The 72089-nt window shown below is 38.2% G+C and overlaps 1 protein-coding gene across 4 annotated transcripts; it reads right to left on the reverse strand.

Annotated features, from left to right (window-relative positions):
* Positions 1 to 32270: 32270 nt before the first annotated feature.
* On the reverse strand, positions 32271 to 39144 carry LOC107760396 (ADP-ribosylation factor GTPase-activating protein AGD5). 4 transcript variants are annotated; one of them, XM_075229822.1, is made up of 13 exons: positions 38922 to 39144; positions 36945 to 37003; positions 36679 to 36769; positions 36089 to 36143; positions 35910 to 36000; positions 35651 to 35780; positions 35120 to 35203; positions 34771 to 34851; positions 34565 to 34676; positions 34223 to 34404; positions 33619 to 33750; positions 33476 to 33534; positions 32271 to 32612 (listed from the first exon to the last, which is right to left on the reverse strand). In XM_075229822.1, the coding sequence occupies exons 1-13, from the start codon at positions 38970 to 38972 to the stop codon at positions 32462 to 32464; spliced, it is 1278 nt and encodes a 425-aa protein (XP_075085923.1). In that variant the 5' UTR covers positions 38973 to 39144; the 3' UTR covers positions 32271 to 32461. The 4 variants fall into 4 exon arrangements, with proteins under 4 accessions (XP_075085923.1, XP_075085922.1, XP_075085925.1 ...); XM_075229821.1 differs by having other exon boundaries at positions 34565 to 34694; positions 38922 to 39142; XM_075229824.1 differs by lacking the exon at positions 35120 to 35203.
* Between the last annotated feature and the right edge of the window lie 32945 nt (positions 39145 to 72089).

Raw genomic sequence — 72089 nt, forward strand, 5'->3', positions numbered from 1 at the left:
CACCGTCAGACAAGCCAACGTTAATTCATCAATTTATTTACTCATTTATTACTCTCGAGATCATGATCTCCATTACTTAAATAGTATGAAATAGAATTTATAGGGTGAAACAATGATAATTACGTGAAATACCATACTAAACATCCAGTAGGAACCCCCAAAACCCAGTGTCACAAGTGCATGAGCATCAAGTAGGAAATATGATAAAATACAACATCTGTCTGTAATACAAATTAGACAGGAGAATGTAAATAACTCTGATGAAGACTTTGTGTGCTGTAGACTCGTAACATGGGATGCAACTCACCTAAGTCCCCACAATAGCCGAGCCTCTACGCCCACAAGACCACTAGACATATATGTACCTGCACAAAATGTGTAGCAAGTGTAGCATGAGTACGTAAAACAACGTGTGCCCAGTAAGTATCTAGTCTAACCTCGAAGAAGTAGTGACAAGGGGTCGACTTCGACACTTACTATGGGCTAACAATAAAATACCGATATTATAATTTAGCACGGATTATGTAAATACAGCTGAAAACTCAATACAAGAAATGAATATACAATTCTTTCGCTGATAGTAAATCCCAAATTAATTTCCATCATTTAACAAATTAATCTCTCAAGCCAATGAAACAATATCAATTATAATTGGGCTCCAAGAATTATTACGCACGAATTATGCCGAGGTCGTACGACCCGATCCAACATACCAATATATAAACTGTGCACTGCCGAGGGTCGAACGACACGAACCACAGATGCATCTATCTGCTACCGAGGCATTCGGCCCGCTCCACGAGAAGAGAAAATACTTTATAAACAATCGATTCAAGATTATTAAGAGGCTAATATTCAAAGAAATACCAATTCTCATTAACGGTCAAGTGACCCGTCCTAAACTCAAGTAAATAAAGTTTAACCTTTTACAATTCCTTTATCAAGTTCCAATATGATTTAAGCAATTAAATTAATAAGTAGGGTGCAAACATTGCAAGTATAACATGATTTGGATCCTAGACTACCCTGTACATAAGCATAATTAGTAGCTACGTACGGTCTCTCATCACCCCGTGCGTACGCAGCCCCCACAAATAGAAGCACATATTAAATCAATTCACCTCTGGGGTTAATTCCCTCTTACAAGGTTAGAAAAGAGACTTACCTCGCTCCGAAGTTCCATAACTGGCTCCAAAACTTTTCTAACAACTCAAATCGGCGCCAGTCGCTCCAAAACAAGTAAATAAATGTGAAAATTCCATGAACATATACTTTAATACTCATAATAACTCAATTTATAACAATTTCCAACTCCGCTAGAAAAATTGATAAAGTCACCCTCGGGCCCACGTGCCCGGATTTCAAAAATTTCCAAAGATAATCATTACCCATAGCACTATGAACTCAAATATATAATTTATTCCCAATTCCATGTCCAATTTCGTGGTCAAAATCCAAAAATATCAATTTCTAGGTTTTCCTTCAAAATCCCAAATTTCTACAAATTCTTATGTTTAAATCCATATATAAACCTTGTATTCAACTCACAATATGAAGAAATCACTTACCTAGTGATGGGTGACGAAAATAAATACTCTAAAATCACCCCAAGCTCTGCATCCATGGAGGATTTGAGATAAAAATGAGCAAAATCCCATCTTTGCAACTTATACACTGCCCAGTCCGCCCCTTCTTCGCGTTCGTGTGAAACACCTCGCGTTCGTGAAGGCCAAATGCCACTGCCCCCAAAATTCCTCTATGCGTTCGTGACCTCCTCGTCGCGTTCGCGAAGCCTCAGACCCCTGTCCCTTCGCGTTCGCAGTCCATGATCCGCATTTGCGAAGGCTAAACTACCCGAGGCCCAGCTCTCCCATTTCCTTCTACGCGTTCGCGATCGCTCTCTTGCGTTCGCGTAGGTTCCTCAAGCCCTTCTCCGCGTTCGCGACCTCTGTGTCGCGTTTGCGATGAGTAAAATCAGCAGCCCAAAGATCGTTCTTCGCGAACGGGGGACTCCCTGAGGCAGCAACAGCAGCAGCCAAAACATCCAAAATTGGTCCGAAACCACCCCGAAACACACCTGAGGCCCTCGGGACCCCGTCCAATCACCCCAACCAGTCCCAATAAATTACACAAACCTGCTCGGGGCCTCAAATCACATCGAACAACATCGAAACCATGAATCGCACCCCAATTTAAGCCTAATGGACTTTCGAACTTCAAACTTTTACATTCGAAGCCGAAACCTATCAAATCAAGTCTGATTGACCTCACATTTTGCACATATGTCATAATTGACATTACAGACCTACTCCCACTTTTGAAATCGGCATCCGACCCCGATATCAAAAAGTCCACTCCCGGTCAAACTTTTCAAAAACCTTCAAATTTCCAACTTTCGCCAAATGACCCCAAAATGACCTACGGACCTCCAAATCCACATCCGGATGCGCTTCTAAAACCAGAATCACCATACAAAGCTATTTCCAGGCTCAGAATACTAAACGGACATCGATAAGATTAAAATACACTTCAACCCAAATTTATAAAACTCTTCCTAAATTTCAACTTTCCACAATAAGCATTGAAACGCTCCCGGGTCATCAAAAACTCGATCCGGATATACGCCCAGGTCCAAAACTATCATACAAACCTGTTGAAATTTTTAAATCCCGATGCCGAGGTCCTTTACTCAAAATTCAAACCTTAGTCAATCCTTCCAACTTAAGCTTCCAAAATGAGAATTTTCCTTCCGAATCAACTCCAAACTTCTCGAAATTCAATTCCGACCATACGTGTAAGTTATAACACCTAAAGTGAATCTACTCAAGGCCTCAAACCATTGAATGACGTACTAGAGCTCAAAATGATCGGTCATATCGTTACAAGAAGTTTGCAAATCAAAGGCGCAGAAGTAGATGAAGCAGGAACAGAAAGCCCAGGAGGAAGCTTCATGAACACCTCTTCATCAAGATCACCATGGAGAAAGGCATTATTAACATCAAGTTGAAACATTGACCATTGATGCTTAATAGCTACAACAATCGAGGTTTTGACTGTGGCCATTTTAAATACAGGGGAAAAGGTCTCATGAAAGTCCACCCCTCAACCTGTGTGTCCCCCCTAACAACTATCCTGGCCTTATACCTTTCTATGCTACCATATGCTTTATAGTTAACTTTGTACACCTACTTACAGCCTATAGGCTTCTTACCAGGAGGAATAATAACAATATCCCAGCTCTTATTGGCCTCCAAAGGTTTAAATTCTAACCTTATGGCATCATGCCACTCAGGTATGACTGCAGCCTGAGAGTAGTAGGAAGGTTCAAGGATGTGAAAGTGACTAGGGGTGACAGTGTCAGGAGCAGAAGCATGATTGTGATTGTTAGAGGAAATGAAGGTATTGTAGAGGTAGTCTTGAAGATAACTAGGAGGGTTGTGAGGTCTATCAGACCTCCTCAAAGGAACAAAAGAAGAAGGAATGGGAGAAGGGAGGAGGAAGGACTGGAAGAAGAAAGAGTAGGAGAAGAAGGAAGGCTATGAGATACATGGGGGGGGGGAGGGGTGGAGAAAACAGAAATGGATTCAGAAGGAGGAGAAAAAGAGGAGAAAGGAGTAGGAAAATAAGGCAGGTCATCAAAGCATTAGAGTAAAGGGGAAAGAAGAGAAGGAGACGAATGAAAAGATGACCTGAGAAAAAGAAAGACATGTTCATGAAACACTACATCTCTTGATACAAAACAAACTTTAGTGGATAAGTTATATAGCTTATATCCCTTTTTACCAAAAGGGTAACCTACAAAGACACAAGAAAAAGATCTAGGGTAAAACTTGTCTTTGTGTGGTTTGGTGACAGTAGAGTAACACAAACACCCAAAAGCCCTGGGATGGAAGTAAATGGGAGGCTTATTGTACAAAAGTTCATAAGGACTCTTAGAATGAAGTAGGGGAGAAGAAAACCTATTTCTACTATCTAATAAGAGGGAGTTAGCAGACAGCTGGATGAAATATCTACTTGGGCTTTTGATGGGTATCTGGTCATTTCAGTTGAAATGAAGCTATATGATTAGTTGATAGAGAATCTTACTGTAGGCACCTTTAGAACTTTTGAGCACTTTGACCAATTTGGTCCTCTGCTTATATCATCAGTCATCACCATATACATTCTTTATACTACCTCACATGGACCCCACATCCCACCCATCCAAAGAGACAACAAAACTCAAATTTTAAAAAATAAGGTTGCTAAATTCAATAAAATATTTGCAATAGATAATGCTTTTCGCTCTCAAGAATAAATAGGCTCATATGATCATTAACGAATTATTTTGAGATTATGTTTAAAATATGATGAATAAACCTTAAAAATTATTTTCAGTTTCTTGTGATTGTTATCATCAATACTAATAAAGTAGATGTAATTTCGATTAGTTTTGATACATGTAACAAAGTAAAATAACTATGTACTACTATACGGCTCTCTTTCTCAATAAATTTAGTGTGGTATATTCTTTTGATTCATAGGAACTAATTTAAAGTTTTATTAACTTAAAAATACTTGAAAATACAGTTAACTACTAATAAATATTGATAAGAAGACAATTATATTACATTCTACCCAATAGGTCAATCACCTAAATGAGACTGAAAGAGTGCTAACAAGATCACTTATTAATTTATCAATTTCAAATCAGATTTTATTTAAGGTCTATTTCATTAATTTCTAGAGCTAATGATAAATTGTTGTATTGTTAAATATATTATTTATAAGTTTCACCACAAGTAAAACAGTGTACAGACTTAATACTTTAGAAACTTACACGTTTCATTGTAAGAAAATAAAAGGTATTATTTGGATTACTACTTTCGATGTTGGGTACCCTATTATGATAAAAGACGGTAAATTATTTAATATAGAAAATCTAGAAAAAATCAAATATAGTATATTCAGATTTTGAAAAATATTATTAAAGAGCATATATAAGATATATTATTACATTTAAAGTTATAGAAGTTTATAGTGTATTTTATTTTTGAGGAACAATTAATTGTAACGATCCGATCGGTCGTTTTGAATATTATAACCCTATTTCCCCATTTACTACTCAATTTATGCCTTGTTATTGATTTATGACTTATCGGGTTAGTTGGTTCGGGTCCGGAAGGAATTCAGAGTGAAATGAGATACTTAGTCTCATAAATGAAAAAAATTAAGTTAGAAAAGTGGACCGGATGTGGACCTATGTGTAAACGACCTCGGATTCAAATTCTGATAATTCCAATAGCTCCTTATGGTGATTTCGGACTTAGGAGCGTGTTCAAAAGAATTTTTGGAGGTCCGTAGAGGAATTAGACTTGAAATGCCGAAAGTTAAATTTTTGGAAAGTTTGACCGAGGGGTTGACTTTTTGATATCGGGGTCGAAATTTGATTATGAAAATTTTAATAGGTATGTTATGTCATTTATGATCTGTGTGCAAAATTTGAGGTCAATCGGACGTGATTTAATAGGTTTCAGCGTTATTTGCAGAAATTAGAAATTTCAAAGTTCAATAGGCTTGAATTGGGGCATAATTCATGGTTTTAGCGTTGTTTGAGGTGATTTGAGGATTCGACTAAGTTCGTATGATGTTTTAGGACTTGTTGGTATATTTGGTTGAGGTCCCGAGGGCCTCAGATGAGTTTCGGAAGGTTAACGGATCAAAAATTGAACTACAATAGCTGCTGCAATTTCCTTATGTTGGAAATTTCTTCTGCCAGATTCGAGCCCAAAAATCTCTCAAAATCGAGCCCAGGATCGAGGGCCACGATCGAGCCCAGGGTCGAGGGCCACGATAGAAGCCATGATCGAGCCCAGGGTCGAGGGTCACGGTCGAAGGCAGGGTCGAAGACATGAACGAAGGCCAGGGTCAAGGGCCATGATTGAGGATCAGGATAGAAGCCACGATCGAAGCCTAGGATCGAGGGCCAGGATCGAGGCCTAGGATCGAGGACCAGGATCGAGGCCTAGGATCGAAGACCTCGACCGAAGGCCAAAATCGAAGGCCAAGATCGAGGCAGAACCGAGGTTGTCTGGGCAGAATTATAAAAATAGGGACTTCGTCCCATTAACCATTTTTGACAAATTAGAGCTTGAGGAGAGGCGATTTTTGATATATTTCAAGGAAAACTTGAGGTAAGTCCCTTGTGATCATTTCTACTCCATAATATTGAATTATCATCGAATAATCCGACTAGATTACATGCTTTGAGGTGTAAATCGGAGATTGGAGTTTAGAAATTTGGAAATAAGATTTGTAGATTTGAGGGTCGAGTTGAGGTCGGATTTTGATAAAATTGATATGGGTAGACTCGTGGTTGAATGTGCTTTCGAATTTTATAACTTTTGTCGGGTTCCAAGACGTGAGCCTCATGGGCGATTTTTGAGCTAAATTTCAGATTTTTATGAAAAATTAGTATTTTCTTATGAAATTAATTCCAATAAATTTTATTGACTGAAACGAATTATTTGTGACTAGATTCGAGGCATTCGGAGGCCGATTTGCGAGGAAAAGGCATAGCAGAGTAAAGAGTTTCACGTTTTGAGGTAAGTAACAGTTTTAAATCTGGTCCTGAGAGTATTAAACCCCGGATTTTGATATTATGTGATTATTTTGGAGGTGATGCACATGCTTGGTGACGGGTGTGTGGGCGTGCATCGAGGGGATTATGACTTGGTCTGTCCCGAAAAACTGTAAAGTTGAATAATTTGTTGTTAGCTATATGCTCTCTATGTTATGAAAAAAATTGACTGTAAATCATGTTAGAAATCATGCTTAGGCTATGTGATAGTACTGTTGGGACCCACAGAGGTCGTGTACTTATTGAATTGCCAGCTAAATGCTATATGTACTCAGTCTCAGCTTTTACTTGCATATTTTATCTTAGTCTCTGTTATTATTAATTATACATCATATCATTGTTGTTTGGGCTGATTTCATGATTATTAAGAGCCCGAGAGATTGGAGAGATTTATGACTGAGTGAGGCCGAGGGTCTGATTGTGAGATATTGAAACTATAGCACGTGAGTTGGTCATGCAGATCCTTATATTATACTATAGCATGTGAGTTGGCCATGCAGATCCTTATATTATACAATAGCACGTGAGTTGGTCGTGCAGCACGTGAGTTGGCCGTGCAGATCCAGATATTTATATTATGGCACGTGAGTTGTTCGTGCAACACGTGAGTTGTCCATGCAGTTTATAGCGCTTGGGATGTAGGAGCCCCTCCGGAGTCTGTACACCCCTTGTAAGCGCGGTTACCCATTAAGTGTGAGTGATGAGGGCTAGGAGCCCGGGGAGTGATGAGGGCTGGGAGTCCAGTGAGTGATTGTTGTCCTATGAGGTTGCACTTGATTTCTATTTGTTGTTGCACTTAGTTGCTATCTGTCATTGTTGTGAAATCTCTGAAAGATTATTGATTTAGGGATTACATGAACATGAGCTGTATAAAAATTGATTTGACATTAAACTTCTAGATTTGATAACACGTCTATTCTTTGCTGAAATTACTGGAAATGAACCATAACTGTGCAACTCGTTACTATCTTCAGTTCCTTATTTATTATTGTTACTTGCTGAGTTGGTTGTACTCATACTACACCCTACACTTCGTGTGCAGATCTAGGTGTACCCGAACATAGCTGGTGTTGATCCTTTCGCGCGGTTAATTTTCAAAAGATTTTGAGGTAGCTGCTGTGTTCCGCAAACCTTATCTCTCCTTCTCTATCTCTTTGTTTACTGTATTATGTCTTATACTATTATAGAGTATATTTACCAGACTCATATTCATATTAGATGCTCATGTACTTAGTGACACCAGATTTTGGGGAGTGTTTGTATTATATTTAAATATTATATTTTCAACCTTAAAGAGAAGTTTTGGTTTATTGAGATTATCGTCTTGCCTAGTATCGAGATAGGCGCCATCACGACAGGTTCGGATTTTGGGTCGTGACAAGTTGGTATCAGAGCCTTGGTTACATAGGTCTCACGAATCATGAGCAGGTTTAGTAGAGTCTTGCGGATCGGTACGGAGATGTCTGTACTTATCTTCTAGAGGCTGCAAAACCCTTAGGAAAATTTCCCTTTCTTGTATTTTGTCGTGCAAATTTGTTGATTCTGAAAATTAAATTTCTGCTATTCTATTCTCTCACATATGGTGAGAACACGTACTACCGGATCGGACAGTCAGCCATCAGTGCCACCAGTTAGGGCCGCGAGAGGCTGGGGCCGTGGTAGAGGCCGGTACCGAGGTAGAGGTCGAGGTGTAGCTCGTACCACAGTTGGAATTGCACCTATAGTACCACCAGTTGTTCCAGCTCAGGAGCAGATTCCAGATATAGTTGAGCCAACAGGATCGGCTCATGCACCAGCTGTGCCCATTGAGATTGCAGGCATTCAGGAGACTTTGGCCCAGATATTGGCAGCCTGCACTGGTGTTGCTCAGGTGGTTTTGGCTCAGGCCGCACCTGCCACTTCTCAGGCTGGGGGAGGTACTCATACCCCTGTTGCTCGTACTCTAGACCAGGTAGTACATGGACTTCAGATACTGGGGGCACTACCAGCCCAGTCGGTTGTAGCTGCTCAGGCACCGGTAGTTCATGTTATGGCAGACGATGAGCAGAGGAGACTTGAGAGATTTGAGAGGCTTCAACCTCCACCATTTAGCGGTACTGAGTGAGAGGATGCTCAGGATTTTCTAGATAGGTGCCAACGGATGCTTCGGACAGCAGGTATTCTGGAGACCAGTGGGGTCTCATTCACTACTTTTCAGTTTTCTAGGCCTATTGGCGCAACACCCCTTACTTGGCATCAGTTCTCCATGATCTTTTTGGAGAAGTTCGTACCTCAGTCCCGCAGAGAAGAGCTGCACAGACAGTTTGAGCAGCTTTGCCAGGGTGATATGTCTGTGACGCAGTACGAGATAAGATTTTCTGAGTTGGCTTGTCAAGCAATCTGGTTGGTTACCACTGATAGGGAGAGGATTAGGAGATTCATTGATGGCCTCACATATCAGCTGCAATTACTTATGACTAGGGAGAGAGTATCTAGTGCTACTTTTGATGAGGTAGTGGACATTGCTCGGCAGATAGAGATGGTTCGTAGCCAGGAATGTGGAGAGAGAGAGAGAGAGAAGCTAAGAGGCCTCGTGGTCCGAGTGATTACATCGGTGTTCCTTTAAGGGTCAGTTTCATCGAGGTAGGGGTCATTCTTACAGACATGCTCAGACGGCTCGTCCAGCTCATCGTGGTGCATCAGCTAGCCATGGTTCTTATAGTGCTCACTCAGGCCAGTCTTCATTCAATGCACTACCAGCGCAGAGTTCTCATCATGCCTCGTCCGCACAGGCTTCTGTAGGTCATTCCTCGGGTTATCAGGAGCAGCAGTTCCGTCAGAAGAGGGGTTGTTTCGAGTGCAGAGAATTTGGTCATTTTAAGAGAGAGAGTCATAGGCTGTTGAGTGGGGCTTCACAACAGAGTTCTCAACCGACGGCACTAGCATCAGCAGTTACAGCACCCGCCCTGCCATCTCGGTGTGGGGGTCAGGCAGCTAGGGGTCACCCAAGAGGGAGAGGCCGATCAGGTGGCGGGCATGCTCGATTCTATGCTTTTCCTGCCAGGCCAGATGTTGTTGCCTCAGACACAGTGACCACATGTATTGTTTCAGTGTGTCACATGGAGGCTTCTATATTATTTGACCCTGGTTCCACTTATTCATATGTATCATCATATTTTTTTCATTATCTGGATATGCCCTGTGAGTCCTTAGTTTTACCTGTTTGTGTATCTACATCGGTGGGCAATATTATTACAGTGGATCGTGTGTATCAGTCGTGTGTGGTAACTATTGGGGAACTAGAGACTAGAGTTGATCTCTTATTACTCGGTATGTTTGATTTCGATGTAATCCTGGGTATGGATTGGTTGTCTCCATGTCATGCTATTCTGGACTGTCACGCAAAAATTGTGACGTTGACGATGCTGGGGTTGCCAAAGGTTGAATGGAGGGGTTCTCTAGATCTTGTTCCTAGCAGGGTAATTTCTTATTTGAAGGCCCAACGTATGGTTGGAAAGGGATGTCTGTCATATTTGGCCTTTGTGAGAGATATTGATGTAGATACTCCTATTATTGATTTAGTACCGGTCGTGCGAGACTTTCCGGATGTATTTCCTGCAGACCTGCCGGGTTTGCCATCCGACATAGATATTGATTTCCGTATTGAATTGGTACAGGGCACTCAACCTATTTCTAGTCCTCCGTATCGTATGGCACCAGTTGAGTTAAAAGAATTGAAAGAGCAACTTCAGGAACTCCTTGAAAAAGGGTTTATTAGACCTTGTGTGTCTCCTTGGGGTGCACTGGTTCTGTTTGTGAAAAAGAAAGATGGTACTATGCAGATGTGCATTGATTATAGGCAGTTGAACAAAGTTACAATCAAGAATAAATATCCATTGCCGCGTATTGATGATTTATTTGACCAGCTTCAGGGAGCGAGGGTGTTCTCCAAATTTGATTTGAGGTCTGGGTATCACCAATTAAAAATTCGGGATTTGAATATTCTAAAGACGGCATTCAGGACTCATTATGGCCATTATGAATTTCTTGTGATGTCGTTTGGGCTAACCAATACCCCAGCAACATTTATGCATTTGATGAATAGTGTATTTCAGCCATATCTTGATTCATTTGTCGTGGTATTCATTGATGATATTCTGGTGTACTCACGTACCCAGGAAGAACATGCACAATACTTGGGTATTGTATTACAGAGGCTGAGAGAGGAGAAACGTTATGCCAAATTCTCTAAGTGCGAGTTCTGGCTTAGTTCGGTGGCATTCTTGGGACATATAGTGTCCAGTGAAGGTATTAAGGTGGATCCGAAGAAAATAGAGGCAGTTTAGAATTAGCCCAGACCATCCCCAATTACTGAGATTCGGAGTTTTCTCGGTTTGGCCGATTATTATTGTCGTTTCATGGAGGGTTTCTCGTCTATTGCATCGCCTATGACTAAATTGACCCAGAAAGGTGCTCCGTTCAGGTGGTCGGATGAATGTGAAGAGAGCTTTCAGAAGCTCAAAACAGCTTTGACTACAGCTCCAGCATTGGTGTTGCCTACAGGTTCAGAGTCTTATACTGTGTATTGTGACGCGTCGCGGATTGGTCTCGGCGTAGTACTTATGCAAGACAGTAGGGTGATTGCTTATGCGTCCAGACAGGTAAAGGTACATGAGAAGAATTATCCAGTCCACGATCTTGAGTTAGCAGCTATTATTCATGCCTTGAAAATTTGGCGGCATTACTTGTACGGTGTCCAGTGTGAGGTATATACTGATCATCGCAGTCTACGACATTTGTTTAAACAGAAGGATCTTAACTTGCGGCAGCGAAGGTGGTTGGAGTTGCTTAAGGATTATGATATCACCATTCTCTATCATCCCAGAAATACCAATGTAGTGGCCGATGCCTTGAGTCGTAAGGCAGAGAGTTTGGGCAGCTTAGCATACTTACCGATAGAAGAGAGGCCTTTAGACTTGGAGGTTAAAGCCTTGGCTAATCAGTTTGTTAGATAGGATGTTTCCGAGCCGAATCGAGTTTTGGCATGTGTGGTTTCTCGGTCTTATTTATATGATCGCATAAGAGAGCGCCAGTATGATGATCCACATCTGCTTGTCTTTAAGGACACGGTTCAGCATGGTGATGCCAAGGAAGTCACTATTGGAGATGACAGTGTATTACAGATGCATGGAAGGCTATGTATGCCTAATGTAGATGGTTTGCGTGAGTTGATTCTCCAGGAAGCTCACAGTTCGCGGTACTCTATTCATCCAGGCGCCGCGAAGATGTATCAGGATTTGAGACATCACTATTAGTGGAGGCGGATGAAGAAAGATATAGTTGGGTTTGTATCTCGGTGTTTAAATAGTCAACAGGTAAAGTACGAGCATTAGAGACCGGATGAATTGCTACAGAGACTTGAAATTCCGGAGTGGAAGTGGAAGCGTATTACCATAGACTTCGTAGTTGGACTCCCATGGACTTTGATGCTATTTGGGTGATATTAGATCGGTTGACCAAATCTTCGTATTTTATTCCAGTCGGTACTAATTATTCTTCGGAGCGGTTAGCTGGGATTTATATTCGCGAGATTGTTCGCCTAGACGGTGTGCCCGTGTCCATTATTTTAGATCGGGGTACACAGTTTACCTCACAGTTTTGGAGGGCAGTACAGCGAGAATTGGGCACACATGTTCAGTTGAGTACAACATTTCACACTCAGACGGACGGACAATCCGAGCGCACTATTCAGATATTGGAGGATATGCTACGCACTTGTGTCATTGATTTTTGGGGTTTTTGGGATCAATTTTTGCCACTCGCAGAGTTTGCTTACAATAATAGCTACCAGTCAAGCATTTAGATGGCTTCGTATGAAGCTTTATATGAGAGATGGTGTCGGTCTCTGGTGGGTTGGTTTGAGCCTGGTGAGGTTAGACTATTGGGTACTGACTTGGTTCAGGATGCTTTAGAGAAGGTTAAAGTAATTCAGGAACGGCTTCGCACGGCACGGCCTAGACAGAAGAGTTATACCGACAGGAAGGTTCGTGATGTTGTTCACATGGTTGGGGAGAAGGTTCTACTAAAGATTTCACCCATGAAGGGTGTGTTGAGGTTCGAAAAAAAGGGCAAGTTGAGCCCTCGGTATATTGGGCCTTTTGAGATACTTAAGAAAATTAGGGAGGTGGCTTATGAACTTGCTTTGCCACCTAGTCTACCAGGTGTTCATATAGTGTTCCATATATCCATGCTCCGAAAGTATGTCGGGGATCCGTCTCACATTCTGGATTTTAGTACAGTACATCTGGACGGTAATTTGACTTATGATGTGGAGCCGGTGGCTATTTTAGACTGGCAGGTTCGAAAGCTGAGGTCGAAGAACATAGCATCAGTGAAGGTGCAATGGAGAGGCCAGCCATTCAGAGAAGCTACTTGGGAGATGGAGCAGAAGATGCGGAACAAATACCCACACTTATTTGAGACTCCAGGTAATATTCTAAACCCGTTCGAGGAGGAACGTTTGTTTAAGAGGGGGAGAATGTAACGACCCGGCCGGTCATTTTGAATATTATAACCCCATTTTCTCATTTACTGCTCAATTTATTCCTTGCTATTGATTTATGACTTATCGGGTTAGTTGGCTTGGGTCCAGAAGGAATTCAGAGTGAAATGAGACACTTAGTCTCATAATTGAAAAAAATTAAGTTAGAAAAGTGGACCGGATATGGACCTATATGTAAACGACCTCGGATTCGAATTATGATAATTCCAATAGCTCCGTATGGTGATTTCGGAATTAGGAGCGTGTCTAGAAGAATTTTTGGAGGTCCGTAGAGGAATTAGACTTGAAATGCCGAAAGTTGAATTTTTGGGAAGTTTGACCGAGGGGTTGAATTTTTGATATCGGGGTCGAAATCCGATTCTGAAAATTTTAATAGGTATGATATGTTATTTATGATCTGTGTGCAAAATTTGAGATCAATCGGACATGATTTAAAAGGTTTCGGCATTATTTGTAGAAATTAGAAATTTTAAAGTTCAATAGGCTTGAATTGGGGCGTAATTCATGGTTTTAGCATTGTTTGAGGTGATTTGAGAATTTGACTAAGTTCGTATGATATTTTAGGACTTGTTGGTATATTTGGTTGAGGTCCCGAGGGCCTCGGGTGAGTTTCGAAAGGTTAACGGATCAAAAATTGAACTACAACAGCTGCTGCAATTTCCTTCTGTTGGAAATTTCTTCTGCCAGATTCGAGCCTAGAAATCTCTCGGAATCGAGCCCAGGGTCGAGGGCCACGATCGAAGCCATGATCGAGCCCATGGTCAAGGTCCACGATCGAAGCCATGATCGAGCCCAGGGTCGAGGGTCAAGGTCGAAGGCAGGGTCGAAGACATGATCGAAGGCCAGGGTCGAGGGCCATGATCGAGGATCAGGATCGAAGCCACGATCCAGGCCTAGGATCGAGGGCCAGGATCGAGGCCTAGGATAGAGGACCAGGATCGAGGCCCAGGATCGAGGTCTAGGATCGAGGACCTCGATCGAAGGTTAAGATCGAAGGTAAAGATCGAGGCAGAACCGAGGTTGTCTGGGCAGAATTATAAAAATAGGGACTTCGTCCCATTCGCCATTTTTGACAAATTGGAGCTTGAGGAGAGACGATTTTTGATATATTTTCAAGAAAAACTTGAGGTAAGTCCCTTGTGATCATTTCTACTCCATAATATTGAATTATCATCGAATAATCCGACTAGATTACATGATTTTGAGGTGTAAATCGGAGATTAGAACTTAGAAATTTGGAAATAAGATTTGTAGATTTGAGGGTCGAGTTGAGGTCGTATTTTGGTAAAATTGGTATGGGTAGACTCGTGATTGAATGTGCTTTCGGATTTTGTAACTTTTGTCGGGTTCCGAGACGTGGGCCTCATGGGCGATTTTTGAGCTAAATTTCAGATTTTTATGAAAAATTAGTATTTTCTTATGGAATTAATTCCAATAAATTTTATTGACTGAAACAAATTATTTGTGACTAGATTCGAGGCATTCAGAGGCCGATTTGCGAGGCAAAAGCATAGCAGAGTAAATAGTTTCACGTTTTGAGGTAAGTAACAGTTTTAAATCTGGTTTTGAGGGTATTAAACCCCGGATTTTGGTATCATGTGATTATTTTGGAGGTGACACATATGCTAGGTGACGGGCGTGTGGGCGTACATCGAGGGGATTTTGACTTGGTCCATCATGGGAAACTGTAAAGTTGAATAATTTGTTGTTAGCTATATGCTCTCTATGTGTTGATTAAATTTGACTGTAAATCATGTTAGAAATCATGCTTAGGCTATGTGATAGTACTGTTGGGACCCACAGAGGTCGTATACTTGTTGAATTGCCTGCTAAATGCTATATGTACTCAGTCTCAGCTTCTACTTGCACATTTTATCTCAGTCTCTGTTATTATTAATTATACATCATATCATTGTTGTTTGGGATGATTTCATGATTATTAAGAGCCCGAGAGATTGGAGAGATTTATGACTGAGTGAGGTCGAGGGTCTGATTGTGAGATATTGATACTATAGCACGTGAGTTGGTCGTGCAGATCCTTATATTATACTATAGCACATGAGTTGGTCGTGCAGCATGTGAGTTGGCCGTGCAGATCCTTATATTATACAATAGCACGTGAGTTGGCCGTGCAGCACGTGAGTTGGCTGTGCAGATCCAGATATTTATATTATGTCACGTGAGTTGTCTGTGCATCACGTGAGTTATCCGTGCAGTTTATAATGCTTGGGATGTAGGAGCCCCTTCGGAGTCTGTACACCCCCAGTATGTGCGGGTACCCATTGAGAGTGAGTGATGAAGGCTAGGAGCCCAGGGAGTGATGAGTGCCGGGAGCCCTGTGAGTGATTGTTGTCCTAAGAGGTTGTACTTGATTTCCATTTATTGTTGCACTTAGTTGCTATCTGTCATTATTGTGAAATCTCTGAAAGATTGTTGATATACGGATTACATGAACAGGAACTGTATAAAAATTGATTTGACATTAAACTGCCAGATTTGATAGCACGTCTATTCTTTGCTGGAATTACTGGAAATGAACCATAACTGTATAGCTCGTTACTATCTTCAGTTCCTTATTTATTATTGTTACTTGCTGAGTTGGTTGCACTCATACTACACCTTGCACTTCGTGTGCAGATCCAGGTGTTCCCGGACATAGCGGGTGTTGATCCCTTCGCGCGGTTGATTTTCAGGAGATTTTGAGGTAGCTGCCGTGTTCCGCAGACCTTGTCTCTCCTTTTTTTCTCTTTGTTTACTGTATTTGGTCTCATACTATTATAGACTATATTTTCCAGACTTGTATTCATATTAGATGCTCATGTACTCAGTGACACCAGGTTTTGGGGAGTGTTTGTATTGTATTTAAATATTATATTTTCAACCTTAAAGAGAAGTTTTAGTTTATTGAGATTATCGGCTTGCATAGTATCGAGATAGGATTTTGGGTCGTGACAAGTTGGTATCAGAGCCTAGGTTACATAGGTCTCAAGAGTCATGAGCAGGTTTAGTAGAGTCTTGCGGATCGATACGGAGATGTCTGTACTTATCTTCGAGAGGCTGCATAATCCTTAGGAAAATTTCACTTTCTTGTATTCTGTTGTGCGAATTTGTTGATTCTGGAAACTAAATTTCTGCTATTTTATTCTCTCACAGATGGTGAGGACACGTACTACCGGATCGGACGGTCAGCCATCAGTGCCACCAGTTAGGGCCGCGAGAGGCCGGGGCCGTGGAAGAGGCCGGGACTGAGGTAGAGGTCGAGGTGTAGCTCGTACCACAGTTGGAATAGCACCTGTAGTACCACCAGCTATTCCAGCTCAGGAGCAGATTCCAAATATAGTTGAGCCGACATGATCAGCTCAGGCACCAGCTGTGCCCATTGAGATTGCAGGCATTCAGGAGACTTTGGCCCATATATTGGCAGCCTGCACTGGTCTTGCTCTGGTGGTTTCGACTCAGATCGTACCTGTCACTTCTCAGGCTGGGGGAGGAACTCATATCCCCGTTGCCCGTACTCCAGACCAGGTAGTACAAGGACTTCAGATACTGGGGGCACTACCAGCCTAGCCAGTTATAGCTGCTCAGGCCCCGGTTGTTCCTGTTATGGAAGACGATAAGCAGAGGAGACTTGAGAGATTTGAGAGGCTTCGACCTCCACCATTTAGCGGTACTGAGTCAGAGGATGCTCAGGATTTTCTGGATAGGTGCCAATGGATGCTTCGGACAACAGGTATTCTAGAGACCAGTGGGGTCTCATTCACTACTTTTCAGTTTTCTGGGGCTGCACTGAGATGGTGGGAGACTTACGAGAGGTGTAGGCCTGTTGGCGCAGCACCCCTTACTTGGCATCAGTTCTCCGTGGTCTTTTTGGAGAAGTTCGTACCTCAGTCCCGCAGAAAAAAGCTGCACAGACAGTTTGAGCAGCTTCGCCAGGGTGATATGTCTGTGACGTGATACGAGATGAGATTTTCTGAGTTGGCTCGTCACGCAATCTGGTTGGTTCCCACTGATAGGGAGAGGATTAGTTGATTCATTGATGGCCTCACATATCAGCTGCTGTTACTTATGACTAGGGAGAGAGTATCTGGTGCTACGTTTGATGAGGTAGTGGACATTGCTCGGCAGATAGAGATGGTTCGTATCCAGGAACGTGGAGAGATAGAGGTTAAGAGGCCTCGTGGTCTAGGTGATTACAATGGTGTTCCTTTAGGGGGTCAGTTTCACTAAGGCAGGGGTCGTTCTTACAGACACGCTCAGACGGGTCATCTAGCTCATCGTGGTGCATCAGCTAGCCATGGTTCTTACAGTGTTCACTCAGGCCAGTCTTCATTCAGTGCACTACAGTGCAGAGTTCTCATCATGCCTTATCCGCACAGGCTTCTACAGGTCATTCATCGGGTTATCAGGAGCAACAGTTCTGTCAGAAGAAGGGTGGTTTCGAGTGCGGAGAATTTGGTCATTTCAAGAGAGAGTGTCTTAGGCTGTTGAGTGGGGCTTCACAGTAGAGTTCTCGACTGACGACACTTGCACCAGCAGTTACAGCACCCGCCCTGCCATCTCGGGATGGGGGTCAGGCAGCTAGGGGTCGCCCAAGAGGGGGAGGCCGATCAGGTGGCAGGCATGCTCGATTCTATGTTTTTCCTGCCGGGCCAGATGCTGTTGCCTCAGACGCAGTGATCACAAGTATTGTTTCAGTGTGCCACAGGGAGGCTTCTATATTATTTGACCCTGGTTCCACTTATTCATATGTATCATCATATTTTTCTCATTATCTGGATATGCCCCGTGAGTCCTTAGTTCCATCTGTTTGTGTATCTACACCGGTGAGAGATATGTGGTAACTATTAGGGAACTAGAGACTAGATTTGATCTCTTATTACTCGATATGGTTGATTTCGATGTAATCCTGGGTATGGATTGGTTGTCTCCATATCATGCTATTCTAGACTGTCACGCAAAAATCATGACGTTGACGATGCCGGGGTTGCCAAAGGTTGAATGGAGGGGTTCTTTAGATCTTTTTCCTAGCAGGGTAATTTCTTATTTGAAGGCCCAACGTATGGTTGGAAAGGGATGCTTGTCATATTTGGCCTTTGTGAGAGATGTTGATGCAGATGCTCCTATTATTGATTCAGTATCGGTCGTGCGAGACTTTCCGGATGTATTTCCTACAGACCTGTCGGGTATGCCACCCGACAGGGATATTGATTTCCGTATTAACTTGGTACAGGGCACTCAACCTATTTCTATTACTTCGTATCGTATGGCACCAGTTGAGTTAAAAGAATTGAAAGAGCAACTTCAGGAACTCCTTGAAAAAGGGTTTATTAGACCTAGTGTGTCGCCTTGGGGTGCACCGGTTCTATTTGTGAAAAAGAAAGATGGTACTATGCAGATGTGCATTGATTATAGGCAGTTGAACAAAGTTACAATCAAGAATAAATATCCAGTGCCACGTATTGATGATTTATTTGACCAGCTTCACGGAGTGAGGGTGTTCTCCAAATTTGATTTGAGGTCTGGGTATCACCAATTAAAAATTCGGGATTCGGATATTCTAAAGACGACATTCAGGACTCGTTATGGCCACTATGAATTTCTTGTGATGTCGTTTGGTCTAACCAATGCCCCAGCAGTATTTATGCATTTGATGAATAGTGTATTTCAGCCATATCTTGATTTATTTATCGTGGTATTCATTGATGATATTCTGGTGTACTCACGTAGCCAGGAGGAGCATGCACAACACTTGGGTATTGTATTACAGAGTCTGAGAGAGGAGAAACTTTATGCCAAATTCTCTAAGTGCGAGTTCTGGCTTAGTTCAGTGGCATTCTTGGGACATATAGTGTCCAGTGAAGGTATTAAGGTGGATCCGAAGAAAATAGAGGCAGTTCAGAATTGGCCCAGACCATCCTCAGTTATTGAGATTCGGAGTTTTCTCGGCTTGGCGAGTTATTATCGTTGTTTCGTGGAGGGTTTCTCGTCTTTTGCATCGCCTATGACTAAATTGACCTAGAAAGGTGCTCCGTTCAGGTGGTCGGATGAATGTGAAGAGATCTTTCAGAAGCTCAAAACAGCTTTGACTAGAGCTCCAGCATTGGTGTTGCCTACAGGTTCAGAGTCTTATACTGTGTATTGTGACGCATCGCGGATTGGTCTCGGTGCAATACTTATGCAAGACGGTAGGGTGATTGCCTATGCGTCCAGACAGTTAAAGGTACATAAGTAGAATTATCCAGTCCATGATCTTGAGTTAGCAGCTATTGTTCATGATTTGAAAATTTGGCAGAAGGATCTTAATTTGCGGCAGCGAAGGTGGTTGGAGTTGCTTAAGGATTATGATATCACCATTCTCTATTATCCCGGAAAGGCCAATGTAGTGGCCAATGCCTTGAGTCGTAAGGCAGAGAGTTTGGGCAGCTTAGCATACTTACCGGTAGAAGAGAGGCGCCATTACGACATGTTGGATTTTGGGTCGTGACATTAATCAATTAAGAGTTTTGTTATAAAATAAAAACTGTAAAGTAAAGACAAGTATAGAGAGAAACTGATAAATTATTCAAACTTCAAACTTGTTATTAAATAAAAACTGTAAAGTAAAGACAAGTATAAAGAGAAACTGATATATTATTCAAACTTCAAACTTATATACATAATGAACTGAAAACTCCTCTATTTATAGAAGAAAGGAAGCTGCTACTACAAGCTGCTGTGTAAGCTGCTACTGCAAGCTGCTACTGCAAGCTGCTTGTAAGTTGCTACTACAAGCTGCTGTGTAAGCTGCTACTGTACCAGATATAGATAATCTTCTACCGGGGGTAATATTTATCCATAACGGAGTACCAAAATGATAAGCTTCTTCTGGAGGCTTATTTCCAATAGAGTACTAAATAGATAAACATATTTACGGTGGAGTCTCATATGGATAAACTTCTTTAGGAAGCTTATTTACAACGGAGTAAATGAACATCCATAATATAATATATTTATAACACTCCCCCTTGGATGTTCATTAAAAGATAATGTGCCTCATTAAAACCTTACTAGGAAAAACTCCGTGGGAAAAAATCCTAGTGAAGGAAAAAGAGTACATATATTTAGTAATACGCATTGCTAGTTGCCTCATTAAAAATCTTATAAGGAAAACCCTGTGGGAAAAACCTTAGTAAGAAAAAAGCTATATCGCGTATTTTACTCCCCCTCATGAAACCTTGTTTCAAATATTTGAGTCTCCGCATTCCAATCTTGTATACCATTTTCTCAAAAGTTGAAGTTGGCAAAGATTTAGTGATTAAATCTGCCGAATTGTCACTTGAACGGATTTGTTGCACATCAATGTCACCATTTTTCTGAGGATCGTGTGTGTAGAATAATTTTGGTGAAATGTGCTTCGTTCTATCTCCTTTTATAAATTCTCCCTTCAATTGGGCTATGCATGCAACATTGTCTTCATATAAAATTATGGATCTTTTATCACATTCCAAACCATATTTTTCTTGAATAATATGAATCACTGATCTCAACCATATGCATTCCCTTCTTGCTTCATGAATAGCTAGTATCTCAGCATGATTTGAAGAAGTAGCAACAATAGATTGCTTTGTGGAGCGCCATGATATGACAGTACCTCCACATGTAAACACGTATCCAGTTTGAGATCGAGCTTTATGGGGATCAGATAAATAACCTGCATCTGCATAACCAATAAGATCTGCATTACCTTTGTTAGCATAAAACAAACCCATATCAAGAGTTCCCTTTAAATAGTGCAAAATATGCTTAATCTCATTCCAATGTCTCTTTGTAGGAGAAGAGTTATATCTTGCTAGTAAATTAGCAGAAAATGCTATATCGGGTCTTGTAGCATTAGCAAGATACATAAGTGCACCAATTGCACTGAGATATGGTGTTTTAGGATCAAGGAGTTCCTCTTCCTCTTCTGGAGGTCGGAACGGGTCCTTATTCACTTCAAGTGATCGAACAACCATTGGTGTACTCAATGGGTGCGCTTCGTCCATGTAAAAGCGTTTTAAGACCCTTTACGTATAGGCAGATTGATGGATAAAGATCTCGTCTGCTAAATGTTCAATTTGCAGACCAAGACAAAGTTTTGTCTTTCCAAGATCTTTCATCTCAAATTCTTTCTTAAGATATTCAATTGCCTTTTGGAGCTCTTCTGGAGTTCCAACAAGATTTATGTCATCAACATAAACAACAAGTATAACAAATTCGGATGCCATTTTCTTTATAAAAATACATGGACAAATAACATCATTTATGTAACCTTCTTTCAGCAAATATTCACTGAGGCAATTATACCACATGCGCCCAGATTGCTTTAAACAGTACAAAGATCTTTGTAATCTGATTGAGTACATTTTTCGAGATTTTGAATATGCTTCAGGCATTTTAAATCCTTCAAGGATTTTCATGTAAATCTCATTATCAAGTGACTCATACAGATAAGCTGTAACCACATCCATCATATGTATTTCAAGCCTTTCACGTAAGGCTAAACTGATGAGTTATCGAAATGCTATGGCATTCATAACGGGTGAATATGTTTTTTCATAATCGACTCCAGGTCGTTGTGAGAATCCTTGTGCGAGAAGGCGAGCCTTGTACCTTTTAACTTCATTTTTGTCATTCCTTTTTTGCACAAAAACTCTTTTATGACCAACTGGCTTTATACCAGCATGTGTTTGGACTACTGGTCCAAAGACCTCTCTTTTAGCAAGTGCGTTCAATTCTGATTGAATTGCCCCTTGCCATTTTGGCCAATCAGATCTTTGTCGACATTCTTCGACAGATCGGGGGTTTAAAATCCTCACTATCTTGCATAATGTTAAGTGCAACATTATAAGCAAAAAATATTATCCACCACTATTTCAGATCGATTTAAATTAATCTCATCACTATTAGAACTTATTAAAAGTTCCTTGCTCACTTGACCCTGAAGAAAGGCGAGGTGGAATACAACACTGTGAATATGACTCCATATGCCTGTGCTGACATATTTTTAATTGTGCTTTTTAACATCCATGCTAGTCACTACAGTACTTCATAAGAACCAATAGTGGGAACTAAAACAGAAAAGTATTTTTTCCAAGCTCTATCTTCAATTAGATACCCTAGATGTTTCAGGAACTGATGAGCTATAAATTTTAACAAGAAAACATATTCATTGCTTGAATGAATAATGGAATATCCACTTGCAATATTCAAAAAATTTGTATAGTCCTCTTACCAAATAAAATGAAAAAGACAAAAAACAACAAAAAAATGGAAGCAATGCGACTAGAGGAAAAATTCAATACAAATACTTTCTTGGTGGTCACAGAACGTCAAATTACATGCATTGTTTGGGTTCATTGATTTTTTCAGGAATCTCAAAACTAATCAGTTCTTGGTCTCTCCGGGAGATCCCTTCATAGTATCGTTATCATTTGTTGATTTTCTTTTTTGAGGATTTCGATCCTTAGAACCCAAAGGCCTACCACGCTTCAGGCGTGCTTTAGGTTCACTAGCTCTAATGCTAGTAGATGGTCCTATTGGGGCATCAATTCAGATAGGCACATTCTCTGCAGGGATATGTGACTTAGGTATCCTATTTAAATCAGTAAATGCGTCTGGCATTTGATTTGCTATATTTTGTAAATTGATGATCTTCTGGACCTCCTGATTACATATAGGGGTACGTGGATCAAAATGAGATAACGATGAAACTTTTCACACAATTTCTCTTTTGATTTCTTTTATCTCTCCCCCTAATTGTGGGAAATTTATTTTATCAAACCGACAATCTGTAAATCGAGCAGTAAATAAATCTCCCGTCAATGGTTTAAGATAGCGAATAATAGAGGGTGATTCAAACCCAACATATATTCTTAACCTTCTATGTGGGCCCATCTTAGTGCGCTGTGGTGGTGCTACTGGCACATATACAGCATATCCAAAAATTTGTAGATGGGCAATATCTGGTTCATGACCAAAAACCAATTGTGACGGAGAATATTTATTATAATGTGTCGGTCTGAGACGGATAAGTGATGCTGCATGCAAGATAGCATGGCCCCAAACAGTAGTGGGCAATTTTGTTTTCATAAGTAGTGGTCTTGCTATCAATTGCAGGCTTTTGATAAATGACTCTGCAAGGCCATTTTGAGTATGAACATAAGCTACAGGATGTTCAACTTTTATCCTAACTAATAGACAATAATCATCAAAATCATGAGATGAGAATTCTCCATCATTATCAAGGCGAATAGACTTTATAGGATAATCTGGGAATTATGCCCTTAATCGAATTATTTGGGCTAATAGCTTTGCAAACGCTAGGTTGCGAGATGATAGTAGGCACACATGAGACCATCTTGAAGATGCATCTATTAGGACCATAAAATATCTAAACAACCTACTTGGTGGGTGAATAGGTCCACATATATCCCCATGGATACGTTCTAAAAAGGCAGGGGATTCAATGCCAACCTTCATTGGTGATGGTCTCGTGATCATTTTGCCTTGATGACAAGCATCACAAGAAAATTCATTATTTGTAAGAATCTTCAGGTTCTTTAATGGATGCCCACTCGAATTTTCAGTAATTCGTCTCTTCATTATTGATCCAGGATGGCCCAAACGGCCATGCCAAAGCACAAAAATATTTGAATCAGTAAACTTCTGGTTTATGATAGAGTGTGCTTTAACTATACTAATCTTTGAATAGTATAAGCCAGCAGATAAAGTTGGTAACTTTTCTACAATGCACTTCTGTCCAGAAACATTCTTTGTAATACAAAGATATTCCATATTCATTTCATCAGTCGTCTCAACATGATACCCATTTTGGCGGATATCTATAAAACTCAACAAGTTTCTTCGGAACTTGGAGGAGAATAATGCATTATTTATTATAAGTTTTGTTCCCTTAGACAGAAATATAATGGCTCTTCCAGAGCCTTCAATCAAACTTATATTACCAGAAATTGTTGAAACATTTGCTTTTTCCTTATGCAAATAAGAAAAGTATTTCTGATCCTTGAATATGGCATGAGTTGTTCCACTATCATTTACACAAATAACTTCATGATTGGTCTTTGATCCAAACATAATTTGAGGATTATCCATATTCTTCAAAATGACATAAATAAAATATGTTATAGTAAACATCATTATCAAAGCATAACTTTTATTTATGTACAATAATTACATAACCACACTATCTATTACAAACAACCAAAATTAAAATATTTACATTTCTACAGATTCACCACCGATCATATGACTTGTTTCTCCTTCTGGGAGTGCAAAGTAATCAGTTACATCCAAATGCATGAAGTCTAAATTATCTTCAGAAATAAAATTTGCTTCATCATTTTTCTCTGCCTTCTTCAGGGAGGCTTGATAAAGCTCAACCAGGTGCTTTGGTGTACGACAGGTACGTGACCAGTGCCCTTTTCCTCCACATCTATAGCATGCATTTTCTGGCTTTGCTGCTTGCATCGCTTCATGCTTTTGTTCCTTCCTTTTCCACTGCTGGTGGTGAGGAAGGTTCTTTGGTGCATTATTATTACCATGATTAGAGTTTCTTCCCCGACCACGGCCATGACCACGACTGGGGCCACGTCCTCTTCCACGCTTAGCTTGGTGGAAGTTCATCTCATTCACTTCAGAGAATGGACAAGAACCAATAAGTCGGCTTTCATGGTTTTTCATTAATAGCCCATTATGTTGCTCGGCTACAAGAAGATGTGAGATAAGTTCACAATACTTTTTGAATCTCATCTCTCGATATTGCTGATGCAGGAGCATATTCGAGGCATGAAAAATGGTAAAAGTTTTCTCCAACATATCATGATCAGTAATATTATCACCACATAGTTTCAATTGGGAAATAATTCTGAACATAGCAAAATTATACTCACTGATAGATTTAAAATCTTGTAGCCTTAGATGAGTCCAATCATAACGTGCCTGTGGAAGAACGACCATCTTCAGGTGGTCATATCTATCTTTCAAATTATTCCACAGTATGATTGGATCTTTAATAGTGAGATATTCCATTTTCAGGCCCTCATCAAGGTGATGGCGTATGAATATCATTGCTTTGGCACGATCTTGGTTTGATGCCTGATTTTTGTCCTTGATGGTGTCTTCCAGACCCATCGCATCAAGATGAATTTCGCCATCAAGCACCCAAGACATGTATCTTTTGCCTGATATATCCAGGGCTACAAATTCAAGTTTAGAAAGATTTGACATTATTTAGAAAAGGAAAGTTCGTACCTCTGATACTTTCAAAGTATTTGCTCGAGATGGCAGAGTCTCGTACTGATAATGTGTTATAAAATAAAAACTGTAAAGTAAAGACAAGTATAGAGAGAAACTGATATATTATTCAAACTTCAAACTTATATATATAATGAACTGAATACTCCTCTATTTATAGAAGAAAGGAAGCTGCTGCGTAAGCTGTTACTGCAAACTGCTTGTAAGCTGCTACTGCAAACTATTGTGCAAGCTGCTTGTAAGATGCTACTGCAAGCTGCTGTGTAAGCTGCTATTGTACCAGATATAGATAATCTTCTATCGGGGGTTATGTTTATCCATAACGGAGTACCAAAATGATAAGCTTCTTCAGAAGGCTTATTTCCAATAGAGTACTAAATAGATAAATATATTTACGGCGGAGTCTCATATGGATAAACTTCGTCAGGAAGCTTATTTACAACGGAGTAAATGAACATCCATAATATAATATATTTATAACAAGTTTAATATTGTAGAGACTATATTTATTTACTATAGGTTGGATTTTTTTTCCAACCTAGGACATACTGAAAAAATAAAGGGAGGAACAATCTGGAAAAAAAAAGAGCAAATATATTAATTATTTTGTTGTATAAGATTTGGAGTTTAATACCAAAACTTTAGAATAGTATAATCTAAAGCTTTACGTTAGGATAATTGTTATTATCAACAAACACGAATTTGTTCCATAATTATTTTGATTGGTGTACGACTAGACATTTAACTACCCACACATGCTTGCAATACCAAAGTTAGTTGGAAAAAAAAGTAGGGAAATTCGTTAAGATATAAACTACAAACAAATTACATCTTAGCATAAATTGTTGGGGCCGTGCTAGAACGGGCCGAAGGCCATCTAGTAATGAGATAAGTGGCAGTAAGGAGACAATCCTCCAAAAACCTAAGGGGAAGATGGAATTGAAAGAGAAGAGCTCTTGCAGTTTCTAATAGATATCTATGCCTCCTCTCCACCACTCTATTCTGTTGAGGAGTGTGAGGACATGTGGTTTGATGCACTATTCCTTTAGCAGAGAAGAATTGATGGCCAGAAGAACTAGAACCCAATTTCAAAGTATTATCACTCCAAACTGTTTGAACTTTAGAATTAAAGTGTGTTTTAACCATAACAATAAAGGCTTTTAACATGTCAAAGGCATTACTTTTGGATCCCAGCAAATGTGTCTAAGTTGCCCTAGAGAAGTCATCAATTATTGTCAAAAAGTACTTGGAGTCAGTATAGGTTGGTGTAGGGTAGGGCCACCAAGTATCAATGTGTATAAGCTGAAAATGGTGAGTAGACTGAATGGAGCTATCAGGGAAAGGTAATCTGGCATGTCTTGCTAGAGGACATACTGGGCAGGTGAATGAGTGTTTAGGAGAGAATTTGCAAGTAATAGCAGAAATAAGTCTCAATTTTGAAAAGGGAATGTGTCCAAATCTATAATGCCATACAATTTCATCTTTATTCACTTTAGAAGAAACATCAATAGTATTTACAATTGTACTATCAACATTAACATCAACAGAAGCTGTAGGAACAGAAGAAGTGGAAAAACAAGAATTAAAGGAAACAAAACTAGTATAAGGTGTAGAATTGGCTTGTTGAAACAACTTGTAGAGGCTATTGTCCAATCTACCAAGAACCACTGACTTCTTCACTGAAGGGCCCTGTAGAGCACAAGCATTCTTGGTAAATTGAACAACATCATCACAATAAGACAACAACTTGTAGACTGAGATGAGATTGTGTTGAAAACTAGGAATATAAAGAACATTGTAGAGAATTAGATCAGGAAATAGGGTTAAAGAACCAACATTAGTAACTTTGACCTTATATCCATTTGGTAAGGAAACAAGATAAGGTACAGGTAATGTTTGAATATCAAAGAGCAGACTTTTAACAGAGGTCATATGGTTTGTAGCTCCAGAATCAATTATCTAGGAAATGCCATTTACTTTAGATAACATACAAGCTCCATAGGAAACCCTTTTATAAGGTAAGAGCTTACCAGCAAAATTGGCAGAACCTATGAGTTCCTGAGATGTAGCAGAGTCGGAAGCAGAGATTTGTGAGTGTTGAAGCAGCATCATCAGCTGAGAATATTGTTCTTTGGTGAGTCCTGGAATGGCAGAGGACTGATCACCAGGCATAGCACAAACATCAGTACCACCAAACCCATCAGTAGTACCCGAATCACCATGAGCAGGTGAATTATTAAGTTTAGTAGTCTCAACATGAGCAGCAATTCTGCAAGGAGGAGGAGGTCCTTTGTTGAACTTGAAGTTGGGAGGAAAATCATGTAGTTCATAACACTTTTCTATGGTTTGCCCAGGTTTCTTGCAATACTTGCAAGTGACAATAGGTCTAGGAGTTTCAAAGGAAATCTTGGAAGGGAAAAGTGGTTTGGATGTGCCAACTTTGAATAAAGCAGAAGTAGTTGAAAAATGAGATGTAGAGGAGACTTGTCTCTACTTTTCATCAGACAAAAGGATTCTATAGGTGTTTCCAACAGAAGGGAGAGGCTTCATCATTAATATGTTGCTCCTAATTTGCATATAAGTGTCATTGAGGCCCATAAGAAATTGATATACTTTTTGTTCCTCATATTCAACAGCCTTACCCCCACAAGTACAAACCCTCACTCGATAAGATGCTATCTCATCCCACAATTACTTAATTTTGTTAAAGTAAGATGCTATGTCTAAGGAACCCTGGGAAATGTGAGCTAATTTCTTTTTAAGTTCAAATACCCTAGCACCATCTGCCTTTCCATATCTCTCTTCCAATTCTGACCATATATCTTTAGCATATTCAGAATACTCAACACTTCGAGATATTTCCTTAGACAAAGAATTTGTCAGCCAGGAGACAGCCAAATCATTACATCGCTGCTATTGTCTGACAAGATGAGAACCATCTGGAGGTCTCATAGAATTCCCATTGATAAAATCAAGTTTGTTCCTAATCGACAAGGAAACTAGGACATTCCTTCTCCAACTACCATAACTACTTCCATCAAACGGAGTAGAAACAAGAGAAGTTCCTAACACATCTGATGGATGAACATATAGAGGATGACAAGGGTGAGTATAGTCATCCTCGTGAAATATGGTGCGAGAAACAGGAGGCTCATAGGAGACATTAGAAGGTACGTGAGTAGGTACAAGAGTAGAAGGTACATAAGTCTCGTTTGGCATTTTAAAAGCAAATGAATGAAAATCAACAGAAAACAATAGGCATGCAAGAAGATTTGTGAGAATGAATGAGATTACCCCTCTTTTGCAACCGAAAAGAGAGCAGCCTTCAAAATTGACCACATATTTACCAATAGAAGCTCTGAGGAAACTCTAGCGGGACGGAAAATCCCTAATTTGAGAAGAATCCACGAAATCCTCCAAAATTACTGTTTTGCTTCTCAGAACCAAATCACAAATAGCCTCAGTAGATAGAAATCGGAAGAAACACTCCAAATTTGGCAGAAACCCTAAAAAAATCGCTGATGCAGAAATCACTGTCACGGTTGGAAAATGTCGACTAAAATCATCAAGGTAGGATCGATCGAAAGCAAGGAGAGAGATTCACCAGAATCTACGCTCTGATACCATATAAACATGTAGAAATCATGTGAAATCGGAAGAATAAAATTTAGTGTTCATGTTTGGTTTGAGAGGAAACTTCGAGATACTTTCTATATCAGAAGAGAAAATATAAAATGTTCTGTACAATTGAAGACTGGGCCCAATGTATTTACATGATCCGGAACTTAATACTCTATAATACTCTAAACTGGGCTACCCGGATAAATTATAACATATTGCCCAATATAATGGGTCTGACATTAGCCTATACCTACTGGGTCTATTCTAACATACACTAACTAACATAACGACCACCGACTTTTGGACTGTCCATTTCTTTCTGTTTCGACATTTCAATTCTGAAATAAACTCTTTGTAAAGACTCGAACTAATCCATATTATCCATTTACGTCACCTAATCTTTATCCATTTGATGAGATCATGTTTTAAAAGGAATAACAAGAAAAAGAAAAAGAAGTATTCTTAGGTTTCTTATTAGCTAAATACATAGGGAGACCCTTAAAGTTGCCACGATTATTTTTAGACACTTCTAATTGAACACATAAAGTAAACCCAAAGTGTACCATCAACACTGAAATGGTTGATGGCATGACTTGCACCTGTATAATGCTCATTGTCCTTTACTAATGTTCTAGGAATATGTTCGACAAATAAATATAAGTTCATACACACTTTCATCTCTAAATTACTCTATTTTTACTTTAAAAATCTATTAGTGGTTCATTTTTTTTTAGCAAACTACATCCAGGAATATCAAGCTAAAGAGTATTCTACACGATGCAACTTAGACTATCAACTATGTCAGCAAAATATATTTGATTGATAGACTTTGGCCTATTATAGGGGGAAAAAAGCCTTCTTAAAGTATCTAAATGAAAAATTGTATGTATTCAGCCTAGCTTATTCCTGATTTGACGGAAGTTGATCGTTTAACTAATTCAAATGGAAATATAAAGGCTAAATTACTTGTGATGAACTACTATTAACTTAACAACTAAAGTATCATCTTTAATGATTAAAAAGCTTATTAAAATCTCAGACTGACTTAGCAAAAACTTGTTATTCAGACTTGTTATAAGCTGAAGTTTCCTTTTCCTCTTGTCAATCAAATTATTAACCATAACTTGGGAAATAATTTGTGTTGGGTAATTACTTTTTCATTGGCTCCAGATCTCAAGATGTGGTAAGTTCAAACAGAAATTTGCAGAATAGTGACTCTTCACTCCATGCTAAATCCATCAATTTCCTGAAATTTGACGAGAATCTGGGGCGGAGCTAGAGTGACTGGAACAAGTTCCGCTGAACCTAGTAGTTTTGGTTCAGACTTTGTATTTGTTTAAAAAATTCGTTGAATATGTATAAATTATTCAACGAGTCTGAGTCGTTGAATAATCTCGAACCCATAAACTTGAAATCCTGACTCCGTCTCTGAGTCGAGAATACCACATTATACTTTGAAACAAGCATTTGCTTTATATGTGCTTTGACGAGGAACTTGCAACCTTCAAAACCATGTACGTACAATACAAGAAAGCTACATTTCTGGTGTGAATATTATTATTACACTCTTTGCTACAAAATTACAAAATCTTATCTTTAAATTGTTTGGATTACAGTTATGGCCGGTGGTGAGACTAAACAGCCGTCATCTACAATGTGGTGTTGAATTGTGTCTTTTCTTACTATCTCCTTCAAAATTGCATACAATTTACTCTCTTTTATTATCCTTTTAAATGAGTAGTGGTGACAATTCAACATATTTTCCTCATTTTCTCTACTTATAATTTTTTTTTTTACATCCAATTGGATTCCAACCAATCATATCATTAAGAATAAAATAAAAATACTATGATTAAAAAGTTAACAAAAGAGAATCGTGTCATTCATTTTAATGTTATTGCTTGTTTATGAGGATAAGCAAAGAGCAGCCCGGTACACTAAGCTTCCGCTATGTGCGGGATCCGGGGAAGCCGGACCACAAAGGTCTATCATACACAATCTTACCCTGCATTTCTGCAAGAGACTGTTTCCACGGCTCGTACCCGTGATTGGTCATATGGCAGCAACTTCATGAGGATGTTTTCATTTAATAAAATAAATTATATATGTCATGAAGATCTTAAACCAACTCTGATATTCAAGTGCAAAGGTTTTTTAAAAAAGAAATAAAAAAAAACAGAAGTAGATATGAGATGCCATTGATGAATAGGCTTTAGATAAGATGAGAAAAGACAAGTGATTAGCTCAAGCAAGATATACATAAATATTAGGTCAAAACGTTACTCATTAATTTAATGAAATTAGTTAACTTAATAATGATGGGAACACCTTAGTCCAAAATTGACCCGACAAATGTTGGGAACTGATGACTTAACTTATTGTTAAAACGTTAGGACAACAAATTTCTATTACATTGGTGTTGATTATCGAGATAATATATATTAAAAAAAAGATGTTTGAGATTTGGTTGTCCAATAGTTTCTTCTCTCTACAAATTTTCAAGATTAATTAAATTTTTACCTAGCCGAAGAATGCTAAGTAATCAAATATTGGGTATAAGTCAAAGTTAATGTATTTTGCCGAACCCGTAAATCAAATGCTAGCTCCGCCCCTATTTACAATAAATTAGCTATCATCCGACGGAAAATACTTACCCACATGTGATGTTTATATCAAAAGAATTAAGACATACACATATATTTTCCACACACTTTTATCCCTTAACAATGATTAACTAATATGTATTTTCACCTTAAATTACACTTAACTTTGGTAAATGAAGTGGTTTGGTGTGACCACATAGTGTTAAGTATTTTCCGCCATCCATCGACGTAGAGAACCACAAACAATAACAACAACAACAACAACAACAACAACAACGACGACGACAACAACATACCCAGCATATTCCCACAAGTGCGTCTGGGGAGGGTAGTATATATGCAGACCTTACCCCTAGCATGTTTCCGGAAGACCTTCGGCCCAATAAAAGCAAAATCACACCAGTTATGACAAAGAACAACGGAAAGCGAAATAGTAACAACAACCAGAAAAAATAAAACCGAAGCAAAGGAAACATCAGGTAATAATAGCGATCTAGAAATAGGGAACACGAAGATAACACTAGTATTACAACAGTACAACGACGTGGAGAAACACGTTTTCAATTTATCTAATATATGATAAAATTCTACCATGTATAATAAAAGAACAACTTGCTATAACATGGATCAAACAATAATTGATGGTACATAGTTTAGGTCCCTATTATGCTTAACACCTCCAAGAAAAAATGGGAGAAGTTTTTGTGGAACTGCCTGCTCTAACATTTACAATATTTGCAGATTCTAAATAAATGGAAAAGCGATATTAATTAATCCGGTGATAATTTATCGTCTTGATAACATTTCAGGCGTTAACGATGAGAAATCATAATGGTATCCTGATTGCATTGGAACAACTGAAACTGCTGGCAAAGGTCTAATAGCTCCTGTTGCTGTTATTCCATTCATTGGAGCAACTGGCATTGCAGAAAACATGCTGCAAATTTGAAAAAACAACAGGTTATTACCTCGTCGTATAGCTAAGTTAGCTATACGACGATATTAATGGTCCATATTTAAGTTTTATGAAACCCCTGGATCTTGTTAGATCTTTCCTATAATGAGCTGAATTAACTCTATTCAGATAATTCAAACAATTTCACATAGTTGCTTTTTGCATATAAGCTCTTTGGTACAAACATAGTAGGAGCACATGCTAGTATTACCCTGACGAAGCCGGACGATTTCACTGGAAAATCAATATTAAACAGGAAATTATTTTATGTTTGTGAGAGATTAAGTACATAAGCACAAATCTTTCCGAATGTGAGATCCTAGGCAAGGTTGAAAGCCTAGCGGCAGTAAATACAGTCGAATTTCTCTGTATCAGCCATCCTCTATAATAACACTTCATTATAACGATCAAATATTTTTGGAGCCAATTTGTCATGTTATTTTAATATATGTTCTCTATAACATTAAAGCTGAAAATTTTAGAATTATTAAATTGTTGGCCAATTTAAGTACTACATACTTAACAACTTGTTTGGATTGTTGTTACGTCTTCTCCTCTTCCCTTTCTAGTTTCTAACACTCCTCCCCCCCAAAAAAAAATCACAGTACAACATTGGCTGAAGTAGTGTTTGTTTGATAGTTAATAGAATTTTTTCTTGTTAAGGTTATTAGGTTGTTTTTTATGGTAGCGCGTTTCAACTCGCACATAAAACTTAACCTTTGTACAACAGCCAAGAACCAAAATTTCACCAAATGAGTTAGCCTAATAAGGGAAAATTTACACGGCCTCGACAAAGAGTAAGCGCGGTATGAACACCTTGGAAACCTAGATATTGCTTCGAGTACCTGGGATTTCGAGCATAGGCTGAAGACATAGATGCGTGTAAATGTTGAGCGCTTCCCATCTGAATGAAAAAAGTTGGAGATAAAAGTAAGAGAGAATTCTTGATTTAGGATTTAAAAAAACTTATTATATTCAATAGGCCGACCTGCTTAGTTCCATGGACCTGATAAAAGAGCTGGTTCCCATTTGAAGCTTGATGCATGGTTTGCGGACCACCAAAATGCTTTATCGGAGTAGGCACGAGAGGAGACTGTTGTGAACCTAGTGACTTTTGTTGCTGCAAATGGATAGAAGTATGATCATCAGTGCGGGATTACATGAATATGATCGCTAAAGAGAAATCATGCAGAAAAAAGGGTAAAGCGCTAAAAAGAAAACACATTCAACCATATTATCTGCAAATTTTGACAGACTTGCACCATCTTATGAAATCAATCAGTGGAGTGAGCTACCCTTATTCAAGGGAAGTCAATTGATACCCCTTCGCCGAAAAATTACAATATGTAAATAGGTTTATTTTTTATTATTATTGTATATATACTGTATGCTGATTGGTGAATCCCCTTGACTTCTTCGTGTGTTTACTTCTTTATATTCTGACCAGCTTTAGTGAAAATACTGGCTGAAATCAACACTAGAGAATCAATGTTTACCACCTCTTAAGTGGACTTTACTAAAGCTACTTACTAATTATGATTGTTACAACTGACAGATTTTGCATTTCTAACTGAAAATGTTAAAGGAAGCACCTCGCCGAAGAGATCCACCATATCATTCTTCACATTTTTCAAGGGGATTTCTGAGACTGAGACAGGTTGGGTATTCCATCGAAAATCTTTAATCAGTTCCTCAATTCCAGCATCAAATTTGCTCTTGTTTTCTATAGCAGCAGAACTGGCGTTCTGCTCGATTACTTCTTTTGCTTCCGCCGCTGCAAATTTTGGAGACAAAGTCAGTGGTGAAAGATTCAGACATCTACCATCAACAATTCTAGTCAAGCTATTAAATAGAAATAAATTCCGACGAATTAGCAACAGAGCATAGTTACTTCCACTTTACTCCACATAAATATTGTAGATAGAGGAACATACGCTGGATAGCACAGTTGGTGCTAGCTGTTGATACAGTTGGGGAGAAACTTGCTTCTGGCTTTGCTTTTGCGACTTGAGAGATTGACGGTACTACATTCTGAAGAACCTTTTGCTGGGGATCAGGAGAAACCTGTTAACCATATCCAAACATCAAATTATGAAGAGAAAGTAAAAAACTTTTAGATATTCAGACAGCCAGGTGTTACATTAGCTATTTGCTTCGCTTCTTCCACAACGGCTACTGGTTTTGCATTCTGAACAACTTTTGGCTTAGGATCAGCGGCAATCTGTTCAGAACATTGAACAACAAATATTTTTATCAACTCATACAAGATATAAGGACTCCAAAAAGATTCTAAAAATCCATCTAAATGTGCAGTTAGAGAGTAAAAAAAAGCATCACATCCAACTTTATGGGTTTGTTGCAAATCCTCTAAAGGGTCTTCATACCCGAACAATCTTTATCGACAATATTAACATTGCAAAATTTAATTCTTATTTTAGCTAGTGAAGTTCTATATCACAACTTTAGATATTCAGACAGCCAGGGGTTACATTAGTTTTTCTCTTTGCTTCTTCCGCAGCGGCTACCAGTTTTGCATTCTGAACAAAAACTTCTGGCTTAGGATCAGGGGCAATCTGTTCAGAACATTGAACAACAAAATTTATATCTACTGATACAATATATAAGGAATCTAAAAAGATTCTAGAAGATCATCTAAATGTGCAGATAAACGACTCAGAAACACAGAAAAAAACATCACATCCAACTTAAAGGATTTAATGCAAATCCTTTAAAGGGCCTTCATACCCAAACAATCTCTCCTAAATTGACAATATTAACCTTGCAATATTTAACTCTTATTTTAACTAGTAAAAGTTCCATATCATAATTATTCATAAGCACCAACATAATTTACTTCTTGAAATTATATCTTGTAGCCAACCTGTATTTCATCAATGCAGTAGCTACAAAATGAAGGAAGCAGTGGATACGACCTGTAACATGCACTGGAATAAAATGCATCTAAATACTTCGAGCGAATATAGACCAATCAAACAAATCAACAGAAATGTTGTATTTACCTGCTTCGGTAATTCAGGCGGTGCAAGATTGACTCTCTTCCTCATATCAAGCACTTGATTATGTTCTCCTCTCGCACGAGGAGATGCTTTCACATTCCCGTTTCGTGGTATCCATCTTTTCTCCACATATCTAGTAGATTTGCAGCGGTTAATAAAGTTGATCTTGAAGTGGAATATTTCCAAATTCAGGTGAAGAAACTTATGACTTGATAACAATAATAGTAAGAAAATTGCGGAACAGTCAACTATGATATCATACTTTGATCGGATAAAATTTTCAATACCAACTCTGCCGGATTTGGGTGGCAGCTCGGCTTCCCAGTAGCTATTTGATATCTGATTTCCCATTGCTAAATGAAGGAAGAAATCAAGTTATTGAAGGAGAATAAAAGACTGCTGATAATAATTAAGAGCCAGAGGAAAACATGGTTTGCTCACTTTGAATAAATGCAACTTGCTCCGGAAGCCAGGTGTCCAATGTGGCAGATCGTACCTGCATCGCGGTAATGCATAAGTTCCACCGGAAGGTTATGAGAAAACCTATGTTGCACGGACTCTCCAAAATGTTGCGGCACCAGTGTTGGATCCTCCAACAATGTACTACTTTTGGAGGATCCGACACATATACGACAATATTTTCGAAGAATCCGAGCAACATAGGAGAAAACTTCTAGCATATTAAGTATCCAAAATCAACAAATGAATTGGACGTCATTATGCTAATGAACAGACATGGAGAAGTTAAATGTAGTTGTTTGCGAAGATGATCAGTAGTAATGAGATAGCACCATTAATCACCATTCTAACCTATGTTGTTCAGATTCTCCAAATATGTTGTTGCATCCGTATCGAATCCTCCAAAAATGTACTATTTTTGGAGGATTCGACACACAGCCAACGATATTTTTGTAGAGTCTGAGCAACACAGATTCTAACACGTAGAAGTGACAAGATGAAAGCAAGTTGGAGCAGACAATATGTAAAAGTTAAAGACGGAAAAATGAAGAACTAGAACTGTGAAACCAAACCTTTGATATATGTACTCCAAGACTCCTGTGAACACCCGAACAGTGTAAGCATATGAAGATTCCCAAGTTCACACTAGCCCATCTTGGACCTCTACATGAAATAAATAGTCAATATAATGGAGAGCAACATAAACGGTGTTTAACTGAGTTATTACTTTTTGATCTTTCAATTTCTAAATTTTTTTAATGAACAAAGGAAGCACATTTTCCTTCACTTTCATTTCTAGTCCACATTAAACTATAGATAGTGATGCTCATTGACATACCTGCTTTTGCAGTCGGCACATTCTCGATTCTCTGGTAATTTGAGTAGTCCCTCAAGTATCTGCAACAAGGATACAAGAAAAGAAGAATCATTCTATAAGCTTAATGGAAAAAATATTTAGAAACTGCTAGCTTCAGAAAGGGGGAGAATGAACTACTTCAAACTGAATATATGTTGCATGTTTTCTCTGCAATACAACATCAATAATAACTACTATGCCTCGATTCCCAACTTTCTAGGGTCAGCTTGATCATGTTTCCTCTTTGATACCTTGTGGAAAATCTACTTTCAAAGTAACAGTTCAATTCTCAAAGAAGCAAGTGACACCATACAAATAACAGTGCAACTTTTCTTGTTTCTTGCGACTTCTATTCACATTGTGATTAAATTTTTAAGTGAATTAGACAGATTACTTACTGATAATTCAAATAAAAAGGTTCATCCAGAGTAATTCTATGACGACCAACCTTTTCTTGTTAACGACTCAGTAAACAAATCTCATAGTTCACGTAGGACGAAAAAATGATCACTAAAGAAATGGAAGGCAGAAAAGAGACGACAATCCGAAAATGATTGAACCTCCATTTGCACCTAACACTGCTATGGTTAAACAAGTAAAGAAAATCTCCAATGACCTTCTCAACATATACAGTTGCTAAGTTGCTCGGACTCTTCATTTTTGGTACCGTACCCGAGTCTGAGCAACTTAGTACAGTTGTGTACAGCCACAACATACCAATTTGATACTGTAACATTTATTGGTGAGAGCACCAAACTCGACATGAATCACAAGTCAGAAGTAGGAGCTAATTAACATTAAATAGTTTGAATTATCTCATTAAATCTCCAAGAACTTATATAGTTAGTGATTTTTTTTTTAATTTCATTGCTAAAGCCTAAAATGAAAAAGAACCCAAAATTCTAAAATTTATATTTTTGGTTTGGACAGAGAAGTTAGTCTATCATGTCTAACCAACCTCAGACATATCAAATGAATAAGATCTGTATTAATCAATATCAGTTGAAATACAGGTTGGACACATACGTATGGCAGTCTGTCAATGAAAAGTCAAATAGTAATAGTTCTCTATTTTTGCACACAAGCAAGTGAATATTCTCCAAACAAAATAAGTAGTAAATAAGAATAATTATGAACAAACAGTCAACACCCAACAAAGCTCACATTTTTTTTTTCTTTTTTTTTAAATGAGAATTTCATTCAGAAGCTGTTTAATTGAAACCCCATCAAAATTTAAGCAAGAAAGTGAATTTGGTAATACCATACACCCGAAAGTCCTTTTTTTTTTGTTTGAACTTACATAATCCAAGAATCACCATCAACCCCAGAAACAAAAAATACCAAGAACAATGATGTGTTATAAGCTAGTTCTATCAAATTAAGAATTAAATTTAGAAGAAGGAAGAAGAAGAAAGAAGAATAATTAACCCAAATAGTCGTCCACCTAATCTTTTAAACTAAAAATAGCCGGTAAATGTATAATATATATGTATTATTCATGTATAATGTATGTATCAATATATAATTTATGTATACCGGCTAGAAAAAGTAAACAGTAAATCTGACCGACTATTTGTGTAACAATCTCATTAACTAAGAAAAACTTGTTTATGAAGAAAAATAACTTTGGAAACTTGTGATCTTAAACGCGCCTAACGATTTTTATGGCTAGGTACATCTTTTCTTTTTTCAGAATTTCATAGAAAAGTTGTTTAATTGAAACCCCATCAAAAATTAAGCGAGATAATGTCTTTTGTACATAATTCAAGAATCAAACAACCCCAGAAACAAAAAACACCAAGAACAATACTGAGTCATGAACATACTTATATGCTCTATTAAACTATGGATTATAATTTACTTGACAAATCTAAATTTGGGTTAATTCTGACGAAAAATATTCTTAAAACATAAAACAAAACCAAATTTAAAGGGAATTAAGGAAGCTAAAGAAAGTACCTTCATATGTTTAGCATTAAGCTCCTTTGAAACTCTTGCTTTTTCATTCATAGTGGAATTCCAAAAAAGCTATAATTAAAACTCTCTTTACTTTATTTATTTCTAATATTGGAGATATATATATGAACTGGTAGGAGAGAATCTATGCCAAACTGGACGTGAAGATGAAAGAGAGAAAGGAGAAAGTAGAGAAGAAGAAAATTTGAAAGTAGAGTTGTTTCTTTTTTTATGAATAATAATATATAGGAGAAGAAAATTTTATTTATTTCGGCTTTGTTTGGATTGTTGCGTGTATTCCCGCGTGGAAGAGGCCGTCATTGGTAGTTATTCTTAGTTGGAATTTCCATGCATAAGCTAACACTTTTTCTATTTTTCTTAGTGGAGGTGGGACCAGAAAAAGTGACGTCTTTTCATTATAAGATTTATTTTTAAGACAGAAACTATTAAGTGAAATTAATACTTCTCTAAAATAATAATGTCTGACATACGCATAAACACATATTTTTCCCAATATAAGAAGAAAACTAATTTGTGTAATTTTAAAAGGAAGTAACTGTTAGGAAAATGGAGATACAACAATTGTCTAATTTCAAAAGGAAATATTAACTATTAGGAAACTTGAGATAGAATAATTAAATCTAGAAAGACTTGTTACATTATGGAAGGAGTGGACCGACGAGTATGGTTCGAGTAAAACGGACAGACTTCTAGGCTGGCAAGTTTCTAAAGAAGGAGTGTGCATGTCACCTTATGCAAATCCCACATTGAAATGGGAGATCAAAGTGAAGAGCTTTATAAGGCATAACACAAGTTCACATGGTACTCGAACTTTTCAAGCTCGTTGTGGCATAGTCCGAAAGATAAATTTATACGGGCCTAGGTCCAAAGCGGACAATATGTGCCATGAGCTTGGGTCGTGATAAATATGGTATCAGAGCCTGAAAGCCCATGGCGGAGGGTGGGTCGAGTAGGATTGACATGCTTGTAGGCTGACAAGCTTCTGAAGAATGGGTGCACATGTCACCTTAAGCAAATCTCGCATAGGAATATGAGAGAGTTTTGTAAGGTACAACATAATTTGTATAGTACGCGTACTTTTGGGGCTCAATGTGGCATAATCCGAAAGACAAATCTGTACAGGCCTAAGTTCAAAGCAAACAATATATGCCATGAGTTTGGATTGTGACAGTTATGTGATTCTTTGTTTCTTGTCAATGCATTTAAGCGTTTGGACATAAGAATTGTAAAATTCCAAAATAGGGGAAAAAAATTTTCAAGTGAAAATGATATTTGAAATATAGAGTTATGTTTGGACATGAATATAATTTTGGGTTGTTTTTGAAGTTTTGTGAGTGATTTGAGTGAAAATTTTGAAAAATAGTTTTTTGGAGTTTTTTAAATTTTCGAAAATTTTTAAAATGCATCTTCAAGTGAAAATTAAAAATTTTATGAACAAACGCTGATTTCGAAAAAAGTGAAACTTTTTTGAAAAAAATGAAAAAATTTGCAATTTAAGTGAACTTTGCAATTTAAGTTATCGCGATCGAGTTCCTTGTACAATGGTAAATGGTTTTGCATTTTTTTTTAATTCATTTATAAGAGAATTATACAATGGTTGATGCAAGCTGTACAACAACTATTTACACTAAAGAATGAGCCAATCCTAAATATGATAGGAACCAGTGATGTATCAACATGATAGTAAATGATTATTACATTTATTATGGAATTATTATGTGATGAATAATAATACGTAAACTATTATGTAGATATTGTAAAATCAAAGTCAATAATTAACTTTATTGTAGTAATATTAATACATGTATTCCACATTCTAATACAATAATTCTCGCATCACATTCATGATCTAAGACAAGTATTTTTCTTTTTTATTTTCTTCTCAAAATATGCTTAAAACAGCTAAAAATAGATCTTATGGAAAATAATACAATTGTATTATGACTATTATGGGAAGAACAGAAAAACAAAACGTCTTGTAATGTAAAAGAAGGTTCCAGCAAAGGGATTAGGTTGATTTCTTAGTTTATGCTCCATAATTAATAGTGTCAACAAATGCGTGATGACAAAATAATAATTGAAATCTAAATCATGTTTCATTTGATTAGAGAGTATTCACCGATTATTAAGAAGGAACAAAGAGAAAAAATATAAAACGCACCTAATCATACTTTTTGAATTAAGAAATGGTGCCTAGACCATATGCCTAATGTGACTCTTTAATACGTAAAATCATTGGATTTCTTTTCTTAATTATTAGATTTTGATGTTTCAACATCCCAATAAATCTATTTCTTATCTTTTATTAGTTTATTATTTTAAAAAAAGAATTAAAAATTCTTAATTATTAGTTAGTAAACACTTTCTCTATTTTAAAAAAAAAAAAAATTATAAATCCCTGTGTTTATAGATATTTTTCTTTCTTTTTCTCTTGTGGCCAAGTCTGCAGATACCCCAGCTTTCCTTTAAAGATAATTATTTTTTAATAGTATTAGATATTCTTCTTTTTTTTCTTCTCGTAGTTGCCCATGCCCTTGAAGATAATTAATTATATTCTAATATCGTTACAATAATAGACATTAATGCCAAAAAATTCTATTGACTCAAACAAACAGAAACTCGACTTGAACTTCTGATAGTGGGATGAATGACCAATCATCCCATGCTAGTCTAGTTCGACTCGAACTTCTGTCGGGTCAAACTTAGCAGCAGAATGCAATTAAGACAAGAGGTATATTTACCACAAATCTTGGAAATTCTGTTTACCTTGAAAAAACGGATAACAATTAAACTCTTATGTGATTTTAAAAATACGTGAATTAATTCAGTACAAACTATAAATCGCGTTACCACAAATCTTGGAAATTCCATCTTCAAAACAAACAAAAGTTGTTAGTTACTAACAGGGAAGCTCCACAACCGCATATCTAGCTCAAAAATGACCTCATACATAAATTCTAAGAAAATCCAACTTCAAACAAACAGAAACTCTTGTTCACAGAAAGCTTCACAAGAGCATACCTATCTTCAAAATACCCTCAATTACAAATACGAAAAGCGGATCTTTACTCAACTAGCGAGCCCGATTCACTGTTTAAATTTTTTAACCGGTATACACATATTATATTATACATCCGTAAAAAATAAAGAGCAGAGACATCTAACAAGCCACGAAACACCCCAAGGTTCCAAAAAAGAAGCAAAATTATCCAGATTCGAAAATAGAAAAAATGACACTGTATAGTCGTTCTCAAAATAAAAAAAAAAAAAAAAATATATATATATATATATATATATATATATATATATATATATATATATATATATATATGGACTTCAAGTATATTAATTCTTCAAAATATATTAGCAATAATAGTAGTTTTTGCACGCAAGCAAGTGAAAATTCTCCAAATAAAACAGCCAATAAAAATAATTATGAACAAAAACATTGAATACCCAACAAAGCTCACATCTTTTCTTCTTTTTTTATCAGAATTTTATTCAGAAGCTGTTTAATTGAAACCCCATCAAAATTTAAGCAAGAAAGTGAATTTGGTAATACTATAAACCCGAAAGTCCTTTTTTTTGGTTTGAACTTACATAATCCAAGAATCACAATCAACCCCAGAAACAGAAAATACCAAGAATACTGATGTGTTATAATCTAGTTCTATCAAATTAAGAATTAAATTTAGAATGAGAAGAAGAATTAACCCGAGTAGTCGTCCATCTAATCTCTTAAACTAAAAATAGCCGGTGAATGTATAATATATGAATTATTCATGCATAACATATGCATAACTGTGTATAATCGATATATAATTTATGTATACCGGCTAAAAAAAGTAAATAGTGAATCTGACCGGCTATTTGTGTAACAATCCCGGAGAATAAGAAAAACTTGTGTGTCTGAGAAAAAAATACTGCTCCATCCCTCCGTTTCAATTTATGTGGCATCGTGAAGTTTGATTGGACACAACATTTAAGAATAATGACCTTTGAAAACTTGTGGTCTCAAACAAGCCTTTAAGATTTTTGTTGCTATATAAAAAGGTTACATCTTTTCTTTTTTCAGAATTTCATAGAAAAGTTGTTTAGTTGAAACCCCATTAAAAATTAAGCAAGATAGTGTCTTTTGCACATAATTCAAGAATCAATCAACCCCACAAACAAAAAATACCAAGAACAATACTGAGTCATGAGCATGCTTATATATCTATATATGCTCTATTAACGTATGGATTACAATTTACTTGACAAATCCAAACTTGGGTTATATAATTCTGAGGAGAAATACTCTTGCAACATAAAACAAAGTCAAATTTAAAGGGAAGGAAAAGCTATAGAAAAATACCTTCATATGTTTAGCATTAAGCTCCTTTGAAACTCTGGCTTTTTCATTCATAGTGGAATTCCCAAAAGCTATAATTAAAACTCCCTTTAATAATAATAATAATAATAATAATAATAATAAGAAAATCTTATATTTCGGCTTTGTTTTGGATTGTTGCGTGTATTCCCGCGTGGTAGAGGCCGTCATTGGTAGTTATTCTTAGTTGGAATTTCCATGCATAAGCTAACTCTTTTTCTATTTTTCCTAGTGGAGTTGGGACCAGAAAAAGTGACAACACTATATAAAATTTATTTTAAAAATTTATAATTTAAGACTAAATTATTAAATGAAATTAATATTTCTCTAAAATAATGTCTTGCATACGCATAAAGACATATATACGTGGGAAAGAAGACTAATTTGTCTAATTTTAAAAGGAAGTATTCCCTCTCTTTCAATTTATTTGATTTTTTTCGTAGTATGAGGGTCAAATTGAGTAATTATTTTTTAATGAAAATTCAGATATAAGCTTTTTAAATTTTTAAAATAAAATTTACATATTTAGAAACTACATAAAAATTACTATAAGTCACAATAGTTAATAATTTAAAATATTTAAAAGTATTTAAAAAATATGATTAAAGAAAAATTATTTGACTCCTCAAATAATAATAGTTTTTTTAAAAAAAAAAATTGAGAAAGTAATTGTTAGGAAAATGGAGATAGAATATATGTCTAATGTTCAAAAGGAAAAATAACTATTAGGAAAATTGAGATAGAATAATTAAATCTAGAAAGACTTGTTACACTATAGAAATTTGGAGTTTGTGTTATTTAGACTTATTAGAAATGGTATAAGGAGGTTGTATATAAAATTTGAAGTCATTTAATGGAGATTTGGACTGATTTTGAATAGAATTACAACTGAAAATCGTGGAAGAAGTTCATCTACAGACGCTTGTATAAAAGTATATAATAGTGTATATATAAGACATACAATAATATACATCATTATACAAAAACTGACTTCATCTTCTTCCTTGTATCTTTTATGAAATTTAACTCAAATCTACTCCAAATCCTTCAAATTTAAATTTTGCACTTCTTTTGATGTTGAACAACACCCAATCCAAACTTGATGTTCTATGTCTACATTGCACCTAGGATGTAGAAGCAAATCAAGGAAATATTAATTAATAGTTATTGACCTTATTGGATGAAACTCGTGTAGAATTCAACTAGGCATTCATTTCTTTTGGAGAGATTATAAATTTTGGGACGAATTTTGAGAAAAAAAATTATTACCTCAAACTTCAAAAGAGCTTCAATGGAGTTTTCCAACTACAATGTTCTATGTTCTTTACTCCAACAATGGTGATGTAATTTTCATTTTATTCCCAGAAGATTTTCGAAGATATATTCTCCGCAATATGATAATTTCAAAATCTCTCAGATTAGCCACTATCCACATAAGTTATTTGAGCAAATGCTTGTTTTAATTTCATAACATAGCCGGTGGTGGCTAAACCAAGTAAGAACCTCAAATAAGGGTTAAATCGGCTAAGGCTTTTCTTCCAATTGTATTATAGCGTAATTGTTGAAAAGTGATTGCATTTAAGAGTTTTCGTAATCGTTAAAAAGTGATTTCTCCCAATTATAGTATAGCGTAATTGCATTTACAATAATAACAATAACAACAACAACAACAACAACAACAACAACAACAACAACAACAACAACAACAGTGTAATTGTATTTTCAATAGATTTTCGGCCCCCTCCCTCCAAGAGAACTCTCCACCTTGCTCTTAGGGTGACTCGAACTCACAACTTCTTGATTGAAAGTCGAGGGTGCTCGCCACTAGAGCAACCTGCTGTAGTGCTCACCACTCTAGCGTAATTGCATTTAAGAGTTGAAAAGTGAACTTTGCAAGAAGCTTTTCAAGATTATGAAAAGGTATACAACAAGTGTTTACATCGAAGAATGAGCCAATCCTAAATAACTATTACATATATAGTGGAGAAAATTATGTGGTATGATGTGGAGATGAACTAAGTATATTTATCTTTAAATTGTGGTAGCAAAATGATGTGCAGGTGGCTCAAAATCAGTGGAGGATCTAGAGGTTAAGATGCGTGTGGGTTCTCGGGAACCGAGTACTTTTTGTTCAGACTTTTTATATGTATTAAAAGATTTATTAAATATTTATGAATATTTGACTGTGACCAATTATTAACTTGAGATCGTTATATAAATTCATAAATTTTAAATTCTGGATCCGCTTCTACTCAAATGTCTAAAAGGTCATATGTGTTAGCCATCTTAAAGTACTTACTTAGGAGTTGAGACAAATTTATGCAAGATTCTAACTTTCAAGGAAAAGAACATATGAAAAGGGAAAAAAGAAAATATCGTTATAAAAAGTTTCAAAAACAATTATTAACAAAAGGTTAGTTTATTGGGGGTAAGTTCCAATATATAGAACTTCAAATTCCTATCAGCCAACTGCTGCTGTTACTTATGATTTCAGATTTGCTATTAGGAAACACAAATAAAATACTAAATTTCTACTTATCTCCAAGTTTGGTTTGGAACCACTAATGTATCAATATGATAGTATATGATTATTACATTTATTATGGGATTATTATGTGATGAATAATAATACATAAACTACTATGTAGATATTGTAAAATCAAAGTCAATAATTAACTTTATTGTAGTAATATTATTACATGTATCACGTTATGTAAGTAATGGCTATAGTAACTTCTATATCAGAAAACGCATAACTGCATCAATAATGTAACGACCCGACTTGTCGTTTTGAGAATTGATGTCCATTCAGCAGCTTAAGATCCCGAATAGCTTTGTAATGTGCATTATGACTTGCGCGTGCGGTCGAGTTTGATTTTCGGACGATTCGAGATTTAATTGAAAGAACAATATATTCTTAATTTGGAAGCTTAAATGAAAAGAGTTGACCGGAGTTTGACTTTTGTGCAAACGACCCCGGAATGGAACTCTAATGGTTCCAATAACTTCATATGGTGATTTCGGACTTAGACGTATGCCCGGTATTGGAGTTGAAAGTCTGTAGAACAACTCGGCGCATTTTGGCAAAATTAGAAAGTTGATGTGTGCTAATTATATTATTTTGTGTGCAGACGAGGACTATTAATATGATGAATATCAATTGGATATGATAATAAGTGTACGAGGCATATTATAAGTGATGTGGGGTCTAAGGAGAGGCCTAAGCCTAAGTGTTGAAAATTTTATGATAGACTAAAGTTCCAAATGAGTACGCACAAGACCAAACTTTGGACAAACATATCTACATATATATAAGGAGTTATGTGATGAAAAATCCATCAAATAAAAGATCTTCGAGTCTAGTTTTTAACGCTTCAAACCGTTTGTCATTTGGACACTTCTACAAGAAGTTATGACCAAATTACCAAAAGCTAGCAGAATTTAACACTACCGCGCCGCCCCATACGCCGTGCCTGTGGAAAATTCCAGAATGTTTCGAAATGTCATTTCCAGACACTTTTTGCACAGTTGCCCCGCGCCCCACGCGCCATGGCTGTACAAAATCTGGGTTTTTATAACCCGACCCCCATTTCATTTAACTCGTTTAGGATTCATATTTTTGAGTATTTTCTGGTGTTTTAGAGAGAGAGGAAAGCTATTCTTGAGAGAGGAAAGGAATGACTAAGGATTTCACTATTCTACCTTGAATCAAACCTTGAAATCGCATCAAAGGGTTGCTAGAGCTTCAAAGAGGTAAGAATTTCTTTCCCCAATTCTTCAATTTCGAAATCTAACTAGAAATGGGTAATTAGTAAGACGATTCTTCGATGTGAGAGTATTAGTTATATATGCTTGTACCAATAATGTTGTGGAAAGATTGTTGAGTTTAAATGGGTAAAGATTGAGTTTAAAAATGGTAAAAAGCTTCAAAGATTTTAATTGAAGATTTGAAGGGCGATCCAATGTCGGAATTCGATAATTTTTGTATGATTAAACTCATATCGGAACAGGTGTTCGAATTTTCTGAGTTTTTCCGGGATTCGAAACGTGGATCCCTCTGTCAATTTTTAAAATAAATTTCGGATTTTAATCCGAAATATTAGTAATTTTATATTGAATTAATTTCTACGATTCGTATTGAGTATATTAAATTGTTTGTGACTAGATTTGAAGCGTTCGGATACGAATTCGCGAGGCAAAGGTGTATTGGAATCTTGAATTTGGTTGCGAGGCGAGGTAAGTATCTTGCCTAACCTTGAGTGGGGGAATTACCCCTTAGGCATTGAGTCTTATGTGAAAATTGTGTAATTGAAAACCATGTACGCAAGGTGACGAGTACGTACTTGGTTTATACGTGCAAATTATATCGGTTGAAATTCGTAGATACCCTTAAGTATTAGATTGAAAAATTGTTAGAACTTAATAAATCCTTGAATTTGTCAAACCTCATTCCTTGTTTGTCGAGTTTGTATTTTATATGATAATTTGGTGTAATTGTCACTTGGATTTTTATGTGAATTCTGTGGGTTTGTTGATTTGATATTTTCTTGGAATTAAATTAATTATGAATTTCTTATCTATAAGTAATCATTAATTAAGTCTAAAATGAGGCGTTAACATAATTATCTAAAATTTTGATTAAAGAAGGCGTTGTCCTATGCTGAGTTACTTTTCCATCTCTATTATTGTGTTGAAGTTTATATTTGTTGTGTGGAGCCTTGGGCTATTTGTCGAGAAATTTATTGATTTTGTTATATCTTTGGAATTGGTTGTGGCCTATGGGCAAATCGCGATATGAATTATTGTATTGTGTTGTCGTGATAATATTCTGTGTAAATTGTTGTGTGATTGGAGTTATTATTCTGAGGACATAAGGGTGACATTCTACTGTTGACATTATGTAGGTATAAGGGTGACATTTCACTGTGCTTATGTGTGTTGGGATACTATCTGGACGGAGTGATAAGGGTGAAAATAAGAGCGATAAAGGTAGATGTAGGAGCAATAAGGGTGGCTATTGATATTGTCAGAACGGAGGGATAAGGGTGGATATTATTATGGAGTGATACGGGTGGCTATAGGAGAGATAAGGGTGGCTAGTGTCAGGGATGATATGTAATGATGTGGGATTATTGTGTTGGTAATTTTTATGTGATGTTGTGATTTTCCTTGTGTTTATCCTTATATTTTGTGTAACTTGTTTTGTTGTTTCGGTAAACTTAATAATAGCCTTATCTATGTTGAAATTGTGAGCATATGGCTATTGCCGGGCAGATAATATTATATGGGATCGGGTTGCACGCCGCAACAGAGATGAAATGTCGGCACGAGGTGCCGGAAAAAATATGATGGGTTTTATTATTGGCACGTGAACTGTCCGTGCAGATGTGATATAAAATATAGGTACGAGGTGCCGGAAAAAATATGATGATTTAATTATGGGCACGAAATGCTGTGAAAATATGAAAGTGGGCCGAGACCCTTATTTTATGATTATGAAATGAGGTGTCACATTGTGACTTTTATTTGAAAGAATTATATTCAAAATATTTATTTAGAAGGATTTTATTCAAAATATTATTTAAAAGAATTGTATTCGAAAGATATTTATTTGAAAGAATTATATCTGAAGGATATTTGTTTGAAAGAAGTATATTCGAAATATATTTATTGGAAATGATTATGTTCTAGAGATTTTTATTGAAAAACTTATAGATGAAAGATGTATATTTTGAAGGACTTGATTATTGGTTGTACTTGTGTTCATTATTTGTTGAGCAATATTTATGGAGTTCGTATTGCCTGACCGTTTACATCACTAGTCGATTATTGTTGCTATCACTGCAATTTATTTTTTATTATTTTTGTATATTATATTACATAGGTTATTAGACTAGTGAGTGTCTTGACTGTACCTCGCCACTACTCCACCGAGGTTAGTCTTGATACTTACTGGGTAACGACTGTGGTGTACTCATACCACACTTCTGCATATTTTTATGCAGAGCCAGGTATTAGAGATTGATAAGTGGGGATTTTGACTACTTATTTGCGCCTTTTGAATTTCGTTTTAGTTAAAAAATGCTTAAAGGTATTTCCGAAAATTGATGAAATATGCTTACTTGCAGGAGCATTGGAAAATGAGCCAAAGTGATGAAATTCAACTCAAGAAGGAGTGATTTTAAACAAGGACAAAAATCAAGCAAAAAGGCTAAAGTGCGAATCGTAGAATTTTGTCTGCGACCGCAGAACAAGAAGAAAATTTGACAGTGTTGCAATGCAAAGTGTGGACCGCACAATAATTATGCGGCCATAGAAGTCAAGGTTCAGAGAGTTGGGAATTCAAGACAATCAAGATCTGCGGACCGCACTATAATTGCGCGGCCGCAAAAATCAAATGTGCGGTCGCACCCTGAATTGTACGGTCCGCAGAACTCAAGAAGTGCAGACGTAGTTCAGAAATGCGCGGCCTCAGAAACCACTCCTATCAAGAGTTTCAGCAAAGTGCGGACCGCAAACAGAATTGTGCGGCCGCAGAACCTCCGAAAGGGCAATTTTGTCCGAAAATTTCAGCTGTGTATAAATTATCTTTTTTGACGAAATTAGGTCAAGTTTTGGATATCTGAAAGTTGGTAGCCGTTTTTCTTTACTGTTTTAGGAAACTTTATCATAGCTTGTCAATTTTATATTTGATTTTCATCTATTTTAATTATCCTTTCTTCTTTATTTTCTTCATCACCCACTATGAGTAGCTAAATTTTTAGCTAGGGTTGCGAACCAACCATAGTGTGAGTACCTAATGGGTGTTTGATTTATGACTTATGTATGGTTGGGTGTGTAATATTTAGCCTAGTTCTTGCTATAATTGTAGAATTAATGGTTGCAAACATTGATTCAAACCTATTTGACTTAGTCTCTACTTGAGAAAGAGAGACTTAGTCTAGGAAAACTTGGCTAACAAGAAATTGGGATGAACTCAAGAAATTGATTGTCCCAATTAAAGGGTTGAATCTAGAGATAGTAAAATCCGACTTGAGCATTTATCAACTATTTTGTGCATTACCCATTTGGACTTGAGAGAGAGCCAAATTAGCCAAAACTACTATATTACCGAGAGGTATTGAGTGAGTAATTATGTATTGCTATAATACGTCCCGACCAACGAAACCCGCTCTAAAGCCCATAAACCATTAGGCAAACACCTAGGTGGAAGTCACAACCCTAGATCTTTTACAAACTTTAAAAACAACACCAAAAATATTATTCTCTAGCTTTACATTTGTAAATCATAGCATAATTTAGAAGTAGAATCAAAACACAGCTTGTGGAAGTGCATCTTAGACACTTTACGCGCTTAGTCTGAATATATACCTAATCACATCTAAGCTCCCTATGGATTCGATCCCGACTCCCAGTTTGATAATTATTATTGTAATCGACCGCTTCACAACCCCAAACTGAGGTGTGATTTGGGCGAGATCAATTTTTGATGCCGTTGCTGGGGAGTATAAAAACAGATTTATCTATATATTTGATTTTGTGTGTGAATTGTCTTATTTTCCTTCCGTGTTACTAATATTTTTGGTGAAATAATTGTAGGTGAAACAATGGCTCTCAACAACAATAATCCTCTCGGAAACATGCCTTTGGGGGATGTGGACGTGGAAGATGACCAAGTTGAAGAGGTTCCTCCTGAACCTCAAGCAAATAGACGAGGCCGACCGCCTCAAGACAACGTTCCTATTCCACCCCCATCTCCACCAAGAGCGGCTCCACACCGGGTGTTGCCGAATGAAGGGTATGCAAGTATCATAGTCCTACCCCGCATTAGGGCGGACCACTTTCAAATCACAAATGTTATGCTCACATTGCTAAAGCAACGAGGATTCTTCATCGGGGCTCCAATCAAAATGCGTACAAACACTTGAAAGGATTTGTGGACACTTGTTGGGGAGTAAACAAACAAACGTCTCCGAGGACGCTTTAAGGTTGATGCTATTTCCTTTTTCACTATGGGAGAAAGCCTTGGATTGGTTAGAAAGGTTGCCAAACCATTCCATCCATACATGGGATGAATTGGAGGATAAATTCATTGCCAAGTTCTTTTCTCACGGGCATATGGCTACTCTTAGAGACGAGATTCTAGCATTCAAATAAGAACCCAATGAGCCTTTGCATGAGATATGGGAGAGGTACTGAACTATGGTGAAAGAGTTCCCGAACAATGACATGATAAAGGCTATGATTCAACAAACTTTCTATAGGGGGATTATTACTACCAATCAATGCATGGTAAACTAACTTACCGGTGGAAATTTCATGACAACACCATATGCCAAAGCTTGTGAGATCTTAGATGAAATGGTAGATACTTCATCAGCATAGCAAAGTATAGGAAATGTTCCTCAAGGTGATCCAAATGTGATTCACCTACATAAAGAATTGCATGATCATGGACAAGCAATTGCTGAGTTGACCACTATAATGAATCAATTAGCCAAAGTTCAACTTCAACAAGTTCAAGCTCCTAAACAAGTAAATGCAATGGAGGGTGTCAATATGATGGTAAACAATAGAAGGCAAAATGGTCAACAAGTGCAAAACCGTGTGGAATAATATGTGCAAGAAGATAGTGGCTTTGACCAAGATGAATCTTACAATGAACAAGAGGAGGAAGTACAATATGTGAACAACTTCCAAGGGTAAAGAAACAACTCTCAAGGCCCGAATCAACAACAATGGGATCTCAAGGTAATTAAGGGAATTGGAACTCAAACAACCAAAAACAATTAGGGTGGCAATAGTCAAGGATATTGGGGAGGCAACAACCAAGGGTGATGGAACAATAACCAAGGGAATCAGGGGTCGGGCTTTCAAAGACCCCTGATGTATCAACAGCCAAGCAACTCTCCTCCTTATCCTTCCCATGGTCCTAGCTCTTCCAACAATGAGATGGGGAGAATTGAGAACATGTTCAAACAAAGAATGGATAAGAATGCCGACTCTGATGCTCAACTAGCCTCTCACAACACTTCAATTCGCAATTTGGAAGTTCAATTGGGGTAAATCTCGCAAGCTTTGAACACTCGTCCTAAGGGGGCACTACCAAGTGACATGGTAGTGAACCCGAAGGGTGGGAATAATACGGGACATGCCATGGCCGTTACTACAAGGAGTGGTAAAGGTGGGGATACAACTACCTCAAGTCAAAGAAGAATTGAGGATGATGAACAAGTGATTCAAGAAGATGAGATTCCAAACAATGTGGGGCAAGCAAATGACAAAGTGAGAATTGATATTGATGAAAATATGGAGGAGACTCAAGAAGAAGTGAACCCGTATAGGGAACACATTATTAACATACCAGAATCGGTAGTGCCAAAGGCTAAGACACCAATTCCAAGGCCTCCTCCTCCATACCCTCAAAGGTTTGCCAAGAAAAATAGCGAGAACCAATTCAAAAAGTTCATTGACATGATGGAGAGCTTATCTATTAATGTTCTATTGGTTGAGGCTTTGGAGCAACTGCCCGGATATGTGACAAAGAAGAGGTTGATGAATTATGAGACTATAAAGATGACACATCAAGTGAGCGCAATTGTGCACTCAATGGCTCCTAAATTGGAAGATCTCGGCGCTTTCACAATCCCTTGCACCATTGGAAGTGCCGACTTTGCCAAAGCTCTTTGTGATCTAGGGGCGAGTATGTACTTGATGCCCTACTCGATTTTCAAAACGTTGGGGATTGGACAACCAAGACCCACTTCTATTAGGCTACAAATAGCGGATCGTACTATGAAGAGACCATTGGGTATTATTGATGATGTGTTGGTTCGAGTTGATAAGTTCATCCTCCCGGCGGACTTTGTGATTCTTGATTGTGAAGTGGACTATGAGATACCTATTATTTTGGGTAGACCTTTCCTTGCTATGGGGAAGGCACTTGTTGATGTGGAAGCCGGAGAGCTCACCTTCCGGATGGGTGATTAAAAGGTGGTTTTCCATGTGTGTAAATCTATGAGGCAACCGAATAACAATGAAGTTTGTTCGTTTGTGGACTTAGTGACCGAGGTAATAGTTGATGATACTAGTTCCATGATGAATGTTGATGACACTTTGGAGGCCGTATTGCTTAATAATGATGATGATGAGAAGGATGGCTATGTGGAATGTGTGAATGCATTGCAAGGAATGGGATTGTACACTTATGAACCCCGCAAATTGTCCTTAGATCTTGAAAACCGGAAGACACCTCCAACAAAGCCCTCAATCGAGGAGCCTCCCGCTTTGGATTTAAAGCTATTGACTCCATATCTCAGGTATGAATTCCTTGGCCCATGTTCTACTTTACCGGTTATTCTTTCCTCTTGTTTGACTAACGTGCAGGTAGACTCTACTTTGGCGGTGTTACAAAAGAGGAAGAAAGCTATCGGATGGACATTGGTGGATATTCGGAGTATAAGCCCCGCCTTTTGCATGCACAAGATTATTTTGGAGGAGGATGCCAAACCCTCAGTTGAACATCAAAGAATACTAAATGAAAAAATGCAAGAGGTGGTGAAAAAGGAGATCATACCGGGGTTGTTTACCCCATTTCTGGTAGCTTGTGGACCTCTCCGGTGCAATGTGTCCCAAAGAAAGGGGGCATGACTGTGGTCACCAATGACAAGAATGAGTTGATTCCTACAAGAACGGTGACCGGGTGGAAAGTGTGTATGGACTATAGCAAGATCAACAAAGTCACAAGGAAAGATCATTTCTCACTTCTATTCCTTGATCAAATGCTTGATAGGTTGGCCGGCCATGCTTTTTATTGTTTCCTTGATGGATTTTCCGGCTACAATCAAATTATTATTGCTCTGGAGGACCAAGAGAAGACTATTTTCACATGTCCCTATGGTACTTTCGCATTCTCACAGATGACATTTGGATTATGCAATGCACTGACGATTTTTCAACGGTGTATGATGGCTATTTTCACCGACATGGTGGAGGATTTTCTTAAGGTCTTCATGGATGATTTTTCTGTGGTTGGGAATTCCTTTGATGATTGCTTGAAAAACTTGGATAAGGTCTTGACAAGATGCAAGGAGACAAACTTGGTGCTCAATTGGGAGAAGTGTCACTTCATGGTCGAGGAAAGCATTGTCCTTGGCCACAAAATTTCAAAGAATGGTATTGAGGCCGATAAAGAAAAATTAAAGGTGATTTCTAAACTCCCACCCCTATATCCGTGAAGGGAGTGAGGAGCTTCTTCGGTCATGCGGGGTTCTATCGCCGTTTCATCAAGGATTTTTCCAAAGTGGTGAACCCCTTGTGTAAGCTTTTGGAGAAGGATGCCAAATTCCATTTCAATAAGTATTGCATAAAGGCATTCAAATTGCTCGAGTTCAAATTGACTAATGCTCCTATTATCACCTCACCGGATTGGAGCTTGCTTTTTGAACTCGTGTGTGACGCAAGTGATATGGAGAATAGAGCAGTTTTGGGGCAACATATCAACAAAATCTTCCATCCGGTCTATTATGCTTGTAAGACCATGAACGATGCCCAAGTAAATTACACGGTGACCGAAAAAGATCTCCTTGCTACTGTCTTTTCTATGGAGAAGTTCCACCCGTACTTGATGGGTACAAAGGTTATTGTCCACACCAATCATGCGACGCTTCGGTACTTAATGAACAAAAAGGATTCAAAGGCGAGGTTAATGCGGTGGGTGGTTTTATTGCAAGAGTTTGATCTCGAAATCCAAGACCGCAAAGGTAGTGAAAACCAAGTGGCGGACCACTTGTCTCGCTTGGAGGAGGAGGGGAGGCAACATGACGGCCTTGAGATTAATGACTCCTTCCCCGAAGAGCAACTTCTAGCCATTTTAATGACCGAGATTCCACGATTTGTTGACTTAGAAAATTATCTTATGAGTGGTATTGTACCAAATGAGTTCTCTTCAAACCAAAGGAAGAATCTCAAACGGGATTGCCTTGACTATTTTTGGGATGAACCGTATGTCTTCCGGATTTGTACCGATGGTGTGATTCAGCGATGTGTGCCGGAGGAAGAACAAATGGAAATTCTTGAGGCTTGCCACTCTTCACCATATGGTGGTCACTATGGTGGAGCGAGAATGGCGGAAAAAGTGTTGAGTTGTGGATTCTATTGGCCTACCCTCTACAAGGATGCTAGTGATCTAGTCAAGCATTGTGTTGAATGTCAAAGGGCCGGTGAGATTTCTAAGAAAAATGAGATGCCACTCACCACCATCTTGGAAATTGACATTTTTTATGTGTAGGGCATTGATTTCATGGGACCGTTCGTAATATCTTTACAAGATTTGGCACTCCAAGGGTCATTATAAGTGATGGGGGATCACACTTTTACAACAAAGCTTTTGATACCTTACTCACCAAGTATGGTGTCACTCACAAAGTCTCGACCCCCTATCATCCTCAAGCAAGCAGGGAAGTGGAAGTCTCCAACGGGAGATCAAGAGTATTTTGTCAAAGACCGTGAATGCAAACCGGATGAATTGGTCGAAGAAACTTGATGATGCTCTATGGGGTTATAGGACGGCTTACAAAACACCGATTGGATGTCTCCATACCGGTTGGTGTTCGAGAAAGCTTGTCACCTTCCGGTGGAACTTGAGCACAAGGCTATGTGGGCATTGAAGAAGCTTAATCTTGAGTGGGATTTTGCCGCTAACCTGAGGGTGGCACAGTTGAATGAGCTTGATGAATTTCGGTACCATGCATATACAAGTTCTTCCTTATACAAGGAGAAGATAAAGTACCTCCATGACAAGTACATCCAGAATAAGGAGTTCAAAGAAGGTGATCTTGTGTTATTGTTCAATTCTCGGTTACGGATGTTTTCGGAAAAGTTGAAGTCTAAGTGGAGTGGTCTGTTTGAGGTTGTGAAGGTGACACCCTTTGGTGCATTAGACTTGAAGAATAAAAATGATGAAGTTCTTAGAGTCAATGGTCACCGGGCGAAGCATTATCTTGGAAAAGTTAATGATGGCCACGTCGTGGCATTAATTCATTTCAAGTGATTGATGATAATTTGTATCGTGCCGTGACGTTAAATCAGGCGCTTCTTGTGAAGCAACCCATGTTTCTTTTTATTCTTCTTTTTCTTCTTTTTAGATAGGTTTTGTTTTGTGCTAACTGGTTTTGAAGTGAATTGCAAGAATGAGTGTACTTTGTAGGAACTGTGCTCGAAAAAATGGCTAAGTGTTGAAAAAGTGTGGACCGCACATTTATTGTGCGGACCGCACAATCTTGCATGCCACAACAGAAAGGAGTTTGCGGCCTCACAATTTGTTGTGCGGCCACACAATTGGAGACCCAAAAATGCAAACTCTCTGAAGTTTGCAATTGCTGAGAAATGGCCAATCTGCGACCGCACTTGGACCGCAGATCTTCAGAGGGACCAGGTACAAAGTACGGACCGCACACAAAATTGTGTGGCTGCACTCAACTGCACATTTTGACCTAAGTTTGTCAACCTATAAATAGGCCCTCCTCTCACTGTTCCAAACTTTACGCACTTTGAACTCTTGGCACCTAAGAAAGCACAGTGCACAAAAATTATTTCAAACATCATACTCATTTCATTGTCCTAGATTCTCCCTTGCATCCTTCTTCACTGGTATGTTCAATTCGTGTTTAGATTTTTCAAAATTCTCTTAGTTTTTGTCCTTAATTAGTATATTTATTTTTAGTCCTAAATGTCAGATGATTCATCATGTGTGCTTAAAATTATGTGGGTAATTTCATATGTACTCATTGGGGGTTTGGTATATCATGTATCATGTCTAATTTGCCAATACTATGTCTAAATTGTACCCAAAATAAAAATCTAAGTTCAGCGCCGTCTAATTTTGAATTTTGCGGCCACACATGAAATTGTGCGGTCCGCATATCCTTAGTTTTAGCGCAAGTCTGTGCATTCAATGTGCGGACCACACTCAAAATTGTGCGGTCCGTAGAAAATGATCTGCGACCGCAAAACAATTTGTGCGACCACAAATCCAAACTTCAGAGATTTGGTATTACTAGGCCTGGAATTGTGCAGCCGCACTCACAATTGTGCGGCCCACACTTCAATTGTGCGGTCCACACTTCAAAATTATGCGGTCCGCACAAGGCAGTCTGCGGCCGCACTCAGAATTATGCGGACTGCAATTTCACCTTTGCATATTGTTTTGTCTGTAATATTTTTTAGCCTGCTTCTGAACTTTAACTGACTCATGTTGCTTTGTATTACAGGCAATGGTTCGATCAAGAGGTCGTGGTGATACTTCTAAAGGGAGGGGTGAACCCTCCCGAGGCTAAGGCAAGGCTACTCAACCTCTTGCAGTGCAGAAGAAAGCAATATCAAAGAAGCCAACCACTGGGAGAGGTAGGGCCACGGAGCCCTCAGAATCAAGTTCTTATATCCTGTCTAGGGAAGCTTCAGAGGGTCACTCAGTGAAGGAACAACCTGAGGCCCAATCTCAACCACTACAGTTCCCTGGGAGATACCAACTCCGAAATGAACCGTCCACCTCAGCAAGCTCTTCTTAGGGTTTAGATGAAGGCAGCCAGGGTTCAGAACCCTCCTCTACACACACATCCACTGCACCAGTCGTAGTAGATGATGATGATGACATTCCAGATAATGGTAGAGGGGGTGATACGAGAGTGGCCGGCCTAGAGAGGTCGAAAAAGAAGGAAGCCTAGGAAGACAGATTTGTGAGCTTGACGATATTTAATAAATTCAGAGAGTGGTGGCCCCAAAGATCGCTTATACTTGAGCGACAATTTCTATTGAAGGATTTAAATAGATTCAATCCAAATGTGGCTAAACAGTTGAGGGAGTGAAAGGGGTAGACATGGTTCACTCAGAGTGTTATGAAAGCCATTATGAAAGCCAAAGAACATTTAGTACGGGAGTTCTATGCCAATTTGGCACATATCAAGAAGGGTACTAAAGTGACCATGGTGAGAAACTTGAAGGTTCGATTTGATCAAAGCACTCTGAACACCTACTTGGGGTTTGAGGAGGTAGAGCCAGTTCAGTACTTGGAAAAGTTTTCAATGAGTGATGCAGCTCGCCCTTGGTTAGCAGATATTTTGGTAGCCCCAGGATAACCACCACCATGGATCACAACAGGTATTCCCATTGCACAAGCTACCCTCAACTTTGAAGCAAAAGGGTGGCAAACATTTGTGTGCAGTTGCATAGACCCGAGTCAAAATGAGAACAATCTTCCAATCCCCTGGGCAATCTTGGTGGCATCTATCATGGCCGGGTACCCAATCAATGTGGGTGCCATCATGTCGGCCAACATGTCAGTAGTTGTTATACAGGGTGAGAGCTCCTACCCATATCCCAACACCCTCTTGGAGTATCTCACAGATGCGGGGGAGTCGAGGAGCTTTGATACGAAGGTTCGGGCTAAGAAGCCCTTCTCCTGGTATTCTCTGAAGGACCCGAGGAACCCGAAGCTCAAGGGTAAGTCAACTGCTACCGTAGGTCAGTCTGATGAGCCATCGGTGGTGGTTGCAGATTCAGCTGCTATGCCTTCTACAACTTCCATGCCTTCCACAACAGTCGATCCTTCCACCGAGACCGCTGACATGCCACCACCTCCATCTTCTAGACCATCAGCATCAGTATCAGTACCTTCCTCCTCCACATATCCACTCACTGCGCTGCGAGTCTCCCAGACATTGGCGAGTCTCAACAACTGGATGCAAATAGCTACTGCAAAGCTGTCTGACATATCCAGTACTGTTGAAGCTCAACCTTCTACACCAGTAGCACCACAGGTTCCTCCATCAGTAGAGGAAACATTGAATAAAATCTTGGACAATCAGAAGACCATCATGGATACATTGGTCGCACATGGGGGAGCTATTGAGTAGTTGGGTAAACAGGTGAAGAAGATGAGGAAATCACAGGCCTCAAGAAAATCAGTGGACAGGTTGCGAAAAGAGGTGACCAAGATAGTAGCAGCTAGTGATCTTCCATTTAACTTACTGATGGAGACAGATCCATTAGTACCAGTAGACCCAGCATCACCATCAGCACCAGTGGCACCAGCTGGCCAGTCTGACGAGCCAGACTGTCACGACCCGAAATTCTCACCTTCGGGACCGTGATGGCGCATAACATTTCACTTGCTTGGCAAGCCAACGTTAGAATATAATTAGCCATTTTTAACAAAAAATTTAAATTAATTAATAGCAAGAAAACAAATGCGGAAATAAAGTCTGAAATAAAGTGAATATTCCATAATAATTGAGATATCTAAATACCATCCCAGAACTGGAGTCACAAGTGCACGAGCTTCTAGAATAATAAGAATATAAGGTCTGAAATAAATTCAAGTTGTTTGAAATATAATACACAAGTGAGATAAGATAGAAGGGGACTTCAGAACTGCGAACGTTGTGCAGTTATACCTCAAGTCTCCACTGGTAGCTATATCCGGGCAAATCTACAGTACGCCGCTGGGACCAACTCCGAAATATGCACAAGAAGTGCAGAGTGTAGTATCAATACAACCGACCCCATGTATTGGTAAGTGCCGAGCCTAATCTCGACGAAGTAGTGACGAGGCCAAGGCAGGTCACTTACATTAACCTATACGCAATAACAATAACAACAACAATAATAGAAATAAAACAGGTATCTCTTTTCAACAATTGAAGCCAACTCGACAGTCATAACCAATTATTATTTCAATTAATTTTCGTTGCGGCGTGCAACCCGATCCCACAATATATTCATTTCAATCAATTCTGTTGCAGCGTGCAACCCATTTCTCCAATATATTCATTTCAATCAATTATGTTGCGGCGTGCAAACTGTTCCTCCAATATATTTATTTCAATCAATTCTATTGTGGCGTGCAATTCGTTCCTCCAGTATATTCATTTCAATCAATTCTGTTACGACGTGCAACCCGTTCCTCCAATATATTTTAACAACTCTTAAATGTATTAAAAAACACTTCAATAAATACCACGTTCATTGAGAAACTATTAAGCATCAAGTCATACAATAATTATAATTTATTTATGAAATAAATAATGACAAGTAGCAATTAATTGTGGAAATCAGGGAGAAAATAGACAGTTTAATATTTAATATGCTAAATGTCAAGTAGCAATTAAGACACATAAATCAAATAAACATGTAACAATTATTGCAGGAATTCAAGAATTAATATTTGACAAGGAATATGAGAGAAACAATTATTATAACAATTAATTCGTGTCTTAAAATAATTTAAGATGTTTAAACAATTAATTTGACGATGTATAGACACTCGTCACCTCGCCTATACGTCGTTTACATGAATTTCACATAACAAATAATTCAATGGTTCTATTCCTTCAAGTTAAGGTTAACCACGACACTTACCTCGCTTTGCAACCAAATTCAAGAATTCAATAAACCTTTGCCTCGCGAATTCATGTCCGAAATCCTCAAATCTAGTCATAAACAATTCAATATACTCAATACAAATCGCAGGAATTAATTCCATATGAATTTACAAACTTTTTGGATTAAAATCCGAAATTCATCTCAAAATTAACAGGGGGACCCACGTATTGAATCCTGGAAAAACGTACAAAATCCGAACACCTGTTCCGATGCGAGTTCAACCATAAAAAAATTATCGAATTCCGACATCGGATTGACCTTCAAATCTTAATTTTATATTTTTGGAAGATTTTATAAAAATCTGATTTTTCTTCCATAAATTCACGGATTCATGATGTAAATGAGTATGGAATCATGGAATATAATCAATATAGGATAAGAAACACTTACCCCCAATGAATTTCTTGAAAATTCACGAAATATCATCACAAACTGAGCTCCCAAAGTCTAAAATGTGCAATAATACCCAAATTAATACCCAAACCCTCGGTTATATAGCACCCAATATGACCTCACAAAGTGCGGTCCGCACAATTCCAAGTGCGTTCGCACATCCTAGCTTCCGCGGTCGCACAAAAATTGTGCAGCCGCACTTCACAGCTTTTCTACTACCAGGCTTCAGTAAAATGCTCATAACTTTCTGTACAAATATCCAAAAGATTCGTGCTATATCTTTCTGGATACTAGATTCAAAGGGTTACAACTTTAGTTTTTGAATCATCTCCAAATTCGTTGTGGATTAAAAGATATAAGCCTCCGAATTTAGACCATCGAACTTACAAGACCCCTGAAGTGCGGCCGCACACAAAATTGTGCGGTCCGCACTAGGTGTATGCGGCCGCACATAAAATTACGGTCCGCACTTGTCATGTGCGGTCCGCACTTTTACAAAACTTGTGCCAAAACATGTTAAATGAATCCAGAATGACTTCAAATTTGGCACACAAGTCATAAATGACATAACGGAGCTATTTCAATTTTCAGAATCAGATTCTGACCCCGATATCAAAAAGTCAAATCCGTGGTCAACTTTGAAAATCTTTAGCCTTTAAATTTCTAGTTTTTGTTAAATGGACATAACTTGAGTTAAGGACCTCCAAATTGAATTCCGGGCATATGCCCAAATCTCAAATCACGATACGGACCTACCGGAACCATCAAAACACTAATTTGGGTTCGTTTGCTCAAAATATTTACCAAAGTCAACTCAATTGAGTTTTAAAGCTCTATTTCACATTTTAATCAATTCTTCATATAAACGCTTTCCGAAAAATTATACGGACTGCGCACGCAAGTCGAGGAATGATAAAATAGTGCTTTTCGAGGTCTTAGAATACATAATTAATTATTAAATTTAAAGATGACCTTTTGCGTCATCATATTCTCCACCTCTAAAACAAACGTTCGTCTTCGAATGGAATTAAAAAAGTACATGAGCTGGTGAAAAGGTGTGGATATTTACTCCACATGTTCGACTCAGACTCACAGGTAGGTGTCTTAATTGATTGACCTCTCCATTTCACACGAACTGAAGGATAAATCTTAGACCTCAATTGTCGGACCTGTCGGGCTATAATATCTACTGGTTCCTCTTCATAAGTCAAATCTATGTCCAATTGGACTGAGCTGAAATCTAGTACATGGGACGGATCATCATGATATTTCCGTAGCATAGACACATGAAACACTGGATGAACCGCTGATAAACTAAGTTATAATGCAAGCATGTAGGCTATTTCTCCCACCCTTTCAAGAATTTCGAAGGGTCCTATATACCTAGGGCTTAACTTGACCTTCTTTATGAACCTCATTACACCTTTCATAGGTGAAACCCGGAGCAATACTCTTTCTCCAACCATGAATGCAATATCACAAACCTTACAATTGGCATAACCCTTTTGCCTAGACTGAGCTATGTGAAGTCGATCCTGAATAATTTTGACCTTATCCAAGGCATCTTGTACCAAATCGGTACCCAACAACCGAGCCTCTCCCGGTTCAAACCAGCCAACTGGCGATCGGCATCGCCTTCCGTACAATGCCCGAATACCTCATATAGAGCCATCTGAATGCTCGACTGATTGCTATTATTATAAGCAAACACCGCAAGTGGCAAGAAGTGATCCCAAGAAACTCCAAAGTCTATAACACAAGCGCGAAGCGTATCTTCTAATATCTGAATAGTACGCTCTGACAGTCCATCTGTCTGTGGATGAAATGTTGTACTCAACTCAACCCGCGTGCCTAACTCACGTTGTACAGTCCTCCAGAAGTGTGAGGTAAACTGCGTACCTCGATCTGAAATAATAGACACGGGCACACCGTAAAGGCGGACAATCTCACAAATGTAAATTTCAGTTAACCGCTCTGAAGAATAGGTAACTTCTACTGGAATGAAATGTGCTAACTTGGTCAACTTGTCCACAATGACCCAAACAGCGTCAAATTTTCTCTGAGTTCGTGGGAGCCCAACAACAAAATCCATAGTGATACGCTCCCACTTCCACTCAAGAATTTCTAACTTCTGAAGCAAACCACCAGGTTTTTGATGCTCGTACTTAACTTGTTGATAATTCAAACACTAAGCTACATATGCAACTATATCCTTTTTCATTCTTCTCCACCAATAATGTTCCTGCAAATCTTGATACATTTTGGTGACACCCGGATGAATAGAATACTGGGAATTGTGGGCCTCTTCAAAAATTAATTCACGAAGCCCATCCACATTAGGAACACAAATACGACCCTGTATCTACAGAAATCCATCATCTCCCACATCAACCTGCTTGGCACCACCATGCCGCATCATGTCCTTAAGGATAAGCAAATGAGGATCATCATACTGTCGCTCTCTGATGCGCTCAAATAAAGAAGACCGAGCGATTGTGCAGGCTAGAACCTGACTGGATTCTGCAATATCTAACCTCACGAACTGATTGGCCACAGTCTGAACATCTACAGCTAACGGTCTCTCACCAACTGGAATATACGCAAGGCTGCCCAAACTTACAACCTTTCTACTCAAAGTATCAGCCACCACATTGGCCTTTCCGGGGTGATACAAAATGGTGATATCATAGCCTTTCAATGACTCCAACCATCTTCTCTGCCTAAAATTGGATCGTTTTGTTTGAACAAATACTGTAGGCTACGATAATCAGTAAATACCTCACATGATACACCTTAAAAGTAATGCCTCCAAATTTTCAGCGCATGAACAATGGCTGCCAATTCTAAGTCATGAACATGATAATTCTTCTCGTGAACTTTCAATTTCCATGATGCATATGAAATCAACCTGCCATATTGCATCAATACTGCACCAAGCCCAACGCGAGATGTATCACAATACACTGTATAAGATCTTGAACCTGTGGGTAATACCAATATTGGTGCTGTAGTCAAAGCGGTCTTGAGCTTCTGAAAGCTCAACTCACACTCACCTGACCATCTAAATGGGGCACCCTTTTGGGTCAATCTGGCCTTAATAATTGTTCATAATCAATTACAGAATCGTCAATTAACTTCATGTTAACAAAAATGTCATTTCAAACGTTCACAATACTGATAACAAGATGTGAGGCATGAAGACCTCATAATTATTTACCCGAATTAACGAGTCACATTTAACGCCACCTGGGCGGGCACCTACCTCGTAGGCTAAAACTCAATAATTACAACATGACTTTGGCAAGTATGCACAGAGAATTTCATACAAGAATTTTCAAATAAGCCTAACAGGCATGACTCCCTATTATTGCTATAGTACAAAATTAATTTCACAAGGGAGAACTTAAACATAAGAATTTTCCTCACAAGGATCTTGTCCTTATATAACTTCCACCGCAGCTTGTAGCCCGGTTTAAACATATCAATTTATATTAAAATGCGAGGATCTCATCCTCAGTTCTGAATCACAAATAATATGCACATCCTGCCAATCGAAAATTTCCATTTTCTCCTTTTAAATAGTTTCGGTTACACAAAATCACAACACATAATGAACCCCACACCGGTAGGGCATATAATTCACAATTTGTAATTAATTATCCGAAAATTACATCAAAACTTACCGAAATGAGTACCATAAAGCCATCTTTAGTCTCACAACTCTTATCAGTGACCAACATGGAATGATTGGCGTAGTTATCTCCATAGAATCTCCCAATAGGAGTAAACACATAAGTAGATTATTGAATTACGAAGCTCATTCATAAGTGGAGCATAATAGGATGACTCGTCTCAATACTCATAACCGAAGCAAGTTAAGGAAATTATTCCTTTATATTAAATCGAGGTCGTATATGTAATGACACCATCTGATGTAGAGACCTCTGTCGTACCATAAAACAATTATATCAACGGCTGGGCCTCCACCTCTAGGACGCCTTCTACCCGCATATCCTCTACCCTTAACTAGTCGTGTGGGTGGTGTAGTAACTGCAATAGGCACGTAGCCTGAGTGCTTTAATGAAATATGCCTCTCCCATGTTTTGGACAATTTTCTCATGATGTGCCTAGTATCACCGCATTCATAACAACCCCTTTGCGGGTTTGGCTTATTATACTGAGTATTTGTGTCAGATAACTGGAATAACCAATAAGTTTGAAAATATAATATTTAAATACAATGCAAAATCCCCCAAATATTGATACGAACACTCCCCAAAACCTGGTGTCACTGAGTACATGGGCATCTAATATGAATACAAGTCTGGAAAATACGGTATATACTAATCTGAGGCCAAATACAATAACAAGGAGATAGGGAAAGAGAGACAAGGTCTGCGAAACACGGCAGCTACCTCTGAATCTCCGAAAAAATCAATTGTGCAAGAGAATCAAGACCCGCTATGTCCGGGAACACCTGGATCTGCACACGAAGTGCAGGATGTAGTATGAGTACAACCAACTCAGCAAGTAATAATAATAACTAAGGAACTGAAGATAATGATGAGCTACGCAGTTATAGTTCATTTTCAATAATTCCAACAGAGAATAGACATGCTTTCAAATCCAGCAATTTAAGTCAAAACAATTTATACAGTTCAAGTTCAGGTAATCCGGATGTAAAATCTTTCAGAGAATTTCACAACATTGACAGATAGCAACTAAGTGCAACGACAAATGAAAAATAAGTACAGCCTCTCAGGCAACAAATACTCAACTCGCCACAACAGCTCAACCACTCGGCTCTCAACCCTTAGCACTCACACTCAATGGGTACCCGCGCTCACTAGGGGTGTACAACCTCCGAAGGGGATCCTACAACCCAAGCACTATAATCTGCACGGACAACTCACGTGCCATAGTATCAATATCTGGATCCGCACGGCCAACTCACATGCTGCACGGATAACTCACGTGCTATAGTATCAATATCTGGATCCTCACATCCAACTCACGTGTTGCACGGACAACTCACGTGCTATAATATCAATATCTCACAATCAGACCCTCGACCTCACTCTGAAATAAATCTCTCCAGTCTCTCGGGCTCTCAATAATCATGAAATCAGCCCAAACAACAATGATATGATGCATCAATAATGAACAATAGAGACTGAGATAAAATAAATAAGTAAACTGTGACTGGGTACCAAACAACAATTTAGCAGATAATTCAACATGTACACGACCTTTGTGGGTCCTAGCAGTACCAACATATAGCCTAAACATGGGTTCTAACATGTCTTACAGTCAAATTTCCATAACACATAGAGAGACTATAGCTAACAACAAGTTATTCAACTTTACAGTTTCACGGGATGGACCAAGTTACAATCACCTCGGTACACGCCCGTCACCTAGCATGTACGTCACCTCCAAAGTAATCATATGATACAAAAATCCGGGGTTTCATACCCTCAGGACCAGATTTAAAACTGTAACTTAACTCAAACCGCGTAATTCTTTATTCCGTTATGCCCTTTCCACGAGAATTGATCTCCGAAAGACTCGAATCTAGTCACAAATAATTTGTTTCAGTTAATAAAATTTATTGGAATGCGACAATGGTTACAAAATATTTACGCTCATTCAACCATGAGTCCAACCATACAAATTTTACTCAAATCCGATTAATTCACCGATTCACCGACTTAATTCACCGATTAAATGTTAAAAACAACCATGGATTCGGATAATTTAACCAATATTGAGTTAAGAACACTTACCCCATTGTTTCCTCTGACAATCTCCCAAAAATCGCCTCTTCCCGAGCTCCAATCCGTCAAAAATGGAAAATGGGACAAAGTCCCATTTTCAAAACTTAAACTCTCTGCCCAGACATTTGCTCTACGTGATTGCGGACAAACACATGCGATCGCAAAGCACAATTTTCCATTGCCTAGAAAAGACACTACGTGATCGCGATGCACAAGATCCCAGCTCTACACTATCACATCCCTCTTCACGCGATCGCATAGATCAAACGCGTGGCCCAACTTCCTCTCAAGTTCCCCTATGCGAACGCGGCCTCTCCCACGCGTTCGCAAAGCACAGACTAGCCCAACCTACGTGATCGCGGTTGACCTCACATGATCGCGAAGAACAAAATCAACACTGCCTCATCAAGCCTACGCAATCGCGGACATTCTCATGCGATCGCGTAGAAGGAAACCAGTGACAGAAAACCAGCATTCTTCAACTGGAATGCCAAGTCCAAAATTGATCTGTTAACTATCTGAAACTCACCCGAGGCCCCCGGGACCTCAACCAAACATGCCGTCAAGTCCCATAACATCATACGAACTTAGTCAAACCGTCAAATTACCTCAAACAACGCTAAAACCACGAATCACACATAGATTCAAGCCTAATGAACTTTGAAACTTTCTATTTCTACAAACAACGCCGAAACATATCAAATCACGTCCGATTGACCTCAAATATTTTTTACACAAGTCATAAATGATATAACAAACTTATTAAAATTTTCAAAATTGGATTTCGATCCCGATATCAAAAAGTCAATCCTTCGGTCAAACTTCGCAAAATTCAACTTTCGGCATTTCAAGCCTAATTCCTCTACGGGCCTCCAATTAATTTTCCGGACACGCTCCTACATCCAAAATTACCATACGGAGCTATTGAAATCATCAGAATTAAATTCCGAGGTAGTTTACTCATAAGTCAATATCCGGTCAACTTTTCCAACTTAATTTTTTAATTATGAGACCAAAGTGTCTCATTTCACTTCGAAATCGTTCCGAGCCCGAACCAACTAATCCGATAAGTCATAAATTAATTGTAAGGCATAAATTGAGCATTAAATAGGGGAACATGGCTGAAATACTCAGAACGACCGGCCGGGTCGTTACATCCTCCCCCACTTAAACATATGTTCGTCCTCGAATGTGCAAATAGTTATTTTCAAGCCACCAAATCACTATTCCATCTTACCACGCACGTACCCAAGGTGATCTCACGTCACCCTATTATATATAGGCCTGACAACATAACAGAATTGAAAATCATTAATTGAACCTTAGCCTAAAACTTGGAGCCAAATTTCTAACATCCAGAATTCTTTTCAAGACCCGAATCTCACATCTACCCACTGTATAAGCCTGAACAAGCTGTACCCATCCATAACCATAATCCTAGATACAATAGCATAACATACTACACAACTCGCATACTCGTAACACCATCTCTGATCACAGTAACTACTCAAAACGAACCAAGTACTAGTATAAAACCTTGCATTCAACAGAACTTCATTTCAAAACCTTCGTACACTGCCAATGATGAAAGAAACAATCAAAAACTCATAACCACTCATCAGATCAACTAGCCATAAAGCTCTCTTGCCCCAACTAGAACCATAATCCTCTCGAATATACCATAATCAAGCCTGATAGTACCCATTCTAGGTCCAATGCCCTTATATTATTAAACACAACATTCCCACAGACACACTATATAAATATAACTCCAGCCACCACTGCGCAATCCGTGTACCCAAATATGGGAGATGTCTCAAGGAAGAGAACCATATTGCAAGTTCAACAAGCACCACCACAACCACAATGTTACAACCAACTCCTCAAATTTCGTGAAGAGGATAACCGTAGGTGCATGTGCACAATTGTAGAAGGAGGAAATTAATAAATAAGATAAATTATCATAGAAATAAAATTCTCACACACGGCACGGACAACTCACGTGCCAATAATATGAATCGCCCAACATGGTCACAGGCCTCCAGTCCCAGCATATAATACAGGAGCAATTAAACAAGTACACTTGTATATGATAATGAAATAAGATTTTCATGCTCCTGGACTGGTATAAATAGCACGCCATAGTACAAGTATGTGCAAAGTCTGCTATCACACTTCAAATCGGCAATTTTACGCAGAATTAGTAACTACCCCGTTTATTTAGGGAATCATCTTCTTTGTAACCTCAAGTATAGCCCAGATAGTTCTCAACAAAGGTACGAATACGGGAAACGTTATAACTTTACACTTAACAGTCGACTCTAGGCATATAATAACCTAAGCATTCTTCCGAGTATGAATACTAGCTCTAATGCCCGGACATGGGTTCAAACCTCACATATATGCACACTCATAGCGCATAGCTATCACAAATAATTAACGTAACTAGTGCCTCCACTGAGTTTTAAATAATATAGTCACCTCAAATAGGTCGCAATGCAAAACAATATACTTCTGAGAACTCCCAGTCTCCAAATTCATCAAACACATGAATCACCGTAACTGATCCCAACTCCAGCACTAGAATGACTAACACATCTTCCATTCACGATCTTCCAATAAGGAATACTTTCATAATTCTTCTGTGCCACATAGCGATAATTAGAATATCAGCAGTCTATCAACCAGGTGAGTACTGCAATACCAATGAATATCCGTAAGTCAAAACACAATGCATCTTTTGAAATGTGCACCCTTCTCAGGGATTACCGAGCAGTTATAACATTCATCTAATTATCTAAAATTGACTATTCTGTCCAAAATTCATGATCTTCCTTTCAAGAATGAACTGCCACCTTGTACATGTAAATCCTAATCCTGCACAACACACCACATCTTTTATGTCATCGTGTGACAAGCACAAGAATCCCATTATCAGCTCTGAGTCACCAGCAAATTACATACCCGGTTAGTTAGAAACCTTCCTCTTGCTTCCTTCCAAAAGGGACTCACAATACACAACACATTTCCCACACCAGTAGAAAATATCCGGTTCAAACCATGGTAGAAACAATCAAGAACACTTTGAAATCCATTTACACCTAATACAGCTATCAGAACTAAATTCCTCTAATTCGACCAAGCCACGCAGGTCATCAAACCCAAGAATATTGCCACCGAAGCATCTGTAAAAATCTCACCACATCATAATTACCAAAAGAACCGAGCATACCATTACCATACTTATCCAACTTGTTACCCATTTGTCCTATTTTCTCCGAGTTTCTTCTGAATTACCCTCAAGTTGATATTTCTCCTTGTCAGAACACTAGTATCCTTACCCACAGCTTACTACAAGACATCTTAACATAAAACCATACCGCCCTAAGGCCCATAAGCTACTGTATTCATCTTAAGCATCACAAAAGTACCACAATCGAGACCCTCACACTGAAAAAAAACCTTATGTAGACTTAGAATTATTCCTTTTTACCTTTCTTGCACTGAAATGTAGAATCCATAGTTATACATAATTACCGCAAGTTCCGATACCTTCAAATGCAAATCTCATATTTTATCCATACACAAGTCCGGAAACATTCTCAATTGCTATATATAATTTTCAAACCCACTAGAATTTTCTCGGGAGTCACCCACTTTGCTCAAATCTAAATTGCACCGCCCAAAAGGGCCGAAAGGCACAAACCTCATTAGCACAACAACCCCCAAAGAAGTAACCATGCCTTAACACCACCAATCAAATTCATACTTCGTGCGCACTACGTTCTTCAAATAACAATTTAATCATTCTATGATTTCCGTATTTCTATAAAGTGCCATATAACCCGTATTCAGGAATTTCCTTTCTCAAGTCATCCTTGATCTCTATCTCTGCAAGTCATAACTGATCCACAAGTATGTCTTTGACCAAAACTAAAATTTAACACATAACCATTAAATCAAATTGCCAATAGCAGGCTCCCCCACTTAGCTCTAAGCTGCAATTATATAAACTTAGAACCTGCAAGGATTTCTCCTTCTCAATTACCATAATCTCGCACCGTTAACCAGCCAGACTTCTCGAAGTCTTTTGTTAAGCTTTTCATGAACATTCTGAATCACCAGCACACTCGACCTCTTACCGCGCAGCAAGTAATATTCCTCGCAGAAGCTTCATCAACATCACGTCACCGCTAACTGCTCACAAGAGATAACCCACCGACACCCGTGCAATGACACGTCACCCGTGGAATTCCTTACCGACATCTTCCAATGACGTTGAACTAGGTGCAACGACCACGTAATCAGTAAATTCTCCTGAGCTCATGCTCGCTCACCATTTGTATAAGTCTATACTTTCCCTTTTGACATCAACTGAAAGTTCAACAATACCTTCCTAACTCAAGTCATATTGCGCCTGAAACGATAATCAGATCTTCACATCCCTCTTCATTTCAAACAAACTCCTTTCTACCATATTCAATCTTTCTTCGTACTATAACCATCACTCCAAATAAAGTCTGTAGGCCAAATCACATTCTATCATGATTCCAAACCGTTCAACACTTTCTCAAGGCGCGCGAATACCCTGCCACAGAATTCATATGCTAATCTGCCACTCTTACTTCGGTTAAACCATCTCCTTTAAGAAACTTCTCAACCTCTACTTCTCCTACTTGACCTGCTAGTACTTCAACCACCGCGAAACACTTCCCGTCATGTCTTCCCTTATAATTTGCTGCCTAACTATTGCATCAAATCAAAATGCATCTTTATAGCACATGAACCAATAAATTGTTACCAACCCTAATCCTCTTCGAAGATCATCTTTCTCGATCCATCAACATTAGAAATACCCATTCGATTCTGAACCGCTACACACAGCTATCTCTAGCAACTGCCCCTCATGCACCATTTCATAACACCCTGCCCCGAATATGAAATCCAAGAAGACCGTAACACCGGCGGACCATAATGCATTCAAACAATGATGGCGACACAACATCACAATGAAAATTTGACCATGCTCGCAAATACCAAGTCTTGTTACTTTAACAACCAAACTTGGACATCTATAGTCCGACTGCCTTTCTTCAGTTAGAATTAATTATTGAACCCCTTAATCATGTACTGAGAAATCCTCTCTTCGAGCCATTCACCGCCTCAACACAT

The sequence above is a fragment of the Nicotiana tabacum genome, chromosome 14 (assembly GCF_000715075.1).
Source record: "Nicotiana tabacum cultivar K326 chromosome 14, ASM71507v2, whole genome shotgun sequence".
In the NCBI taxonomy this organism is placed as follows: Eukaryota; Viridiplantae; Streptophyta; class Magnoliopsida; order Solanales; family Solanaceae; genus Nicotiana; species Nicotiana tabacum.

What these genes read in the sequence shown, in the direction of transcription:
- LOC107760396 (XM_075229821.1), bottom strand. Translation starts at nt 38,972, where the DNA reads ATGAATGAAAAAGCAAGAGTTTCAAAGGAGCTTAATGCTAAACATATG. An exon ending in TTAATGCTAAACATATGAAG is followed by an intron (nt 37,004 to 38,921) that starts GTACTTTCTTTA and finishes TCCTTGTTGCAG; the next exon opens with ATACTTGAGGGACTACTCAA. An exon ending in GCAAGTTGCATTTATTCAAA is followed by an intron (nt 36,001 to 36,088) that starts GTGAGCAAACCA and finishes TCCTTCATTTAG; the next exon opens with CAATGGGAAATCAGATATCA.